Source organism: Carya illinoinensis, chromosome 5, assembly GCF_018687715.1.
Source record: "Carya illinoinensis cultivar Pawnee chromosome 5, C.illinoinensisPawnee_v1, whole genome shotgun sequence".
Taxonomy (NCBI): domain Eukaryota; kingdom Viridiplantae; phylum Streptophyta; class Magnoliopsida; order Fagales; family Juglandaceae; genus Carya; species Carya illinoinensis.
The window spans coordinates 35,198,046-35,270,134 of NC_056756.1; the positions used below are offsets into that span (position 1 = coordinate 35,198,046).

Sequence of the window (72,089 nt, forward strand, 5' to 3'; positions counted from 1 at the left end):
ACCTTCCCTCCTCTTGGTAAGGCTCTCTCTACGTGAGACACTCCCTACCTCTCTCATGCCTTTTAACATGTTACAAGTTCATAAGAGTTAGCTAACTAGCTCATGGGTTTGTTGTTATTCATACTTAGTACGTAAAAAGGTGATCACGTGTTTGTGGGTTATTGTAATTTTGTGAAGTTGAGGTGATTTTAGGGTTATGATGATTTAGACGTTATGAAAAATAGGTTATTACTATTTCAGGATTTAATGATGAAGTACTTTTTTAATTAGAAATTTATGTAAGTTACTTGTTTATTTTATAGTCAATCAGCTTCACTCCAGAAATATTGGATCAATTCCATGAGGTAAGTAGCATGATTATAACTTGCCACATATGTACCATAAAATACATTATATTTTATAAAATTATTATGTACGTATGTCCTAGTTTAGAAACATTTTTTTACATATCAAGTTTTGACATGATAGTGAGTTTCAATGTTATCTTAATGTGTTACATGCGTCATGATATGTTTTCATTTATGATTTGATAAGCTATGTCATTATGTGGTTTACATGCATCATGATAAGGCATGATAAGAAAGATTAAAGATAAGTTATGAAAGAAGTTTTAAGAATGGTCATAAGAGACGCATTGTACCAATGCAATTATGGGTAGATGTGCAACCCACAAACCTAAGTGTGTTCCAATACCATAATATGCTATAATATGTTAATCCATTTCCCTTGTGGCCACTAGTAGTGGAACCGATGCACAATCCTATGCATGGGGGTTAAGGTGTGCTAGCCATTAAAGAAAAGAGATACAAGTTTAATGTGTTACGCTTAATCCATGTTACATGTTTATGTTAGGGTAAGTATTAAGTATGCTAGTTTCTTAAGTAAACCAATACTCTTTGTACTGATGTTCATGGGTGTTTGGTGGCATGTGGTTGTGTGATTTCCAAAACCTAGAGGCGACTTGACCTAGGGTAGCTTCATGGTTGAGGGAAGTGGTGGCAACAATATTGCCGTGCTTGTTAGAGAGAAACTTGGAGCAACTGGAGCGGTGCCAGTCATGTATGTATCGATCTATTGTGCCTAAGTTTGTATCCATATGTTTGTGCATGCTGCTTCTAGAAACCCTAGGAAAAGAGGAGGAAGAAGCTAATGTTATATACAGGTTATAAGGTACTACGGCTGGGTTTAGGCTTAACTCATGGGCTCTGGCTCTTGAGTTGGGCCATGTTTTACTAGGTTTCTCCTTTGAGTCCTTTTTTTTGACTTTAACAAATAGTGGTAGAATTAGCAATTTCTTTGAGGGGCCGACTTTTTTATTGTGTGACACATTTATGTAAAGAGAGCAACTTGAGGCCGATCAAGTGTTTACCTTTAATTTATATCAACAAATCACAAGCTGCCACGTAGGAGATGCATCAAATTATAACATAGACTCGCACACATATTAATATTTTTTTACAACTCTGATCTTTCCCCCTCTTTCTGTTTGGATGTTAAGAAAATGTATTGTTGTTTGGATGGTGAGAAAATGTGAAATCTACAAAGGAGGAAACATATAACACTCTAAGACTCGTTGTCCTATAAATTGCCACAGTTCATATCCAATCTGACCAAACTTACCACTGTATTTGCCCATAAGCTTAACTATTCTAACTCCATTTTCCACACTTTCAACCTCCACATGTGCTGCATTAATGGCCATCTGAGGTTCGTCAATATCTCTTGTTTGGGATTACCGATATCTTCATCAGGGTTGGTTCGCCAATAATCTTAATTGGGCACATTTGGAGATGAGTTCGAATGTCTTGAAGAAAGATATTGAGACAAAGATGGGTTCGGCAAAGGGGAGAGGGGTTTTGGACAATGGGACGAAGGGATAAGAAGATTTCTTAAAGGAGAAGAAGATGCTGAGACGAAGGGCTTGGGGTAGAAGAGGAAAGAGAGAAGGAAGAAAGGAAAAGGGAGAGGGTAGAATGGATGTGCAACCATTGTACCTACCATAAGTCTACTACGTGATGAAATTTCACTACTGGGTGTAAAAGGAAAATGTACACCCAACCAGTTTTAAGATTTCCCAGTATGTAAAATAAATAAAAATTAAAAAAAAAATCTTAAAAATATTACTACATATAAAATAGGATCTCGATAATTTGTTTTGTACACATAGAAATAAGATTTTAAAAGTACAACTTGATATATGTTCAGATTTCTGACGATAATATTTGCTAAAATAATATTTATCCATTATTATTGGGTAATGAAATATTTATAATTTAATTTTTTCATAAAAACTATCAAGTGGTCTTTAGAAGGTCATGTTTTATTCTAATATGTAAGCTAGTTTATTAAGTTTTATATAAAATCTAGATATTTTGTGTCACATTAAACATATAATGTTATAATTGAGACTTTAAACATATTCTTTTTCTTGATTAATGAACTCTAGATTATAAAACATCTCAATTATTTTTTTTAAAGAGATTATCATGCACCCTTAAATGATTTTTCCTGTATTAATTTCAATTTGAACTCTATACATTTAAGATGCCTATTATTGTATAACAAAATACTTTGGAATCCATATTAATAAGTTTATTATTTGTTTGATTAATTTTAATTTAATTTTAGTGAGACCCAATTCTTAAAAATGGATATTCTATAGAAATGATACAAAATTTAGATCCTATAAGAAAAAACTTGGAGAAAAAACTTGAATAAAATCTTAGAATCTTGAGATTATTTTAAATTTCCCATAACTTTTGGGGGACCCCCCTCAAGCTAAAAGTGGCTCCGCTACTGTTAACAAATGGTTAGTCTATTAGATGGGTCCAACTTTATTCTTGGGCATGCCTATAATTTCATGGCTAACTCACGTCTGATCTTACATTCACCAAACTCATCCAATAATACTTTTTGGACTTTTAAATATATTCTTGAGCCTAATACCAATAATATAGACCTCATGATCTATAAATATTAAATGGTTTTAACTCAATAACCCAGCCCAATAAAAATTTCATCGTAACAAATTTTGGGATAGTAGCCTATTACAAATTACCCAATAAATCTCAATTGGGAGTCTATAAATATTGACCCATTAATACCATCCAAAATCATCCACTAAATCTTAACAGGCCTTAAATTAAAAATTTGGGCATATAGGCCTAACTAAAATTCCTAGCTAGTTAGAATAAATAATAGTTTATAGGATTATTTAAGTAGGCCCATTAAACATAATTTCAACCCTATAAATATGTCCTTATTCAGTCTCTAATAACATTGGATGAGGTTGTTACAATCTCCTCTCCTCATAAAAAAAATTCTGTCCACGAAATTTGCTAGTACCTCATCAAACAGAGCCTATGTGATGCTGATCCATCACATCTTTCCGTGTCTTTATTTTAAATCCGAGATCAATTAGTTGAACCTAATATTCCTAGACTCTAGCCCTCTGATATTTGTTCTTAAACCTTGCTATTCTCCTAATCATTTATGCGTACATATCCGCGTACTCGGTGTCAACCATCATACACTTAGAGATTCAATTCAAGCTTAAAAATGTAAGCCTCAACAATGGGATCCATTAAAAGCCCAATAATAACTAAGACTTTCCGCATAAACTAATGTCCACAAATAAATAGCGCCGTCGACATAGAATACTTCAAAGTTGGAGGTCCTTCGTCTTACCTTCACAATGCTTCCAACTTAGTCCCATATCTACATCACCAGTACTAATCCCTCAATGTTACTTGTCTATATATACCTCATGTCACTATATATATTACTATATTTTACCTCAGGGTCCCTATGAATATCTCTTTCTTAAAATCCTTAAAATTGAAATATTATAACAATATATTATTGTTGGATCTATGTGTTCTACGTTACTATATATATATATATATATCCATTATGTTATATTCAAGCCAACTTTGTTTGCATCCTGGGGAGCCATTAAATAATTATTTTCTTCTTCTTTGTTATTACAAAAGAATGGCATATAAATTTATGAGTCTTTCTAAGCCACACATGGGATTCCCTGCAGATAAGTATTTTTTTAATATTTTTAAATATTTTTAAAAATTAAAAAAATCACAATATTATTAAAAAATACTATCTTAATTACTAAGTTAAAAAATAAAAATAAAATAAACATAAAAAATAAAAAATAAAAAATCTTTTTTGCTATTGATAAAGAGTGGGCAAAGCTCGTTCTGCCATGATAAAGAGTGGGCAGAGCTCCAGCCTGGCTCTCACTCCACTTTCCGGTAACATCAACTGATGGGAGGAGGTATAGTTGCAAACTGCCCAAACAGACTACCTCTACGTGAGGGTCAACAGGTGGAACTAGCTCTGGGCTAGCCCAACCTTCCCCACGAAGGAGAGCAGGTTCAACCCCAAGATTGCCTGAACATTACCATGTCCCATCACAACGAAGGGTTGATTACCTCCCCCGAGGGGCCTAAAGGGAAAGGTGTGGTTTGAGGTGCCCCTCTTCCTTTCTTAGTGGAGTGAGGGATAGTCCCAAAACTACCTGACACAACGTCAGAAAGGTTGTTTCCTCTTGTGAGTAACATCTCAAAGCTTCACACATCAGCCAAATAGTCTAGGTTTGCAAATTTTAGTGATTATTTACACAAACCAATTTGACTTTTGCAAGACGACGAATGACTCCTCTCGCTAAGCACGAGGGTCAACGAGGCGTGTCATGTGATCTCTGCAAAAGTATTTGGGTGAGTTCAGGCTCACACTCCGCTTGACCCTTTTTGTGAAGTGCAAGGATCAATAAGGTGCGCCTAGTCCGACATACCGCACGACCTCCACTAGAAGTTATGAACGAAATCGACAACACACACTGCACCACACCCACAGAGGAATGTGAGCAAGCGCAGCTTAAGCTTTTAAAGGGTTTCAGGCCAAACATGGCTAAGCAAGTGAAGCGACCATTACACTCAGTACCACCCATGGGAGCACAAACACCACAAGCTCGGCCTAAACACTTGGCCACCACATGGGTAAGCAGCAGAGGCAATCATGCTCGACGGGGTACCTCCCAACATTTGGAGAATGCTCTCACAACTCAACGAGTGGTTAATAAGCTCAAAAATAAGTAAATTAGAAGGACTGCAAAACGTTGAGGGCATAAACAAGCTCTGTGTGGTGCACCACGATACCATTTGCAGAAAGAGCTAGGGTTAGTGATGTGGCCAAAGGACCACCCCTTGAGGGCAAGGGCATAGTTATTCTCAATTTCGTGCCTGACGTAGAGAAGCCTGAGTGACTTCTCCTCAGTGATGACTCCCATTCGAGATAGGGATGTGCTCGAAAGTTTGACTCAGCTCATCCCACCAGTTGGGTCAAATTTCATGAGAGAACAGGAACTGTGAGATGGGTATAGGGATAGGAAAACCCATTAAATGTGGCCGCTACACAACATGACACGCACCACCCCTATAGCACTTCCCTAGATGATGAAGGACCCCACATGTCCAGTAAGCAACCCTAGAGACCCCCAGATATCCCATACGGAAAGGATGCGAGTAAGTCAATGATAACCGGCAGTTTAAGGCCAATGAAGGGAGGCATTTTCTCCTCCAAGAAAGCTCTTACTACCTCCTCTGCATAACACAACACTGATCTTTGACAAAGTGTTCACTCAGAGAAGTCAAGTGGAGAAAGCAAAACTTTAGTCAATGAGGGAACGGCTCAAGCAAAGGGGAGGGCACGATGGACCCAAACAACGGGGACCACCTCATATAGGTTACCCAGGGAGGTAGAACTAAATCATGGGAAAAAGAAGAGTGAATGTCAAGGGAAGGATGAGAGGTAGAAAAAGGATGAGAGTGGAATGAGAAAATGGATTCGTGGTAGATGACATTCCTAGAAATAAAGACAAAATAAGTCTCTATATCATAGAGTTTGTATCCTTTGACATTTGCAAGATATCATATGAAAACATAAGATCTGGCCTGAGGTTCAAATTTGGTTCTATGATGCTTGGTAGTGCTAGTATAAGCTAGGCAGCCAAAGACACGAAGGTGGGATGATGCATTATCAAGCTCAGATGACTCAACTGAGCCACCTGATTGCGTCCCGAGCACAGAACCCAATGACATGCCAGCAGTTGATTCACAAAGTGCAAACCCGGATGGTATATTTCTAATTTTCTGAGGTGTTGTTTTACATAGTATGTTAGTGGTAGCTTAATTTGATTGTTACATGATCTATATGATGCTAACATGTCAATTGAAAACATTAGTACCACCAAGCCAGAAGCGTGGCCGAGCAGCAAAAAGCACAGAGTTTGAGAAGTTACGAAAGCATGGAAAGATACCTTTGAGAATTAAGGATGGTGAGACTGCACCTTGTTGTGAAAATGCTACAATTTTTACTACAAGGGTTACATGGTTGGTTAAGCACCATATGGACTTGAGTCATGCTAGCTGGCATGCCGTTCCAGCTAATGAGAAGGAAGAATTGGTAACACGCGTTCAGGTTAACTTGATTTGGAATTTCATACATTTTCAAATAGAGTAGTTGAAATCCCAAGGTTGGAAATATTCAACTCGTAGCATTCTCTATAACAAATTAATATGTTTGATGTTTGTCCCTAGGCTGACTTTATCCTCGATTGGACCAAGAAGAATCACCGTGATACGGTTATGAAGACACTTCGGAAGCGGTTTAATCATATTCGGTATGATTTACATAAAACCTACAAAAAATACGAGAGTAATGAACAAGCACTCGCGAATGTGCCACCGTTGGTGACACCAACCACCTGGGTGAAGTTATGCGCTCGATATGCAAGCGAGGAGTATAAGGTAAGTTGGAAGTCACAAAAATATTGAATTACCGTTGCTTTTATCAGAATATTTTTGCAACACTGTTTGATATTTGTTAAGCTTGACATGTGTGATTGCTTTCATGTATATAATGTCTCGTGTGAGTGCAGCGAATGTCTGAACGAAATAAAGGTAATAGAGATAAGCAAGTAAACAATCACACGGCTGGACGAAGGTCATTTGTACGCCTAATGGAGATGAGGGTAAGTCAATTAAGCTCGACATGCAAGATGCACATCAATGAGAACTTAGTGTGATATAGTTTAAGTGTCTAATGAATTTAATTTGCTTGTATTGGCAGTCTGGGAATGAGGAGAATTTGGTAGATTTTTTTAAAGAAGTGAGGTGGTCAAAGAAAAAGAACAAATTTGTGACTCCCATTGCTGAAGAGAAATATGTGAGTGTTAAAGTGCTAGCTAAATTAATATGGGTTTAATTGTGCAAATTATTATATGGTGTTGTCTAACTACAACCAACTTACTAACATTTGTGATTTTCCAATGGTTAATAGCTGGAGATGGCTGCAAAGATGTCAGAGCTGGAGCCGGAGAAGAGGACTAATGAGGCTGCAGCAACAATCTTTAAGGAAGTTTTGGGCCAAAGATCAGGGTATGTAAGGGGGCTTAGCGAGATGGTTATTCCGGAGTCATCTAGAGAAGCAGCTGATGCCCAAATAGCGGAATTAACTGAACGTGCAGAAAGGTTTGAGAAAGCTGCTTCAGATTACGAGCGAATAGATTATAAGAGCCAGCTTGATGACTTACGAGCGAATGTCATGATGCTAATGGAGAGACAAGTTGAATACGACAAGTTCATGGAGAGATATGAGTCAGAGCGGCAGACGCAGGGAGAGTCTCATAGAGAGACTCAGGGACCTGCATAGTTAATATTTGGCCATGAACCATTTTTTGTGAATTTTGATTAGGAGATGAAGGTGAAAGTAATATACTTTTCACAAAATGCCTCCTACTTGGTTAATATTTTGTTTAGGGTCTAATGGTGTGGGGTAGGTAGTGTAAGGTTAGGTTTTGTGGATATTTTGTAGCTTATGCCATTTTACATTTCTGTTGCCACCAACTGCTCACATGGAAGTTATTGGTCATTGGATGTCAGGTCAAGCTACTACAACAAGGTAAGTAATGTCCTACACCCATAGGCTTTTTTATGTATACATTTGAATTCTTAACGATTAGCATTGCATACTTATTTGCATGTTATGATTGAATTCGATTGAATAGTTTAAGAAAGAAAATCATCCCTCTTTGGTGCTACTGCAGTTTTGATTTCTCCTAAACCATCTGGAAACCTATGAAGTATATATGAGGCCTATTTCGTATCTCTTCCTTTTTTTGTATCACTTAGTATCTTTCTGTTTAGATTTCCTTGTTAAGAGCTTAAAAATTCTGTCGATTAGTATTATAGACTGACTATTTGGTTTTATCAATGAAGCGTCGGATGATGGTTTCCAGGAAAATGACGAGAAAGAAAATTCAGATGAAGAGGATCGACAACACCACAGCACGGCAAGTGACTTTCTCTGAGAGGAGGAAGTGCATATTTAAAAAGGCTCTGGAGCTCTCAACTCTCTGCGAGGCTGAAATAGCGCTCATTGTCATAAGGGCTACCGGAAAGCTCTTTGATTATGGCAGCCCAAGGTTTCTCTCCCTCTCTCACTCCTCTTTACTTATAGAGGAACATATATCCTATTTATTAAAGCGTGCTAGTACGTAGTTGACTATGATTTATGAAGATTGACTTGTTCGTGCATTCACTAATTGGTTGAAAGAGAGCTAGATGCTTAATTGGCCAAGATTTATTTTTCTCTATTTTGTTGGTAAAGTTTCTAGAACTGATGGATGCTGTAGGTGAGAAGTGATTGCTTTGCATACAGAGTTTCTGGTGATAAAGAATGGTGTCTCCCTACATAGGATTAGATATAGTTTTATTTATATGTGTGGGTGTTAGTTCTGAACAACAACAAGCTAACCACTGCAATTTGAATGAGTATTTAAGAATTAATTTCCGGCTAATATTAGAATATAGCTGATTAATAACCAGTTTGTTTCCAAATTTTTCCCTCCTTCTGAATCGGTTCAAACCCAAGCTGTTTTCGAGCTAAACTTTTCCATTTTAGTCATGCGATAATTAAATAATTTATGTTCATTTTCAGATTAGAAATCAGATAAATTATTCCCTTTTAGTCTTCATTGTATATATGGTTTAATTCAAGTGAAAACTTGAATAGGTTGTCTTTCGATTATAATTAATGTTGATATTAAATGTGGAAAAATGGAGATGTTTTCGTGACTATGGTGTTTGCCAAATATGTGTAATTTCTTAATATCAATGACATTACTTGTCGAAATAAAAAGATCAAAACTCCTAGTGTTATATGGAGAATTTCCTGGCACTAGAGAAATTTGTTGCTACATTGTTAAAAAAAAAAACTCTCCTGATAAATTGAGAACCCCACCCACCTAACCCAACCCAACCCAACCCTTCAAAAGAAAAATGAAGAGTTCTCGAAGCCCTCTTATACTGACCAGTGTTCAAACATGGCCGTTGACCAACAAATATATCAAACTTAGGAGTGTAGTCTTCTGCTCGCTTTTCTTTGCTTTTAATCATTCTCTTGTCCGAGTCAGAAGCATCAAATAGTTGCAACATATAAAACATAACTGATGATTCAACTTAGACCAAGTTAAAGCATTTTTTTAGAAGGGATTGTTCAATGTCCACTTGATGCAAAAGGAGACAAGCCAAACTTGCACTAGCAACCACCAATCAGTAAAGAACACATGAAGCATCCAACCTTTTAAATCCCATGTTATCTCAGGGATGCTATGAGCTGAATAATGGTTCTTGATCCGAAGATCCAATTAAATAACTCAGTATGACTATCTATCTGATTTGGAACTGAACGTTTTTGAGACCCATGATTATCTTGTGATACATATGTGATGATTGAAATCAATTAGGTAGCAGAATATACTGCATTCTATGTTACATTCCTTTTTATAAAAACTATGCATGGGGAAATTTATTGCTACATTGTTAAAAAATCTGATTAGAAAATTCTTCACATAGTTGGTATAGAAAACATGTACGAGAAAAATAACAACATTGTTGAATACTTTGATTTATTGCATTTTGCATTCTATCTGGTTGTGCATGCTAGCTAGCTTGTGTTTGATGACATCTCTAAAAGCTCATGACCTATTTTTTGTTCTTGTTTCTCACAGGATTGAACCAAGATATCAAGAAATAGAGCAAAAACATTTCATAAGCTGTCAAAGATTGATGGAACAGCTAGCTAAACCCATATAGAAAAACCTTCACTTGTAAATTTTTGTTACATTGTGATATGTTGGATGGTTTTATGTAAAACTTAATACAATGGCAGTGCAGTGGTTAAGCTTTAAATATGTACTTTGAGATTATATGAATGATGTTTCAAGCAAAAATGAATTTCTCTATATATAGTATTTTTTAACTTATTAACTTGCTTTGTTTATTAACAAACAAATATTCAGGGAAAAACAACATACGAATGTACAAATTAAATCGGGACTGCTTCCAAACATTTCCGGCGACAATATTTCGCCGGAATAAATGAAACAACAGCAAAACTTGACTATTTCCGGCTTAAAAATTAGTCGCAAATAAATTTTTCCGGCGATAAAAATATAGCCGAAAATAAAAGTGGCCAACATAACCAAGCGGCAACTATTTGCGGCTATAAAATGTAGCTGCAAATACCTATTTCCGGCTAAAAATATATAGCCAGAAACTAGTTTGGCGACTAAAAAACTAGCCAATATGTATTTGCGGCTTAAAAAATTTAGACGCTAATAAATATTTTCGGCTCAAAAATATAGCCGGAAATTATTTTTGGCTATTTTTGATGGATTTTGGCAAAAGTTATTGCGACAACATTTTATTTATTTGCGGCTATTATTATTGTCCGAAATAAGTTATATTTCCGGCTATTATAAAAGTAGCCGGAAAATGTTTTACTTGGCTCTGTAATAGCGGCTATCCGGTGGCGACTAGAAATAGCGGGTAATAACTAATATCGGCGAAACCTTATGTTTTTTCCGGCTACTGGACCCGCCGGAAATGGAGCAATTTCTTGTAGTGGGTGGTGAGGAAAAGAGTATTTCATAGGGAGTTTTATTAGAAAGGAAGGGTGTGGGCATTCTATTGATGAGGTAGGCTGAATGGTGTGTTGTCACAGACAACCAAAAATAAAACCTATACTCCTAAGAAAATAGATGTAGTAGCGCGAGTAAGGATCATTTCCACGGAGAGTGTCTAGCTTAGTTTTATGCTACATGAACAAGGATGGGGGGGGGGGGGGGTTTGAGTTTAACGAGAACAATTTCAAGAAGAACAACTAAGGAACGATTCAAATTAAATTATCAAAATTAATCAAAAGAACAAACCTTGGTTTAAGTCAACATCCACCATCGGAATTTTAAACTAATCATTGATGCAAGTATATATTGATTCGTACTTTGAATATTTACCGTTGGAATTATTTTCCTATCTCTCCTTAGTCCCAATTAATTAGAAAACAAGTGATCTAATTAAACTTAACTACTAAACAACCAAAGACAAGCGCTAAAGGTTTAATCTAGTACCAACCTTAAGAATTAGAGAGATCGATAAAACTAAACAACACAAGCACAAGCGGTTGCATTTAATTTCATCAAGCATTTTCTTCCTAAGATCTAATAATTTCTGACGTCGCAAATCATTAAATCTTAGTTGCTTCACAAATTAGAGAGATCAAACAATTACAGATTTGTTATCTAACCTAGCAGTAGATTGCAACGAATAATAAACTAGTAGGCCTCCTAGTAATTAAATGAGATAATCATGAAAATAGGCATAGAAGAACACCCGATACTCAAAGCATAAATTGAACACTAAAAACAAATTAGATTTCATAGTTTTATTGATTTCGAGACTTCCATTTCCTTCGACCAATTATGAAAATTTAGCCACACAAGGCCATGAAGAAAACTCAAAGGAAAAGTTGGAGAAGAGGGGAGGGAGAGGCATCTGGATATCTCCTCATTTTTCCCCCTCTTAACCCATTCAAATCAATTTCTTAAAAGCCTACCCAATCTCCTAAAAATACTTTCAATATTATCCTCAAATAACAATATCCAAATCTAACTAATTAATGGAAAATATTGAAAATAAAATAGAGTCCTAATATAATTAGGAAAGCATGGTTTCTAGCTGGAATTTTCATGAACCAGATCTCAAAACTTTCACAGATAAATCACGTATTTGAATTGCATGGTACGGAACGTTCTAGAACGTCAATAGTGCAAGTGTGTCAACTTCAAGCCCGATTTAGACCTTGATACAATGAGTATCTCTCAAAACTCAAAACATGAAAGTTGTAGAAATTTTTCTTGGAGTTCTATATCATTTTGAATTATCTCAATTGGAGCTCGGATGATAGAGTTATGTCCAGATAACAAAGAGATGCTAAAACTGTCCAGAATCGCCCAATTAGCTTCATTTTGGATTTAACGACTCCATTGGCATCCTAAATCAAAATATAAGAATAATAAATACATTTAGGAACCAAATAAGTATAAAAAAATTAGACATTAAGGGAGAAAAATATGACATTTTGCATTCTCAACACTGTAGTTAAAATGGCATCCCCCAAAAAAGAGGTAGGCAATGCAGCTTGAAAAAGAAGGGCTTGGGCAATAATCAAAAGGTATTGGTGTTTCCTTTCAACAACACCATTTTTTTAAGGGGTATACACACATAATTTTTGGTGAATGATGCCATGGTTTTTATAAAAATCAACCATGTTGAATTCAAGGCCATTATCAATTCTGATCTTTGTAACTTTGTTATTGAATTGAGTGTTTATGAGTTGAAAAAAACACTGCGAGAAAGGTCTTGTATTTGATTTTAGTTTCATTAAAAAAATGCAAGTGGCTCTTGAACAATCATCCACAATAGTTAAGAAGTAATGAAAGCCTTGAATTGATGCTTGAGAATATGGGCCCCATATGTCACAGTGTATTAAATCAAAAGGAAGTAAACTGGTGGTTACACTTGAAGGAAAGAAACGATGTTTTTGTTTGGCCAAATGACAAACTTTACAATGAGATTGATCTTTGCACTTTACATTAGGAGAATGAATTAAATTCATTCTTTGTGAAGATAGGTATCATAATCTAAAGTGCTAGAGATCAAAGTCTTCCTGCACAATTGCTTGGTTGGCTCGAGTTTTATTGGAGAGAGTTGAGGATGTAGTGGTGTAGCTGTCATGAGAGGAAGGTAGAAGGTAGCAGAGGCTCGCATGAACCTTAGCAAGTCCAATCATCATCCATAAAGAGAGGACCTGAATGAAGCACACAATTTTTTGAGAAAAACAGACACATATCTGGTCTTTGAGTGAGCTTACTAACAGAGATGAGATTGAAGGTGAATGAGGGCACACATAGGACATCAGTGAGCTATAAGGAGTTTGACAATTTGACAGTACCTATGTGTGTGACTTGAGCTTTTATACCATTTGGGAGTTGCACAAAGGTTTGTATGCAAGAAGATGACTTGTCAAGGAAAGAGGTGGAGCACACCAAGTGATCAGTGGCTCCTGTGTCCATGATCAGAGTGCTTAGGATGAGAGGGTGATTGTGTTTGTGAGGGTGCAAAATGTTGAATTGAGAAGGATTAGTGAGAGTGGAGAGACAGTGATGATTACCTGCTAGGTTTGAGGAAGGAGTGATTGAGGGATCTGGTTCTGAAGTTGATGGCTTGATAAAGGCTGGAGTAGGCAATATAGGCTTGTTCTGTCCCAAGTTTAGTTGAGGATATTGAGCATTGAAAGGGTCCATAAGATGTTGTGCTTGTGCCTGAGAGAGGTTCAACTGAGAAATACTTGGAGTGGGTGCTTCATAAGGTGAACTAGTAGTCTGAGCTTGATTTACAGAATAAGGTGCAGCAGAGGTTCCTTTGGTTTTGGTAAACTTGAAGTTTGGTGGGAATCCCACCAATCTATAGCATTTATCTTTCATGTGCCCAACCTTGCCACAGCGATGACAACCAATTCTAACTTATCCTTTTTCTTTGGAAATTCTGGTAGGCAAGTAAGGCAGAGGGTTCTGGGGTAGGCAAGGCTGTGTTTCTTGCTTGCCTTTGCCTTTCCTCTTGCAAAATCAATAAAAAAAGTCTTATCTAATGAAGGCAAAGGACTTAGGAGAATGATTTGTCCCCTTACAACATCATAGCTGTCATTCAAACCCATTAGAAACTTAAACACATAGTCTCCTTGTTGGACTTCACCAACATTTTTCAAAGCATCACAAGTACATTTAGCGCAAGAACAGCTTGGATGAGGCCAATAGTTATGTAGTTCTTCCCAAATGGAACTAAGATGTGTGAAATAATTACTTACAAAGAGGTGTCCTTGCACAATGCCACTGAGCTTGTGTTAAAGGTGATAGATTCGAGCTTCATCAGGTTGTGCAAAATGTTACTTGAGCTTGTCCCAAATCTGTTCAGCTGAAGTCATGAAAAACACATTATATGCAATGCCTTTGGAGATAGAATTCAGAATCCATGCAATGAGGATGTTATTGCATCTTAGCCATGAAATGTAGGAAGGATCTGATAGGTTAGGGTGGTGTTTGAGCCATCCAAGAAACTTGACTTGGTCTTGAAGAAGATGGAAAGTAAAAAGGATCTGCTCCATGAGATGTAGTTTGAACAAGTTAATAGGGGTGATATAATGATAGTATTAACATTGTCACTATGGTGTAAGAAAAATGGGCTATTTGGATCCTCAATGAGGAAGAAGGAGAAGAGGAAGAGGAGGATATCATGACTTTTAAAGTGAATTTGTTTGTGAATCTAAGGAACCATAGCAGGAGAAATATCCTGCTCTAATACCATGTTAAAAATAGAATAGAAACTCGAAATAAAGAGATGGTGAGCACTGAAGTTCCTTTCTCAATGATATGTTTTAATGATACAAAAACAGTAGATATATATACATTACAAAAGCTAGAAAGAAAGAGTCCTAAAATTAACTCTTGATCTTCTGTTTGTTTACAAGTAATCAACTATAATAGTATGGACAGCAGCAGAGGTAATGCTTTTACATCGAGCTTCCTGGTATCTGCATTCTGTTGTAGCCATGTAATTCATAATTCAGACTTGCTTTTCTATGCCAATGCCTTTTTACTTTCATGCTGCCTTTTCAATTCACGTGTGCTGCAGTATGCTTTTCATCCACTTTTTCTAATGCATGTATTTCTTGTGTGCTGCAGTATGGTTGCTCAGTTACTTTGTATTCCTTTTGTTTATGATCCTTTCCATCACACCTCATTTCGTGAGAAACCGTAGGGTGGAGGGTGGAGGCTTGGGTGGCGTTTTCTGTGGAGTTGGGTGGCTGAGGATGCTTGCGAAATTGCCGTACATTTTTTCTGTGCATGGGGAAAGGACCTTGCTTTCTTTTTTGTTGTTAAAATAAAGGTGTGTTTACATGATTGTGGAGTGGAGTAACAGCGTGAGGTGGAGTCCTTGGTTGGTGACTTGTCGTGGGAAAGGGAGGTGGTTGTCTAGATGCACTTTTATTAGTGATCAATTGACGTTGTCATACGGGACAGTGGTAGTGGGGCAACAAGCTTCGTGGAGGCTACGACTGAGGTTCACGGTTTGCTAATGGGCTGGCCAGGTGGTGCTTGGTGGTTCTTGGCACAGGGTGGCAGCGTTGTGCGGAAGTGTTGGCAGTGGGGCTATCTCACAGTGGGTCATCTCAATGCATCTGGTGGCTGGCAGTGGCCACTGCACAGTACGACAAGAAGAGAGAGAACGTCGTTCAGCACTGATCTGGTGATGAGGTTCGTCCTACACAATCACCGCATCAAAACAACCACACAGAAATCGTAGTAAGGAGAGGGAGAGAGAGTGGGTCTGTTAAAAGAAAGTTGGAGGTGAGAAAAACCGAAGATGCCTGGGGTAGTGGGATCATGGAAGAGAAAAAATGCGGAAAAAAATAATGGGTGGAAGAAACCATCAAGAAGGTAAAGGAAACTTACTAACAAAACGGTGCCATTTCTTCTCAAGGTGTCGTGGGCCTAATCTGAGCTTGGGCTCTGGGCCTGGGTATTACAGAATTTATGAGTGAGAGATCAGCTATTTGAGTTTAGCTATTTCTTGGTTTATTTTCCTGTTTAAGTTTAGCCTCTTATGTACGATTGTTTTTCAATTGACTAAAAGTTGCGTAATGGAAGTCTACGTGGTTGTCTAGTCCTAGATAGATAATAGATTTTCTGTATCGCATCAAGATCATTCATGACTTTGTTGGAAACTGAGGTATATATATCTAAATAACATAATTCTTTGTTGGAAAACATATACTAATGACTTTGTTTAGAGTGAAAATATTAGGATCACAAGATTGTGTCAATAAATCATAAAAAGACACCACTAAGGGTGAAGGCAGCCCCGTTTGGTTGCCAAACCCTTCTCAACTCATTTCATCTCATCATTACATATTTTTCAAATCTCTATATACTTTTTTAAATTTTTATATGAAACATAATAAAAAATTTAACTTTTTCAAATCTCACACTCATAATATTTAAAACTAATATTCTAACAATATTTTATTCAACTCAACTCGATTCAACTTAACCCAATATTTAAATGCTATTTGGGTTAATCCCAAATAATTTGGCATATTCTATACCCTAAACACAAATCCAAATATACTCACTTTGGTTATAAACTGACTTATATGACCACATTTAGCCATCAATTATGACCGCTCTTAGCCATCAATTATGACTTAAGTTATACATAAACCGTCTTTATACTACTATATATATGGGTATCATTCACTTGTATAAGTTAAATGTTTTTTCATTATTGAATAACAATTCTTTCTATTGTAATATCATTTCTCTTTTAGTTTCATAATACATTATCAGCACGAGGCTCTGTTGATTCTGAAGTTAGTGATCTTCTACTTCAAGTAAGTTTTTCAACATATTATTTGCAGTCCCCAAGGTGAGTATCAAATATTATATTCCTTATTATTACTTGATAAAAATCTACGTTTGTTCTTATAATTTGCATCTCAGTTATATCTATGATAAATTAATATTTCCATAATTTATTTTTCAGTTATATCTGTGAGGAATATTATCTATGGTGAATTAAAATTTCTATAATTTACATTTCAGTTATATCTGTGGTCAATTTTTATTCATATAGTTTATATACAAGTTCTATTTATTTTTTATACTTGTTATGAATTATTGATGATAAGATTCATCTTGAAACATAAATGGAGCATTCTTGAAGGTTTGCTATAAACCATAATTTTATTGAGTATCTTATAATAAAAGATATATTAATACTGTGAGATAGTTTAAATGAGTGATATGTATACCAAAAGATCGGGATCCTCTCAAAAGCTCGTTATGATTAATGAACCTAAAAAAATCACTAAAAAATATCTGTTTAAAATGAATGCCTCGAATGTGCTCCTGAAGTATTAATATTGAGTGCAAAAGTTCACAAGATATTCTAAACTTATATCTTGTCTTCTAGTGGCTAAGCAAAATAATGAGTTTTTGTTAAGAAATTATCAGCCACATTCTACTAGTTCCACATTATTCCCTGAAGTGAATGGTATTGGATTTATATATTTCCCAAAGTGAATGGTGCATTTTTTTCAAAGAAACCAAGAGCTTGGACATGGTAATTAATATCTTTATAGTACTTCTATGATTTAGGGCCAGAAACTCGTTTTGGAAAAACTACCAGCTTTCTCTTTGAAATGATATTATACAATAATTGAATCAAATATTATGATGCATAAAAAATGATATGATTCAAAATATTTGTATGTTTTTCATGATTAACTTGATCATCTGAAATTAATTACGATAAGTCGAATAATTTTTATATGGATGTCTATAAAAAAAATAGAAGATTCTTTTACTATAAAGTCTTCCCACCATAAGCGGAAAGAAAAATTTGGTTGAAGCAAATAAAATGAAATAATTCGACATTATCTTGATTATCATAAAAATGAATTAGAAGTTCAGATGATAATTAATTTATGGATGCAATAAGATAAAAATGTCTCATATTCTAGCTGCTAAAATCCCAGCGATGATTGAAGTCCTTGTAAGATAATTAAGAAATTTAGTAGTCTAATGAACATAAGACATGTCTAAAATCGTGAGAGATCTATTGATACAAAAGATAAAACTTTCCGAAAGAGAAAAGTACAAAGAAAAGAAATTGGTACTCCTGAAGAGGTCATACCTACAAAATAAGCAATAAGATTCATCCAAACTTTCTATACAAAATTCTCTCATAATAAAAACTCCTGAATAGTATAATCCTTCTGAAGAGTATCTCCTGAAAAATAATCCTCTTGAAGAGGAAACTACTGAAAAGTACCTCCTGAAAAGGATTTTCATGAAATGTCTTTCCTTGAAGAGGGACAGGTACCTGAAAATAACGAAATCTCGATACATTTCATAAGTATTGGAGAAATTCTGAATAGAAATAAAACCATTGTCGACAACATATTTTTATATAAGATGACACTCGACATTACCAGAAGTAATGAAAAAAGTGAGCCTAGAACCGTCGAAGAATACCGACGTAAAAATATTGGCCAAAATAAAAAAAATAATTCCTGCAGAATTGATATCACTAGTAAAATATGATACATATGAACTTGTAGTCTAAATACCTAAGAGGTGATGCTTGTTGAATATCAGTGGGTATTTGTATAAAGAAAATAAAAATGTGATATATAAATCACGAGTTGGTTTCTCGCAGAAATAATATTGATATGCCTTTGAAGTGGATGAAATTATATTGAGATTTTTATTACCTTGATAGTTACTAGGGGTGAAAACCGACCCCTTCGGCGCGGTTTTTGGGCAGAACCGCCGCCGACCGATGAGAGGGAAAACGGTGGACGGACCGACCGTAACCGGTCGACGGGGAGGAGAACAACCGGCCGTATCGACTACGGCGGTTCTCTGGCGGTTTACGGTTGGTTCTCGGTTTCCCTCCCGCGGCGTCGTTCGTCTGAGAGAGTAGAGAGAGAGAGAGCTGCAGAGGAGAGAGAGAGGGTTATAAACGCAGAAACGGAAAGGAGAAAGGAAGAAGACGATGGGACCGATGGGTTATATCTAAACGGCGCCGTTTGGTTTAATACCAGACGGCGCCGTTCTAATTTTTTTTACTCACCTTATAAACAAAACGACGCCGTTTGGTTTAATAACAAACGGCGTCGTTTAATCTGTGTTTAAAACACAGACCTAAAAGTAAAACGACGCCGTTCCACTTAAACTTAAGTGGAACGGCGTCGTTTTATATTGATAAAATTAAAAAAAAAAAGAGGAATATTACATCGGCCGGTTCAGCGGTTTGAGCCGGCCTCAAACTGCGACCGAACCGACGATAGGCGGTTTTGCTAAAACGCTGCCGACCGCCGACCGGTTCCTTGACAAGAGACAAGAAATGTAGCATCATAACCCTGCAGCGCCTGACAGCTCCAAAAGAGCTGTAAAATCCTATGGTGCTTGTATGGTCTAAAAAAGTGGCTACTATTTTTGTTGAATATGGAGGTTGGCGGCTTAACTTTGATGACTTCTTTACTAACTATGTTATTCACAAGAACTCCAGAAGAGCACAACTCCAGAAGAATAATGAATTTAATGTTAAAATGATCTTGAATCAATATGGAAAATTTGTTTACCAAAACATTACCAACTGCATCATTTAAGGAGTTGATACACAATATTGAGATGCATCAACGCAAAAACCTTTTACTATAAAGTCTTGAAACACTTTTATATAGATAAAACTTATCCCCTGAATATTCCAAAGGTTGTTCAATCAATTGATATGTAGAAAAATCCATTTCATCCTTGTGAAGACGATGAAGAAATTCTTAGTCCTGAAGTACCTTATCTCAGTGCAATTAGATCCCTGATGTATCTTGCAAATTGCACTCGGTCTGATATTGCATTCCAGTTAATTTAATTGCAAAATATAATCCCGCACCAAGTCGAAGACATTGGAATGGTATTAAATATATCATTCGTTATCTCCGAAGTACGATTGATATGTGATTATTTTATCAACATAGATTAAGTCTACAATTAGTTATATATGCAAATGCAGATTATTTTTCATATCCATACAAAGGTAGATCTCAAACTGGATATGTATTTACTTATGAAAATTCTGTTATATCATGGAGATCTGTCAAGCAAACACTATCTGCCACTTCTTCAAATCACTCAAAGATCATTGCAATTCATGAGGAGAAATATGAAATTAATGTCAAACAGATACGGTCAAGTGATAATCTGGTAGATTTATTCATTAAAACATTATCAACTGCGATATTTAAAAGGATTATGCAGAACATTGGAATGCAGAGAGTTGAACACTTATTATCATGCATTTTTCAGGAGAAGTAAATGTCTTGAAGACTTTTGTTAATTGTATTCTTTTTCATTCGTTAAGATTTTATCCTACTGGGTTTTCCTTTGTAAGGTTTTAATGAGGCAATCTTAAAGTACTTTGCGATACACATGAATGTTGTACTCTTTTTCCTTCGCCATTGATTTTTTCTTACTGGATTTTTCCTTGACAAGATTTTAACGAGACATATTTTTTATGTATGGTCATCCAAAGAGAGAGTGTTATAAACCAAATTGTATAATCATATTTAATTATCAATTATGATCATTCTTAGACATCAATTATAATCGTCCTTAATCGTCAGTTATGACTTAAATTATATATAAACTGTCTTTATATTCTTATATATATATATATATCAATATTATTCACTTATATTAATTTAATATTTTTTTATTATTAAATAACAACTCTTTTTATTATAATATTATTTTTATTTTAGTTTGATAACAACTTTCAATTAATTAGTAGTATTAACTGTAAGAGGATTTGGTGAATTCTCTAGGGAGATCCTTGGCGTCTAAAGTCATTAAAGCTCAAACCGATTTGATGGAGCGCCTGTGACTTTTCGCCATCTCGGCCTCTATTATTCCATTTGCAACAGGTTGAGTGTTACCATATATTCCTACATCACATCATGATGGGAAAGCCATGCAAGTTGGAGCGGTAAATTTAACGTCTAATACTCAAAATATTCGAATGTGGAAAAATGTAGTCAACAAAGTTACGCGCCCGCAGAATGGACCAGAGTAGGTGGAGTACTGACGAAATCATGTGGACCGAGGTTGGCTGTAGTGGCAGAATTACCACGCACGTTGACGGTTCCTAGCTGCTAAATTGTTTTCATAATTCTATATAGATATATATATACACACACGAAATTGTCTCCCAAAAAATTTATAGTTCTCATTTACTCTTTAAAATTTTTTAAAATTTTCACATACACATAAATATCTTTACAATTTTTTCCTTATAGTCTTGAAATTTTATACAAATTTTATATTTTATCTATTTTTTATGATATAGTGCCCCCAAAATTAAATTAAAGTTATGTTTATGAAAAATAATAAGCTTATTAATTTATATTCCAAAGACTTTTATTATACAATATTATGCTTCTTGTTAATATGGAACCGAAGAGAAATAAATTCAAAAGTTAATTAAATTTGATAATTCATTGAAAAAATAATTGAGAAACTTTTATCTCTTAGATTTTATCGAGCAAGAAAATATTTATTTAAGATCTTAATTATAGTATTATATGCTTAATGTGACACTAAATTAATATCTAGATTTTATATTAAACTTGATAAACTAGCTTCCATCCTAAAATGAAAGATATGATTTTAAAAAATCACTTGATAGTTTTTATTAAAAATACAAAAATTTAAATATTTCATTGCAAAAGTAATAATGAATGAATACATATCTATCAAATATTATCATCAGAAATTTAAAATAGATGTCAAGTTGTATTCTTTGAAATTTATCTTTACATGTATATAACAAATTATTGAAATATGACTTTTAATATATAGTTACGTTGTTATATATTTTGTTGAAATTAAGGTTAAGATTTGTACTTTTTTTATTTTGCATATACGTGTCATAAGTTAGAAAAATTGACCACCTTTAGAAAAATTTCTGGTACCAATTGTGTCATTAAATAAATCTCATAAATTATTTGTCTTTGCCATTACCATTGTGTACTATAAGTTGTCTTTATAAATATGTTGTCGTACTCGATCGTGATCACGTGCAGAAGAAATGTGACTGTGGAAGTACGAATTAGTCAATGTAGTAGAGGTATATGCATATATATATATATATATGTATAATGTGAATGGCATTGCGATTCATGGAGACATCTATTTAGAATAGTTGAATTTTCTCAGCGGCCCGCCTACATTGAAAATGTCTGGAAGAATATTCAGAAGACAAAAATATAATAACAAAACTATTTATTTGTAATTAATTATTTTTGATAAAAATTATTATTTTTTATTAAATGAGTCTATCTTCATACGTTATATATAGTCATTTTCGTTATATATAAATAAATGTCATAAATGCTAGTTTTTTTTTTTTTTTTAAAGTGAATAAAAACAAAATTTTCTTGAAGAGACTGAGAATGGAGGATTGTATGCTTACCTGCCTAATAAAAAAAAGAAATTGGATTAACAAACTTTTTGGAACCAGTTGGTACGAGAATTCGTGTCATGAATAATATTGCACGTGGTTCTTAAAATGTCTAGGACTAGTACGAGTTTCCCAGACAGACATGTTCATTATTCAAACTTGATCACGATCTACGAGCATTTTCAATGGACGATGTAAAATGTAGTTATTTGTAAAATATAAAGAAATTTGTTTAAAAATGAGCTACAATGGATGTTGTATTTTATCTTCATTTTTCATTTTCATGTTACAGTAATCTCTCTACATTTAGAGGATATTGTTCACATAAGTAAAATATTTTTAATTCATTTCTTTCTCTTGTGAATGCTTTTTTAATTCATTTAGCCCTGGTTGTTTATTTGCTGCAAGCTTTTCCTTTGTGTTGCCGTTGCGCCTACAAAGCAAAGTTCAGTACTGATCTTTGTTAATGGTCTTCGATTAGGGCTACTTCAATTCAGATGAAAAACTCTCACTTTGCAGATTCTATTTGGTGTTCTTTCTTGACCAGAAGCCTTGAAACATTGAGAAAAGTTTAGGATGTGGGGTCTCAGGATTTCATGGAAATAAATTAAAAAAAAAAAAAAGAAAAAAAAAAGTCTTAGTTGTTCTTTTTCGGTGTCAAATATGTGTAATTTAGTTTTCTCTCTCTCTCTCTCTCTCTCTCTCTCTCTCTCTCTCTCTCTCTCTCTTTTTTCCCTTGGTTATGTGATTATAATAAATTGCTATATATTTGCTTTGCTAGTCTTACTTAGGCTTTATTCAATGAGAAATGATATTTACATTCGTGATTATGCAAGCGACGTGCAGTCGCTTTGAAAAAAATAAATTAAAATGGGATCCACATGAAAAAAACTAATTTTTTAATCGTGGACCCCACTCTTTTTCAAAGAGATTGCACGGCATTTACAATTCCACGACTGTATATAACATTGCTCTTGTTCAATTACTTGGGTGGAGAAAAAAAAAAGACAAGTCATGTTCTTTTTACTAAAACTATTTTCAGAGTTCATTACTATTGATGCCTTTTAGTTTGATATCACGTTTCTGGTGTTGAAGATATTGAAGATGTAGAGATATTGTAAATATTAAAAGATATGACAACATTCTAAAGATATTCAAGGCACCAACTTGACTTTTAAGTCCATGATATTTAAGTTTATGGACAGTATGCAGCTGAGCACATGCATGGCTCCTGAATTTCCACGAGTTAATTAGCCGCCTTAAGAGCACCAGGAAATTGTCGACTAAACCCAGCCCATTTTTCCCTATAAAAGCCGAAGAGCATTAGTGTCCTGGACACAGAGTCTTTCATTCCTACTACAAACCGCTTCTACTTGCTCGTACTAGAGTACTGATAACTCCTTATATATAATTGAAAGGAAAAATGTCTTCTTCTCTGTCTGGTAAGTTAAGTATTGAAACAGAGGCCAAGTCATCTGCTCCTGCTTTATACGAGGCTCTCGCGAAACGATTGTACGAGGCACCAAAACTTTGCCCTACCTATATACAGAAAGTTGATTTAGTAGAAGGTAACTGGGAAGAGGTGGGTGCTGTCATGAACTGGCATCTTTTATACGGTAAGGGCACCAAAGTTTGTTGTTGTCATGTTGATCACAAGTACTATTATAGACGAACTCTTTCACATGTCACATGATGTTATGCTTATAAATTGGTCCTGTTAATGTATGTAACAAGTTTGATACCAAATACCCTTTGATTTTCTCGATCTCTTTGGTCATTTTCTATTTCTTTCTTATTTTTAAAAATTTTAATTTACAATGATATATTATATTGTCTTTTTAAAAATTGTTGGGAATAATTTGGACATTCGCAAGGGAAAATGGAATATATTGCTTTTTTTTTTTTTTTTTGCTCTGGAAATTGATAGTTTAGGCGGCAATTGCTAATGTTATGGAATGATAATTGCTTGCATGGTTTAATATTTATATATTTAATATTCAATTTTCTTCTTTTTTGGGTCTGGCTGTGTAGAGGGGAAAACTGTAATTTCCAAGGAGATATATGAGAAGATAGATGACGAAAAACTATCGGTCACTTTCAAGGTGATAGGAGGATTACTCGCAGAGGCATACAAAAGTTTCAAATTCGTTTTTCAGGCCATTCCAAAGAGAGAGGGATGCTTGGGCCGTTGGATTGTTGAATATGAGAAACTTAACGCGGAGATCCCAGATCCAAAACAAATGCTTCAGTTTTCAGCTGGTCTTACCAAAGAGATAGATGATAATCTTATCATGATCAAGAGCAATTAAGGAGTAGCTATGAACAAAAGCATCGCATATTATAGCATATTCTATATAAATACGTACCTTTATTTTCTGAAAAAGAAAGTATGTAAAAAGGTACCCTTTCCTGCATAATGAATTGTTGGGGTTTTTTGTTTGAGCAGGTATCTCGTGTCTTTCATGGTGGATCGATCCATTATATGTACTCGTATGGTTTCTGAGGCCATCTCTCTCAATTTATGCTTATAATAAGCCTGCAAACGAAACTTCCTTATGCTTCCGATCATTTTGTTGATTAAATAATTGCTTCCGCTTTATTATATCGTAAGTACTAGCTTATATTCTGTACTGTACGTGTGATGATTTTTTCTGAAAATACTGGGTGCAGGAGCTCGATCTGTTCGAAATATCCTTCAAATTCTTCTAGTTCATATATATATATATATATATATATACACACTAGTAGTTTAGTAGTTGGGCATCGTCCAAGGGATGTTCGTCCAACCTATAGAAATATTATTTTTAAAAATTAATATTGTTCTTATTAAAGAAAAAATTTTGATTAATAATGTAATGTTTTTAGAAAACAAAATAATATATATATATATATATATATAATTTCTACCATCAAATAGTAAGATAGACTTAAATTAGTTTCAAAATATTTAGAATTAAAATCTTATTACTTATTATTGCATATGCTCCTGGGTACGGCTGAAAACAACAAATACGTGAAACAAAAATAAAATAAGATAAAAAAATAATGAACCTTGAACTAAAACTGTGCAACATAGAAGACAAATCATTAACAGCAAAGCAACATGCAGAGAACGTTTTCTTACTTTAATAAAGTGATTATTTTTAAAAAGTGATATAATTTTTATAAAGAAATAAAATAGTAAAGTTTTTATAAGATATTATTATTTGATTTTAATGTTTCATAATGAATTTAAATTGATAAATAAATAATATTTTATTAGAATAATTGTATTCATAAATATAGTTGATAAATAGATTAAATTTAATTATTTTACATTTCTCTTTGTTTATATAAGAAATGAATAGAAATTTTAAATCACATATATAAATTTATTTATAAATTATAATTTATATAAAATATCATATATATATATAATAGAATATAGAATATATATAATTTATATAGATATATACAATAGAATATATATATATATCTAATATACCTCATCAATAAATGATAATCAATGCATGGATTCCAGGATCGATGTATGCTGCATGAACTTTGATAACTATGAATTTATTCATAAGTGATTGGGGAGAGAGAGAGAGGGGTGGGTCTGTAATTACCAAAATCAACCAGGAAAGCAATTAACTTTATTATGATTCATGCAACTAACGGAGCTAATTTTAACGATAAAACAACAAAAACCATTAAACCAATAAAATTTCGTTAGATAGCCACTTGTTATATATAAAGATATAGAGCTACTAAAATTTTTTAGAAAAGATATTAAAAAGTTATATATTTACCGTTGAAACAAATGTTCTGGACCCAAGAAAATGAGGTGTGATTGTAGGACTAGCTACAGTACCATTCTAACAATGCGTCGTAGAAAATCTAGCCAAAACTGATAGTGAGGCACTACAACTGAATTGGAATTTGTGACAGGCAAAACCGTCACTGAAAATGATAAAACTTTCACTAAAACTATTTTGTGATGGTTTGAAACCCGTCAAGTATAAGGCATCACAAAAATTAATTTGTAACGGTTTATTGTTCAACCGTCACGAAAAAAATTGCATAGTTCAGTTATGGCGAGACGTATATTAGAAGTCGGTTTCCCATGAATTCCTACCCGTAACAATTTCTACAAAAGTACACAACAATCTGGTAACTTCACATCTTGCAACTATTTGCAAAAGGCTACCTCATTCCTTGTTATCATAAAACAAGCATGCGGCATAACCATCCTATTGCCGTCCACCCGCAAATGAAGATTATGTTTAATTTTCATTTTATCAAGATCTTTCCTCTTCTTAATCGCATCTTTCGTCTTGTTAATACTAATCAATTTACCCAATATATTATCACAAATATTTTTTTTTTTTATGCTTTACATCCAAAGTACGTCACAACATGCATGACGACCAATATGACAAGTCAAAAAAATACTCTGCTTCGTCCAATTTAATTTCCACTACAATGGATTAGGTATTTTGGAGTGAAAATTTTTGTTCCAAAATATAGGGTTTTCATCCCAAAATGTATTTCGAAAAAAAAAAAAAATATGAGCGTCTCAAGGTCGTCCAAATATCAGTGTCCCAAAAGGTATTTTGGAAAGAAAATATTAATTACGTCCCAAAAAATATCTTTTTGAATGAAATTTTGTTGGACCATTTGATCACGTTCGAATAGCAATTTTATTCTGGGTCAATTGAATTTTGTCCCAAAAAGCCGTTCGAACTCCCAAAAAAACTGCTCAGATGGTATGTAGGTTCAAACACATACTAGTTCATTCAACCAAATAGACATGAGCAAACGTTCGAACAAAGAAATTGATAATCGAACGTGTAATGAACGGAATGAGTGAGTTGCCAGTTCGGATGTGTTCATCTACGAATTCAAATGGGCAAATAGTCAAACGGGACGATACATTGTTCGAATGGTACTGCACTTGAGAGCACCCAACACCGCGAATGACACATTTCTACTCAAAACCAAAAAACATTCAAATGTTAGCCATATTGCCGCCGTATCACCACTGTATCACCCTTGCCGCCGTATCACCTCTACTCAAGAGCTACCTTTTTTATTTCGTATTTTTGTGCTTTTCTTGTTATTTTTCATTATTGTTTATAATTTATATTAAACTTATTTTAAGTTTAGATTTAGTACTCTATGGTTGCAAAACACAAGGCCGAAATGCTTCTATAGACATTTCGGGTAAAAGCGTATGTATTATTTTGTTGAAGAAAAGAAAGGAATTAGTGGATTCCTTTCTTTTTGATGGCCATTAAGTTGTTTTAGCCATTGCTGAGCTCAATCCAGTTAGCATTCGAACATGTTTATATCGTTTGAATGATTAGAACCCAAAGGTCAGTCTTGAGAACGGTATCATTACCATTCAAATGCCTATATCCAAAACCGTTCGAAAGTGTTTATATTGTTCAAACGATTATCACCCAAAGGTCATTCTTGAGAATGGTGTCATTACCGTTTGAATGCCTATATACAAAACTGTTCGAAGGTGTTTATTACGTTCGAACAATTATCACCCAAAGGTCATTCTTGATAATGGGGTCATTACCGTTCGAATGCCTTCATCATCCAAAACCGTTCAACCGTGTTTATATCATTTGAACACCTTGATAGGTCGTTCGAACAATGAAACACAGAAAATAGATTTAAATTGTTTCATTAATTATATAATTTTATGATTGTTTTGTATATTATATTTTGTAATTAATCCTTTTAATTTTATTATTTAAATGTTAGGTTGAAAGGTCTGTTAGGAGAAGGTCAAAGCGTGCTAGACTAGGGGAAGGAGGTTCTTCTAGTAGTATGGTTTATACATTCTTAGGCCATAAAAGTTTTATTAGAGCGTTAGGTGAAAATCGACGATTTTCAGGATCTTCTCTTCGAGAGCCGCTCCTTGACATCGGTGTTCCTGGAGCGCGATTGGTCACCAATTTTGGACCACAGGGACAAGGCGTTCCCATTCTTGGCATATATTGATCTTGCCACTGACTTTTATAAAGGGCTCGTGCCATCGGCGAGGATATTGATGGTAGATATATTATCAGCATACGAGGTATTTCATTCCGACACCGACCAACAAGGGAAAAAAAGGTGGAGCAACTAACCGTAACCGGTCGATGGGGAGGAGAAAAACTAATTGTATTGACTCTGGCAGTTCTTTGACAGTTTACGATCGGTTCTTGGTTCTCCCTAGCGGTGATGGTTGTCTAAGAGAGTAGAGAGAGAGTTGCAGAGGAGAGAGAGACAGAGAAGATGAGTAACAGAAAACAAATCGAGGAAGAAGAAAGGTTGAAGAAGACTATATAAATGGAAAACGACGCCGTTTGGTTTTAAATCCAACGACGTCGTTCCACTTATTTTTTGTTTCATACGTAATGGATAAAATGATGCCATTTGGTATTAAACTAAACGACATCATTTTCGTTATATTTAAAACACAACTAATGGCATAAAACGGCACCGTTCCACTTAAACTTAAGTGGAATGACATCGTTTCATAAACATATAATTTTAAAAAAATAATATTATAAGGCATTGGCGGATTTAGTAGTTTGAACTGGCTTCAAAACACGACCGAATTGACGCCAATCTGTTTTGTTAAAATGCTACTGGCCTCCAACCGGTTCCCTACCAGTTTCAACCGGTTAGAACCTCTGGTGACCGGTTTGTGTCGGTCACGTCTAGTGTGGCTATTTTTTGTACACCCCTATCGTTCGTTACGATGATAGATATTTTGCCATTCGACCTCCTGATCACACGATTCCTATTATCGATCGGAGTCTTACCTGATGTTGCTAAGTATATTCGAGAGCCAATTGGACCGATCAACTCCTCCACCGTGTCACGGAGTATTGGGCATTCATGACTTCATCATCATGCTTCTACTATAGAGTCTGTTGATACTTAGATCAGAGATGCACACCTGACTTATCATGGAGTATCAGCCAGTGAGACATCCATGCAGTCTGAGGCATTAGCACCGTGTCTTGGACTCAGGAAATGATATCTACTCAATTGACACAGACAGAGGCAAAAATAGATGCAATCGAGGATGTCCTCAAAGAGTTGGGGACATAGTATTTTATATCCTTTACTTGTATTTTGTTTTATTTTTAGTATGGACAATATTTGACGTCTTGTAAGTTTAATTAATTATGCATTATATCTTTTTTTCTATAAAATAATTATTGATTACTATTATTATTTCTTTAATTGATTAAATTAGTGTCACCATTCAAACACAATATAACCATTCAAACGTTACCATTCAAACCCTATACATCGTTCTAAATTGGTGAACTACATGTTCGAATGATGTAAAGTGCTTTTCGAACAATAAATTAGTTTCCCGCTCTTAACCCACTAATTTCTCCCCATCCTCGAGCAATTATTTTTATTAGAGATGAAATTTATCATCCCTAAGTATATTGTTCGAACACTTTCGAATGGTCTACATGTTTTTGTATTTTTTTGGATTGAAATCAAGATTTCATCCCTAGATCTTATTTTTTGGGCGATTTTCATTTCGTTACTAAGAAAAATTGTTCTAATAGCTCAAAATTGTTGTGGTGTCCGCTGCCCCTCATTTTCCCTTCTTCTTTCCCTGACCTTCACCAAAAATGTTCATGCCAAGTTCCATCAATTGTTCCACTATATCATCCCTAGAAAAATCCTTTAGTGCAATTTTGTCCTCCACTCTCTCACTAAAATTTAGTGCCTTCCCTTTGCCATTCATGATTTGTTGACAAATACCATTGATGGCCCATTAAATACATCTGTTGTGAATATTTTAGCCACTCACTTGCAATCTTTGTATTACACATGGGACACGCCAATTTCCTTTTAGTACTTCAGAAAGATTACCATATGCTGGAAAGTCATTTATCGTCCATGGTACTATAGCATGCATCTAAAAAGATGTTGATGTGTATGCAACAAATGTTTAGACACCATTTTCCCATAGAATATCTATCAACTCTTCAATTAATGGCTACATGAATACGTCAATATCATCCCCAAGTAATCTTGCGCTATGGATATGCAAAGTTAACAAAAAGTTCGGTACCTTCATGCACTTCCATGGTAGAAGATTATATAGAATCAACACTACAGGCCACGTCCCAGCTCCAATGTCACCCAATATCTCCTCCATCTCATCCCACTCACTAGTGTCATCCCGCTCATTATCCTCATCCATGTGCCTTATTTCAACACCAGAGTCAAAGCTATTGAAAGCAGATTGTTCATAAGGCTCACCATCCAATACCCATTGCATATATCTAAAATCCATACAATTCACAAATATATGACTTTCTACTTTATCCAAACCTATAGCATACAGACTTTTGTACCCTCAACATTAACATCTGCCAACTGAGGTGGAGTATATACCCTTCCATGGTCCACGAGTTTTATATGGAGAAGTCGTCTATGCCTCAGGATGCATCATCTCACACCGTAACTGTATGCAGAGTTCAGTTTGAGATTTCAGTCAATGTCATTGCCCAGCTACTCGGGCATCGTCACGTATCTGAGGCATTAAGTAAAGTGGATGCTCAGGCTGAGGGCACAGCAAATGTAGGCACATTTGCTCAGGATAAGGGCGTTGCAGATGTGGGCCCATTTGCTTAAGATGAGGGCGCAGTAGATGTAGGTCTATCTGCATCATCTATAGGCCCTGTCGATTTTATGGCTAGAGATTTTGACCAGTCAGAGGGAGAGGATACTGATGACTCTCAGGATGTCGATCGCGATGAGGATTTCTTAATCCTCACTAGGAGATACCGCACACAATTTGAGAAGAAGAACACATTCTCCCAGATGTTGCTGCTCCCATTTTCTCGTATGTTGCATCTCATAGTTGCAACAAACGTGGATCCTGTGGCACATAAGGCCACATTCAGTTAGACACACACACAGTTCCTTATTAGTTTGGCACGTGGAGAGCCCACTGACATGCCGTTGCGGATATTTGATAGGATTCGCAACGAGGCGAGTATCATCTCCACTGACAGCTTACCATATGGGGTCATTATCACTAAGCTACTGCTAGACCAAAGAGTGCCACCCAAGGCGGAGGAGTGGTTGACTGAGTAGATGAGCCCCCTAGAGAAATAATAAATTTATTAATTTGTATCCCAAAGGTTTTTGTTATACAATATTATGCTTCTTAATATAGAATCTGAAGTGAAATAAATTCAAGAAGTTATTGAAATTTGATGATCTATAGACAAAATAATTTGAGAAGTTTTTATCCCCTAGACTTTATCGAGCAAGAAAATATTTATTTAATATCTTAATTATAGTCTTAGATGCTTGCTATAACATCAAATTAATATTTAGATTTTATATAAAACTTAATAAACTAGCTTACATACTAGAATGAAAGATATGATTTGTTTTTATTAAGAAAATAAATTCTAAATATTTCATTGCAAAAAAAATAATAGATGAATATATATCTATGAAACATTGTCCTTAGAAATCTGAAATAGATGTCAAGGTTTATTTATTGAATTTTATCTTTGCATGTATATAGCAAATTATTGAAATATGACTTTTAATGAATAGTTACGCTTTTATATGTTTTGTTGAAATTAAGATTAAGATTTGTCAATTTGTTTTAACATAAATGTGTCATAAATTAGAAAAACTGATCCCTTAAGAAAATTTTCTGATTCCCACTGTGTCATTACATAAATGTCTCATAAATTACTTGTCTTTTTTTTTTTTTTTTTTTGAGATGAAATATCATACTTTCATATAAATCAAGGGAAAGGTGGAACAGGATTACAAAGTGGTCGATAGACCAGTTCAATCGAATTCTCAGCTAGTTCTAATGATTCCTTAGCTAGTTCGTGAGCAACCTGATTACCACTTCTCCTAACAAAAACTACCTTCCATTGATTCAAGCTAGAGAGTAACACCTTATTGTCTAACAAAATCATACCCACTCTATCCCATCTTTTAGCTTGGAGGTTGATTCCATTCACAATCTGGAGTGCATCACCTTCTAAGATAATAGAGTTCAAACCTAGTTCCTTTGCCAAGGTAGCTGCATGAAAGGCTCCTAATGCTTCAACCAAGATAGGTTCAGTAATGGTGGAGATAGAAAGCTTTTTAGTGACCAACACAGTGCCCTCATGGTCTCGGGCCACCAGACCAATGCCAATTCTGTTTTGGGGCATATCCACAACAGCATCCTAATTGATTTTGATACAATCTGTTGGAGGAGGAATCCACATAGAGGGATGAATAGAAGCTACCTGAGTTGTAACCACTTTTCTAACTTGAGCTACCTTGAAATCTTCTAGGGACTGAGATGCCTGTTTCAAAACCTGGTTTGGGTGCAAGAAGGACCCCTCAAAGAGTAGCTTGTTTCTTCTTAACCATATGCTCCTAGCAACGACTGAGAACAGGTCGAATAATTTCTGATCACATTGTAAAAAAAGATGCACATATATATATAGCTCTTTGAAATTGACTTCCCTCAAAGAGCTTTTTTGAAAAAATATATGGCCTTGACTCCAAACATCCATAGCAGAATTGCAACTCCATAGAGCATGAGTGGTAGATTCCTCTTCCCTGCAGCAGATAGGACCGATAGGAGAATCCACTATCTTTCTCTTGAACAAATTGAGTATGGTGGGAAGTGATTCAAGACATGCTCACCAGAGGAAAGTCTTAGTGGCATTAGGAACCTACAACTTCCAACATTCAGTCCAATTTCTCTAGTTTTGTATCCCTCTGGATGATTGTCCTCTAAACATTTCAATAGACTCTTTCTGCATATGATAGGCACTTTTGACAGTGAATGAACCATCTTTAGTGCCCAACCATATTAGTTTATCTTTAGCACCCGAAGAGCTGATGGCAATTTTTAGAATCATTGCAGCTGTATCAAAACCAAGAGCATCTGTAATCAGGCCCTTATCCCATTGCTTGGTCTCATTGTTTATCAGTCTTTCCACTTTATCATCTTCCTATAGAATGTGTACTGGAGATTGAACCATGTAACTAGTAGGTTGAGGCAACCACCTGTCCTTCCATATTCTGGTTTTCTGACTATTTCCAATACGCCATAATGAGTCTTTTACAAGTAGTCCTTTTGCAGCACAAAAGGTCCTCCAGATGAAAGATGGTCTATTTCCTATCTTGGCTTGGAAGAAATCATGTTCTGGCTAATATTTCATTTTAAGGACTTGGGCAGCTAGAGAGTTAGGGTATTGAACAAGTCTCCACCCTTGCTTTGCCAATAATGCCAAGTTAAAACTCTCAAAGTCTCTAAAGCCAAACCCTCCTGCAGCTTTCAATCTTCCCATCTGTCTCTAAGACACCCAATGCACCTTTTTTCATTTTGAAGCTGGCCCCACCAAAAATGATGCATGACTCTATTAATCTCACTCAATAAGGACTTAGGTAATTTAAAGACCCCCATGCAATAAGTAGGAAGGGCCTATATCACAACCTTTAGAAGTATTTCCTTACCTGCATGAGAAAGGAACTTATTCTTCCAGTTTCCTACTTTTGCTCTGATTCTGTCAATGATACCCTTGAAAGCAGCATTTTTGGATCTACCTACGAGTGCTGGTAATCCAAGGTACTTTTCATAGCAAGAAGATGATCTAGTACCTGCAAGACTCAAAATGTAATCTTTAGTTGCTGATCTTGTGTTTGGATTGAAGAAAATAGATGTTTTTGTCTTGTTAAGTTTCTGGCCAGAGGCTTCTTCATAGAGTTTTAACAGAATATGGATAGAGGACCACTCCCTTGCATTTGGTCGACAGAAACGCAAGCTATCGTCTGCAAAAAATAAATGGTTGATGCTAAGCTTCCCCCTGCAAATTGGAAACCCATGAATCATTTTGGAAACTTCAGCATGGTTAAGTAAACTGCTTAACACCTTAGCAATCAATATGAATAAGTAGGGAGAGAGGGGATCTCCCTGTCTAATTCCTCTTGATGGACTAAAGCTGCCTTGAGTGTTTCCATTAACAAGAATAGAGTAAGATACAGTAGAGACACATTACATAACTAGATTTATCCATCTGTTGTTGAATCCCATTTTTGCCATGACCTTCCTAAAAAACTCTCATTCCACCCTATCATAGGCCTTGCTCATGTCCAGCTTGATAGCCATGTAGCCTTGCTGCCCTTTGCCTTTAGTAGACATAGAGTGAAGTATTTCAAAAGCTACAATGATATTATCAAGGATCATCCTCCCGGGAATAAAAGCACTTTGTGTAGGGGCAATGATGAGAGGAAGTATTTCCTTCAGTCTATTGGAGAGGACTTTTGAAACCACTTTGTAAATGACATTGCAGAGGGAAATAGGCCTAAATTCCAGAACTGTTTGAGGATTTTTGACTTTTGGTATTAGGACAATGAATGTATTATTAATAGGAGAAATCTCACCACCTCCATTTAAGACTTCCAACATTGCTTTAGTGACATCCTCTCCTACAACTTCCCAATGAGATTGGTAAAACAAAGCAGTGAAATCATCTGGGCCAGGAGCACCCATAGGATTCATTTGAAACAGTGCAGCCTTTACCTCTTCTGCTGTAAATTGTTTAAAGAGATTGGAGTTCATCTCTCTATCCACTCTATGATGGACATGACCCAAGCAAACATCCATACCACTTGGATTTGAGGAGGTAAATAGCTCTTGGAAATATTGAGAGAATAGGGCAGAAATTTCTCCCAAATCAGTAGTTTCATTGCCATCAGCCTTTACAATCTTTTGAATTCCATTATTTTTCCTCCTCTGATTAGCACACCTGTGAAAATACTTAGAGTTTCTGTCACCATCTTTAAGCCATGCCTATTTTTCCCTCTGCTGCCATTTCAAATTCTCTTCCTCAAGAGCTTTGTCAATAACCTTCTTTAGGGCCTTGATAGCTACTGAATTTGAACCAGTGTTTGAGTCTGGCATCTTGGAAAGTTGGTTCATATTAGTTTGAATGTCCCTCCATTTTTTCCAAAGAGTTGAGCTCAACTGTTTTAAAGAATCCTTGCATCTGTTAAGCTTCCTCATGATTGAATTAATCTTAAAACCCTGTTGAGTGTCCTGGCAAGACCAACTAGAATTAATGATGCTGTTGCAGGCTTCAAGAAGGTTCCAGCTTGCCTCAAATATGAAGATCTTCTCTCTTTTAGTCTCTATGAATGGTCCCCACCTTCTTATTCTTCTTGCATTGATCAATAAGGGGCAGTGGTCAGAAGTTTGAGCAACTAGAGCACTGATATTGCATTCACAAAACAGACTAGACCATAGCAAGTTTCCAAGGCCTCGATCCAATCTTTCTTTGGTGAAATGGATTCCCTCTCTATTATTGTACTAGGTGTATTTTGAGCCTTCATAACCTAGGTCACTCAGGCCACACCAGTCCACAACACTTCTGAAGGCTTCCATTTGAAGATATGGTCTGCTGGTTGCTCCTACTTTTTCATGGTGATGTAAGATTTCATTGAAGTCTCCAAAGCATAGCCACGGTTTGTTCTCCTTAGGGCTGATCATTTTCATCAGATTCTAATTGTCCCCTCTTTTTGCTGTTTCAGGAAATCTATAAAAGCCAGTGAGCAATATTTGCTGCATACCCTCCTGTTGAGTTAAGATCATCGAAATATGGTTTTGAGAATAATTCTCTAAACTGAAGTCCATATTGCCTTTCCATATAAAAACTAAACCTCCACTAAGACCTTTGCTATCCACCACAAAATTGCAATCAAAACCCATATTGTTCCTCACCTCCTCCACCCTTTTCCTTCCACACTTTGTTTTCATTAAGAATATGAATTCGGGCCACTTTGTTCTCACTAAGAGGTTTAATTCTCGAGCTGTACGAGGGTTCCCAAGCCCCCTACAGTTCCAACTAAGGCCTATCATTGTTGTTGGTAGGACTGCGTAGCAACCTCTACCAATTCAGTTTTATGACTGTTTACACCTAGGATTTGGTTACCTTTTGATTTCTTCCTTTCTAATGGCAAATCCCGCTGATTCTTCAAACCTCTTTTATTAAACCCCCTGCTTTTTGAGACCGTGTCCATAGGGATAGAGTGGAATACCTCCCTAGCCTTCCTATTCAAGGTGGCCCCTTTCTGCCTGGTCACAACACCAGTACTTATAGGCGCAGCCATATCTGTATTAGACCTATCTTGTTGCAGCTCGCTTTCCATAAATGGTGGTGGTTCAACATCAACAGTAGGCAATATTTCATTTACAGAATATTCTTTACTATCAGTGGACTTTAATAGATTAGAGGGTTGATAGTTGGCAATAATTACCTCCACCATAGGTGCAATCGGGGACTCTGACTTTAAGGAGTTTCCAAAATTAGAATGATCAAACCCCTCCTTAGTTTGGTTCCCCATTTTAGTGCTATTTTCCTTATCAAGACTGTTTGAGTTAGGCAGGTCCTCATAAATGGCCATGACTTCTTCCTCACTTGCATTCTTGCCAGAACTGGTTTCCTTATCCTTATTCCTAGAAGTTTCAGATTGTTGTCTCTGCTTTTGGTTCAGACCACCAGAAGTACCACCGTATTGTCTAGCATCAAAAATCTTAGAGTTCGTTGGTTGCACCCGAAGCCAAGGACCAAATTGCAAAGGCTTGGTATCAAGGCCTTGTGTAGGACCCCGCTGTTGGATGCAGTTTTTACATTTAAGGGCAATAATACCACACTGAAAGCAGAACTCCTAAAGTCTTTCATACTTATGGAGATCTAGTGTTTACAGTTATTCAGTTCCACCCATTTTCCACATAAAAGTGGTTTATGTAAGTCCACTACAACTCTTATTCGCATACATTTCCCCCATGCAACTCCATCAGAGTCAGCATCCACTCTAATGACATGGCCAACCGAGGAACCCAAGTGCATACCCACTTCGTCTGTCATTGCCCCCCATGGCAATCCGTGTAGTTGGGCCCAAAATGGTTCAAATTGAAAACTTATGGAATTTAAAGAATCATCTTCATTTATTTCAAGAAAGGACACCAGATTCCTGTCGAAGAACCATGGACACCCCCTAGCACTTTTTCTTTATCACCCAGAAGCTAAAATTCGATTAGGAATTTATGTTCTCCTAGTTCTTTGAACTTTACCCATCCCTCCAATCTCCATACTTGCGACATTGTTGTTCTGAATGCTTCGCTATTTATCCCTTTCCCAGTTGAGACTCCCCGAACAATGCAATATGTTTTACGTAAGAGATCCTTAGTAGACCTAGCAGAAGGGACTTTTAGAACTTCACTTTCTATAGTAGACAGGTTCAATCTTTCCCATCTCTTCGCAAGGTCTTCTTCCTCCATCATGCATTGGAAACAGTAAGCGTCAGAAAAAAGGACAACCAGGCTCTCGGAAAAGAGATAAACCACCCTGCACCGGCAAGGGGACTAAAACCTTACTCTATCTTATACTCTAATGAGAGAGAGAGAGAGAGAGAGAGAGAGAGAAGGACCCAGTCAATTATTTTCCATAAATTACTTGTCTTATCATTACTACTGTTTATAAGTTTTCTTTATAAATATGTAATCGTACTTAATGGTGATCACGCGCGTGCGGAAGAAATGTGAATGTGGAAGTACGAATTAGTTTAGTAGTGGTATATATATAATTAGCGACTAATGTTAGTAGAGATCGAAGTGGGACTTCTCTAAATACAAGGGTTTTTCCATAAGTTTCTTGGGTGCGTAGATTAATTTACTACCTATATCAAACATTCACAACGTCTATCCCCTCATTAACGTTATTAAATCTTAATTATATGGTTTTGCTGAAAATTCAGCTTCTGATCTCTAAAGTTTGACAAAGGATTTGTTTTTTAAAGAGTTAGGGCCACATGTCCAAGAGTGACCTCTCCCAAATTTTATTAATAGACCCTCACTTATGGCAGGGGAATACCATGGTTACATTTGAAGCATCTGGGAGTTTGCATAAAAAACCAAAACCAAGAATGCAAAAGAAAAGGACCAACCTAACCGAAAAAACAAAAACTGGAAATAAAAGCAGACCTCTAAACATGTCGGACAAAGACCAACTCTAAACAACTCTCAAGTTAGGCAAACCACACCGATCCATATGCAAAATTCCTTTAAGCATATGAGGAGTATTTCCTTGTGTAAACTCTTCAGAACTTCCACTGCTACCTAGTCTCGCAAGCCAATCTTCCATAGAATTTCCTTCTCTAAAAACACGTTGATACCGCACATTCATCCCACTAAGAAGACATTTGATTTCTTCCCAAAATTCCTCCAAATACCAAACATTACATCGACCTTCTTTTGGCTAGTTAACAATCAAGAGCGAATCCAACTCAAGGACAATATTATTAATACCATATAACTTACAATGTCTCAAACCAAGAAGAAGTGCCATCAATTTAGCATGATTATTAGAACCAATACCAGTATATGCAGCAAACACAAACTGAGTAATGTCCTCATGATTACGTAACACGCCTTCTGCACCAGATTCACTTGGATTATTAAGACTGTTACCATCCACATTTAATTTAAACCATCTCCAATTTGGCTTATGCCAAGAAATTGCATGCACCTATTTTGGACGAGCTTGAGTAATCGGCAACCGCAACTCTTGTAAAATAGAAATATCTCGTTTATTCCATCGTTCAGAAACTCTTAATCTACTACCAACCCAACCAATCCAGTATTTAACTGACCTCCATAAAGCATCAAAATGCTCCCGACGACCTTCCATTCGAGCAGAGCACCATGACCACAAACTCCAAGTTAAAATCATCGGAAGCAAACCGACCAGATTACCGACCTATGAGGATATTTTTGTTCTTCTAAACCATGCTTCCACTGTCTGAAACCAAGATCGATTAGACACATATGGTATACCCAGAAAATTAGAGCAAGTCTTCCATAGTTTCGAAGCAATTCTACCCCCATATAAAACATGATTTAAGTCTTCAAAAGCACCTTCTTCGCAACACTCACGTTTGGAAACCATCGGAATATCAAGGTGCCTTATATGGTCATCTACGCTCAAACTATGTGAAAAAGATTTCCACATTGCAATAGAGAATTTCTTTGGCAAAGCCGAATGCCATATCCATTCCAACCATTGTTGTTTTGGAGCAACTACACTAACTAAATACCAAGCATTAGAGGAAGTAAATCTGCCATCCAAGTTTCCAACCAAATTAAAATATCATAACCATTTTTAGTTCTCCCTGTCTTAATTCAATTAATTAATAGAGACAAAGGATTAATTAAATTAATCCTCCAACAATGGCATAGAGATTCATAGAGACATCTCTTTAGAATATTTGAAAATGTCTGGAAGAATATTTAGAAGAAAAATTTAAAAAAAATAAAAACTTTTCTTTAAGAGACTCAGAATGGAGGATTGTATGCTTGCCTACCTCAAAGAAAAAGAAATTGTCAAAGGGATTAACAAGCTTTTTCAAACCAGCTAGCCGATACAAGAATTCATGTCATGAATACACATGGTTCTTTAAATGTCTAGGACTAGTATGAGTTTCCTAGATAGACATTTTCATTATTTGAACTTGATCACGATGTAAGAGCATTTTCAATGGATGATGTAAAATATAGTTATATGTAAAATATGAAGAAATTTGTTTAAAAATGAGCTGCAATGGATGTTGTATTGATAATAATAAATTTGCAGAAAAACTCTATCATTCTATATGCAGTCAACAGCCAAAAGAGGACTACTATATACAAGTTTACAAGAGTAAATCAAAGTCCCGAATTGCAGGAAGATAAAAAATATCTCAACTAATTCCCATAATTGAAGGGATTACAAATCACCTAAATATATACAGGAAAGAATATCTCTAAATTTCTAAAATTAAGCTAATATAATCTTAACACTCCCTCTCAAGTTGGAGCACGTATATCTAGCATGTTCAACTTGATTCTTAATTCCTTAAACACATTTCCTCCAAGAGCCTTTGTAAAAATATTTGCTAGCTGCAAATGAGATGGAACAAATTCAGGGATAATCTGGCCATCTTGTATATTTTCTCTTATAACATGACAATCAAGTTCTATATGTTTGGTGCACTCATGATATACTGGGTTTGTTGCTATATAGAGGGTAGCTTGATTATCACATAACAACCTTTCTGGTCCTGTAGAAACTTGTATATCATTGAGCAAAAATCTGAGCTAAGTTAGCTCACAAGTTGCCGCTACCATGGGCCTGTATTAAGCTTTTGAGGATGATCTTGAAGCTATTTTCTGCTTCTTTGCTTTCCATGAAATCAACGAATTCCCTAAGAATACACAATAACCTGTAGTTGATCTTCTTGTCATAGGGCAGTTTGCCCAATTAGCATCACAATCGGCCTTTAAGGCGAAGGAATTGCATGAGGAGAACAACAAGCCTAGACCAGGACTACCTTTCAAATATTTGATAATGCAAAGAGTAGCATCCCAGTGAGGCTTTCTCGAAGCATACATAAATTGACTTAAAATATTAACCAAGTACATAAAGTCTAGTTTTGTAATTGTAAGGTAGATTAGTTGTCCAACTAACCTCTTGTAGCAAGCTGGATCATGCAGCATATCACCTTGATAATCTGTGAACTTCAAATTCATTTCCATGGGAGAATTTGATGGTTGAGCACACAAGTATCCAACATTAGCTATGATCTCTAAAGTATATTTTCGTTGAGAGATAACAATACCTACTTTGGACCTTGCAACTTCCAACCCAAGGAAATACTTAAAGAGACCAAGATCTTTAATATGAAATTGTACATTCATGAAGAAAGTGTTCTAGACTTTGTATAGCAGTTGCATCATTTCTAGTTATCACTATGTCATCTACATAGATAAGCACCATAGTTGTAGATGAGCATTTAGTCTTCACAAATAAATAATAATTTGCATGTGATTTAACAAAGCCAGCCCTTTTGATAGCATGAGAGAATTTTGGAAACCAATTTCGAGGAGCTTGTTTAAGCCCATAAAGGGACTTATGCAATCAACATACAAGTTTCTCCCCCTCTCGACAAAGACCAGGTGGTGGAGTCATGTACACCTCTTCCTCTAAATCACCATGAAGGAAGGCATTGGTCATATCCATTTGATATAATGGCCAATGTCTTGCAGCAACAACAACAAGAACACATTGAACAGTAGTTAATTTGGCAATAGGAGAAAAGTTTTTAGTGTAATCCAAGCCTTCTTGTTGAGAAAATCTTTTAGCAACTAATCGAGCTTTGTAGCATTCAATTGTGCCATTGAAATTATATTTGATACGATAGACCCATTTGCTACCAATGGGTTGATGACCAGCAGGCAAGGAAACCAAAGACCAGGTCTTTTGGGTAGTGAGAGCATCAAGTTCTCATTGCATTGCTTCTTGCCATTTGGGATCTAAGGTAGCTTGAGTATAGGAGGTGGGTTCTAGGACACTTGAAATGGTATGAACAAAATTTTTATGAGCAAAAGACAAAGTATCATAGGAAATATATGTACTTAAACAATACTCAGTACCTGACTTAATCAAAGATGCTTGTTTTGAAGCTGTAGTTGATGGCATTGTGCTAACTTGTTCACAATGAAAATCTTGAAGGAGAATGGAGGGTTGTCTGACACATTCACTTCTACGAAGAGGAGGTGCAGTAAGGAATATAGAGGAAGAAGGAGTATAGCTGGATGATGTAGGAGTGGTCTCGGATGATGAAGAAATAGTAGGAGGGGCAAGTGGAGGTGAATCAGTGATAGATTTAGAGATCTCATGTTGGGAAACAATGTTTTCTAGTGGTTTTTCTGGAGCAAGAAAAGGAAAAATGAATTCATGAAAAATGGCATCACGTCTTGAAAAAATAAAACACCACGAGGTATTGTAAATATTAAAAAAATATGAGAACATTGTAAATTAGTTAGAGAGAATATTTAAAATAAAAAAATAATATTTAAATAATATAAATAATAAATTAATTAATTAATGTATGATATATTATAAAAATTAATATATAAAATAGAAAAAATAAATTTTAACGATTTATTTTAAAAAATAAAATAGAGAATCGAGTGCTCAATTATGACTTTGAATGGTAAAAAGGGAATTGGATTGCCTCAGAGGCCGGCCTACATTAAAAATGTCTGGAAGACTAATCAGAAGAAAAAAAAAATTAAAAAAAAAAAATTCTTGAAGATCAGACTCAGATTGAAGGATTGCATGCCTGCCTAGAGCATCCTCAGCAGATTATTTAAATATAAAAATAAAGTCTCATTTAATTATTAGAGTTGAAAAACTACTTGCAATGAATTATACAAACTCAAATTAATTGGTTTTGAGTTTCAGTATATGCAAAAGTAAAATCAAATTTATTTGTTATTGTTTAAGGAGTAAATATTTATTTTATTACTTCATATTACTCATAAATATTAATTTAATTAGAATATGGTTATTAATAAAGAAAATAATAAAATTTGATGAAATAAAATAAATTAATAATTAAAAAATTAAATATTTTTTAATTATTAATTACTTAATATTATATAATAAATAAATAGATAATTTAATATTAACGATTTGATGTAAATAGTCAAAATTTAAATTTATTTTATATTATTTTATTATTATATAATAAAAAATAATTATTTTAATGTAAAAATTTATGTAAATGAAATAGTCAAAAATTAAATTTATTTTATATTAATAAAAAATGCCTTTTAATTTTGTATATTTCATTAAAAATGATCTCAGACAAAAAGAAATTGTAAATGGTTAACAAATTTTTTCAAGCCAGCTGGTACCGAATTCATGTCATGTCAGTATTCAAATAAATGTCTACGATTAGTATGAGTTTCCGATAAGACATGTTAATTATTCAAACTTAATTACTTTGTCGCTCTCCGAGGTAGCAGCTGACTAGCTGGCTGTTTCAAAGGCACGTTCTTGACTTTTAAGGCCAGTTTATTAACAGTATGCAGCAGAGCACGTGCCTGGCTAATTTCCGCGAGTTAGCATTAAGAATACGGGAAACTTGTGGATTAAAATACGTAAAAAATAATAAAAAAACTTAGTAAAAAAATATAAAAAAATTATAAATAGTAATAAAAAATAAAATAATAATAATATTGAAAAAAAATTGTAAATAATAATAAAAAGTACGTGATTAATCACTATAAGAAAAATGACTATTTGCGGCTATTTTTAGTTCCGGCGATAGAATTATGGTCGCAAAAAGTCCATTTTTAAACTTTGGTAAAATTTTAGTGTCAATAATAAAAGTAGCCGCAAAAAACACTTATTTCCGGCTATTTTTGTTCGCCGGAAATAATATTGCCGGAAAAAACCCATTCCTGTAAAGCAATATTGTCATAACAAGTGTCCGCCGTTATTATCAATTTGTTAAGGCGATTTTTTGTATTATTAAGGCGACTTAAATAGAGTTTCTACACTTTACCCCTCGCGCCCATAATTTTCTCACGATTCAGACATTTTCCCTCTCTTTCTCTCTCTCTCTCTCTGTCTGTCTGTCTACACGGGGGTTTTGGTTCTCGGTAGCGGCGCAGTCTTCTCGCCGTTGTCTCGCCACCGTCATCGCGCCGTCGTCTCGTCGCCGTCTTCTCGCCGGTGAGTTTCTTTTATGCTCCATCACTCTCTCTCGCTCTCTATCTCTCTGTGTCTCTCTCTGTAACTGATTCGTTTCTGAACGAAAACAATCGGTCGTATCGCTTGTAATTTTGGGGTTGATAGATGTATCTAGTTTAGTTGTTTTACATTGTGGTCTTTGATTTTAAAATGTACCTCTCGTGATTTACACTTATGGATTGTATAGTTTGCTTATAAAAGGGGAAAAAATGGAAAAAGATGAAATTTTTGGCTACTGGTTCTGCTTAAGCACGATTTTCCTGCAACTATGGTGCTTCATTCCTACAAATACACATGTAAATGCATATACAAAAACTCTGTAATTGTTGCTGCCATTTCGGGGAGGTAAAAGTTTGAAAAAAAAAATACTTGCGGTTTATAATGAAAAGAAGGAGTGGTAAATGGGATCCACATTGTTGCTGAGTGATAAGTTTTGTAGTTTATAATCATTTTAAGGGACTCCAATGCTCACATTGATTAGTTCTTTTGAATTATAAATTCATATGTGACTTGAGCTTTCCTTGGATAGTTACAGGACAAAACTTAATTTTCTCTCTTGTGAAGTGATGGAAAGCTAGACACAGAAAATTGGAACTAGAAACTTGATTTATTTTTGCTAGGTGATAGTTGATTACCATGGGGCAATAATTGCAACTACCATGTATCATGCCTTATATCCATCAAAATAGATACCATAAAGACTGCATGTGTAAGTTTTGCAATCCAATTTTAAAAGAAGATGGGGCTTCAAAAGCTAAAAAAAATGAACTTCTCCATGGTGTATAAATCATGAATTGGAGAGCTAAGTGGAACTTCCCAGAAGCCTATCCAAAACAAAACAAAAAATGATGGCTTATCTAATAAATAATAAATATATTACTGATTTTTACTTATAAAATAAATAAATAAATTACTCCACCAGACCTCCATAGTTGAGACAAACTTAAAGTCAATACTAAAACTAGAAAAAGGAACTGGAAGTGAAGATATTCAAACAGAGTCTACCAACATTTTATAATAATCATGTCAAGTAAGGTAGGATTTTACACTTCCATTCTGATAGGATTGAATCTTGTTAAATGTGTTTAGAAAAAGAACTATTTGATCTTTGTGGAAGTCTGTAGAAGTTCAATAGCATTGTTTGAAACGATTGTAAACTATTAATGAGAGAGAGAGAGAGAGGGAGGGAGAGATAGAGTGTGCATCTAACGTGCATATACAAAAATATGTGTCATCAATTAATATAATTAATGATAATAAAAACTTAAATTCAAAGTAGCATGAATATAGTCCAGATTATTAGTTAATAATATAACTTGTAGAGTTCGGAAACTGGAGGCATGCTACTTCAAATATAGATATACAAACACGACGACTATATTCTATTATTTTCTATTGAGGTACAAAGGAAGATGTGAACAAAAAAAATAAAAACTTACAGGATAATCTCATCTAACGCTAGAATTTAAGCATTTAATACAGAAAATAAATTGGCCAGAACCAAACATCTTTATAGATTACAAATTGCCTCCTCATAAAGAAATACCAACAAACCAAATTTATAGCTATAAAGGAAAAATATATTAATTAGACATTAATAGTTGACATTAGAAACTATGATTTTATATATATATTGAAGTAAATACAGCCTAGCTATCTATTAATATCCCATAGCTAGAAATCTGCTTTTGACTTATAAAACCCTAAAGTTATAGGCAAGGGTACTCTAATCTCAATCCTATCTTGTCCCACATGATCTTTGTTTCTTTTACTGAAATGAGGAGTCACTAACTTCCAAGAGGATCAAAGTTCGATCGGATCATCATGTCTATGGCCTTATAATTAATTCTGGAGCCTTTCTACCACATATATGTTCTGTTTTCAGATTTGAATGTATTCGGTGAGTCAGTAATGCAGCCTATGATTTTATTGAAGTAATAAATTAATTAGACATTAATAATAGTTGACATTAGAGACTATGATTTGAATTGAAGTACATAAGCCTAGCTAATATCCCCTAGAAATCTGCTTTTGACTGATAAAACCCTAAAGTTGTAGGCAAGAGTACACTAATCTCAATCCTATCTTGTCCCACATGATCTTTGTTTCTTTTTCTGAAATTACAAGTCACTAACTTCCAATAGAATAAAAATTTGAAAGGATCATCATGTCTACGTTCTTATAATTAATTCTGGAACCTTTCTACCACATATATGTTCTGTTTTTAGATTTTTATGTATTTATGGACAGAAAAATATATGGTCATGAGATACCCAAATTTATATATGCCATTGTTGGATCGTCATATATTGTATCATACGATTAAGCTACACATGCATTTGTCACGCCCATCGATCTACCCGCGTATATGCATGTCATCATGTGGGTGCTTGTCCTATTGTTTACCACACTACCCAAGTTTCTCACCACTTTGAGATTGATTTGATCAGTTGAATTATCCAATATTGTATATGAAAAAGAGAAGTGGTGGACTGAGCCGGAGGTCTTTTTATTTCTTTTATCAAGAAAAGTATGGTAAACTAGATATTGGAATAATTCCATGGGGACACTAGCCAGGCAAATTCACCTAATTCTACTGAATTTGTTCTATGTGCAGTCAGGAATAATATGGACTAATAATAATAATAATATTTTGAATGGGTATCAGCTTATACTTATTCAACTACTAAATAAAAATGAGTTTAGCTTTTAAGCCTTTTATCTAGATATTATTTTTGCCATGAAGTTCAGATCCTTTTGTTCTTTTCTGCTTGTGGAAGTCTTTAGTCTCTTCAATCATCTTCCATTTCTTATATCCTTGATTATACAGTTGATTTTGTTCTCCTTTAATACACACTTTTGGTCACAAAAAGTGTAATTTCTGGTGTGAATATGGTTTTATTATTATCAATTAAACATAATTTTCTGCTTTGAATTTATATAATCTTCTTCTAAATTGGACTTTGTAAATCATTTGGGCATCCTTTCTGAAAATCATATGCTGTTTAATTTAGTCTTCTCAAAATCATCTTGTAAAAAGTGACTGCTGGCACTAGATAAAGTAATTGAATCTTGACTATATATTCATGCATGGAAAACCCATTTATCTAATATTTTATGTATGCACATGGACCAACTTACTATATATTCAGATTAATATTTTATTTCCCTTTCTCAGTAATATGTTTCAACAATACTACTTGCCATGTTGGATTTTTTTGAAATGAAGTTTACTCTGATCAGAATCCAACAGTCACAAAAAATCGTGCTGCATTTATTCCTTATTAAACAACTCTTGCACCTCTACTTATTTCTAGATGGACAAGAGTTGGATGCAAATCACTGATAGATTTGGATCTAGGGAATATGCTAAAGGAGTGAAGGAGTTCCTTACCTTGGCCCAAACTTATGCTACAAGTGAGGAAATTCGTTGCCCATGTGTCAGATGTTCAAATAATTACTTCCTAACAATAACCCAGGTAGAGAGACACTTGTTTATTAAAGGTATTGACAAGAATTACACGACGTGGATTTTTCATGGTGAAGAAGAAGATTTAATCATAAGTGATGATGATAATGTGCATGATCCTGATGAAGAGGATGAATTCATTGATGATGTTGATGTTATGTTACGAGATATTCGGGCTGCCGGATTTCCTGATGTTCCCATAAGCGATTCATTCCATGCTGCGGGTTCCACATCGGTCGATACCTTTTCATCTCGGACTTTTGACCAGCTGTTGGCTGATTCCCGGCGTCCTCTTTATGAAGGTTGTACAAAGTATTCTAAACTATCATTCACTGTCAAGTTGCTGCACATTAAAACACTTGGTGGTTGGAGTGTAAAGTCTTTCGACATGCTTTTACACTTGTTGAAGTCGGGTTTTCCCAATGCCCTTTTGCCAAACTCATATCAAGAATCACGTAACTTGGAAAAAGGGCTGGGCTTTACTTACACCAAGATACATGTTTGTCCGAATGACTGCATTCTTTATTGGAGGGAAAATGTGGATAAAGATGAATGCTCGAAATGTAAACTTTCAAGGTGGAAATTCAGCAACACTAAGAAGAGGCGAATTCCTCAAAAGGTTTTAAGACATTTTCCGTTGAAGCCAAGATTGCAGAGATTTTTTATGTCACAAAAAACATCAGTTGATATGAGGTGGCACAAGGATCAGCGTGTCATGCAGCAGATATTCTAAGTCATCCTACTGACTCTGAGGTGTGGACGACATTTGATCAAAAGCATGCTTGGTTCGCAGAAGATCCAAGAAATGTCAGGCTTGGTTTAGCTAGCGATGGTTTCAACCCATTTAATAATTTGGCTAAGCCTTATAGCGTATGGCCAGTGATTCTTGTCCCTTACAACTTACCTCCGTGGTTGTGCATGAAGGATCCATTTTTTATCACTTCACTCTTGATTCCTGGACCAAGATCACCAGGAAATGAAATCGATGTTTATCTTCAACCTTTGATAGATGAATTGATTGATCTATGGGATAATGGTGTTGATACATATGATGCAAAGGCCAAAGAGACTTTCAGATTGCATGCAGCATTGCTATGGACAATCAAAGACTTTCCTGCTTATGGAAACCTCTCCGGGTGGAGTACTAAGGGGAAGATGGCATGTCCATCGTGCAAGGAAGAAACAGATTCGATGTGGTTGACATATAGCCGAAAGCATTGTTACATGGGTCATCGCCGATTCTTGCCACCGGGCCACATCTGGAGAAAGAAAAAGACTATTTTTAATGGCAGTGCAGAGCATCGTGACCCACCTACAATTTATTCAGGAGAAGATGTACTCATTCAACTCCAAAATATTCCTGATGCAAATTTTGGCAAATCCATAAAGAAAAGAAAGCGTACCACAGAGGAGTTCAATTGGACCAAGAAAAGTATCTTCTTTCAATTGCCATATTGGTCAACTATAAAGATTAGACATAATCTAGATGTAATGCACATTGAGAAGAACATATGTGACAACATCTTAGGAACTTTGATGAATATCTCTGGCAAAACTAAAGATCATCCTAATGCACGTCGTGACCTTTCCACTCTCAATATAAGAGAGGAGTTACACCTTATTCAGGATGGACAACGCATTAGTATGCCACAAGCATGTTATACGTTGTATGGAGCTGAGCGGACTGGTTTTTGTAATTGGTTGCATGGTGTGAAATTCCCGGATGGCTTCGCTTCAAACATTGCCAGATGTGTTAGTGTAAGTGACTGCAAAATCTCGGGGATGAAAAGTCATGATTGCCATATTTTCATGCAAAGATTACTTCCTGTTGCAATTTCTGGATACTTACGCCAAGATGTACGGTTGGCACTAACTGAGCTAAGCACTTTCTTCAAAGAATTGTGTGCTAGAACATGTAAGAAGGAAGTCTTAGAGCGGCTTCAGACTGATATCGTCGTTATTCTTTGCAAGCTTGAGATGATTTTTCCGCCTACCTTTTTCGACATAATGGTGCACTTAGCCTATCACTTGCCACGTGAGGCTCTGCTTGCAGGGCCAGTTCAATATAGGTGGATGTATCCTTTCGAGAGATATCTCGGAAAATTCAAGAGATATGTTAAGAATAAGGCCTACCCAGAAGGTTCAATAGCTGAGGCCTATATCCATGTTGAATGCTTGAATTTTTGTTCCATGTACCTCCATGATGTTGAAACTAGATTCAATCCTCCTGAACGTAACGTCGACGAAGGAGAAGAGGGTGTACGAGAGGGACTATCTGTTTTTTCCGCAAAGGTGCGACCCATGGGTTTTGCATCACGTCACCAATTAGACGATGATGCTTTTATAAAAGCCAGATGGTATGTTCTTAATAACTGCACAGAGATTGGAGAATACCTAAAGTAAGTAACCAAACTAGTTACCAACTTAGACTCTTTCCATTCTCAATATACTAATTTATGTTGCATACCCTACATATACTTATTAACCGTTGGATGGGCTTTTGTCTAGTGAGCACTAAATGCAAGTGAGTGAAGAGTATCCCAATAATGCCGATAGTATGCATGCTGCAAAATTTCCAGACTGGTTCAAGTCACAAGTATGCAAACTCGTTTGGAAGTTCAGCCTTATTTGCTTTGGCCACATATGTTTGTTTAATGCGAAAACATGTATTGTTTATACTTTATTTAATTCCTTATTTGAACTTGTGATAGATTCAAGCTAGGCGTGCTGATAATCCCGAAGAAGTTTCGGATGATCTATATGCCTTAGCATGTGGTCCTGACCCTTGGGGTGCGTCCTATTCTGGTTGCATAACCAACGGTATAAGATTTCACACAAAAAAACGGGAAGAACATCGTCGCACCCAAAACTCCGGTGTCATGGTCATTAGTGAACAACCAGGATCTGAAAAACTTGAGTTCTTTGGTAGACTAATAGACATATTGGAATTCCGTTACATGGGTTGGCGTCGTGTTTACTTATTCAAATGTGAATGGTTTGACATCTCTGATTCCAAACGAGGGATACGTATGGAACCACATCTTACTAGTGTGAATATGTCGCGGACAGCTTATAAGGATGATCCATTTGTTTTGGCGTCCCAAGCATCACAGGTATTTTACCTAAAAAATCGCAGCATCCGTGGGGAATGGTATGTAGTCCAAAAGGTCATACACAGAAATGTCTATGACCTTCCACGATCATCCCTTATTGAAGATGACGAATCTGATTCTAGTGATGTTGATGCATACCAAGAGGATAATTCTGGTGATGCTTACGTGAGTGTCCATGCTGATGACATCCCACTGCAAATAGACATGCACAGGCCGAATGTTGAATCGGAGCAGGTTGATGTTGACACATTGGTAATGCAAAGGTCTAATTGGGACCACTTTGAGCAAGGTTTTATCAATGACGAAACTAGCGAAGACAATTCAGATCACAGCGCCGAACTAGAGGGTAGCATAGAAGAAGATAGTATCTCAACGGAGGATGAGATGAACTAGCGAATTGTGTGCTGGTAATAACCTCGTGATTCCACATAACCCATTGTGTTTACTTCAATCTGATATCATTTCGCCACTAATAATGCTCTTGTCTTTTCCATCGTTTCTTATCTAATGCAGGAGTTATTACCAGGTTGATTGCAGCGTGGCAATATCTTATTGTATTGATGTTTGAATGCCCTTGATTCTTCAAGTGATACTTCAAGAATAGCAGTTATTCCATTGAATGGATGTGTTGCACCCTTTATGTATTTCTATTGAATAGAAGACTTTTATGCCTTTAGTATCAATTTTGTGTGTTGTGCTTGACAATATATTAGTTTGTTATTTTTCAAAGAATTTGACAAAGTTTATTCGTATATTAAGTTCAAATAACAACTGAAGAATCCCCACCCCCCTTTATGCCCATAATTTGACACTTGTTTATTGGTATGGTTGTATATACTTAGTGTGATTGCAGGGATACTCTATTGGTTGCCTTCGCCTTGGATATGCCGGTCACTGGAAGAGGTAGAGGTCGATCACGTGGAGTGAGGGGTGGTCGAGGGCGAGGTAGATCTCAAAGAAGAGAAGAAGTTCAGGATACAGTACCCATTCCTGCCCTTACTGCCCAAGATGATGCATTCTCAAGCTCAGATGACTCAACTGAGCCACCTGAGAATTAAGGATGGTGAGACTGCACCTTGTTGTGAAAATGCTACTCATTTTACTACAAGGGTTACATGGTTGGTCAAGCACCATATGGACTTGAGTCATGCTAGCTGGCATGCCGTTCCAGCTAATGAGAAGGAAGAATTGGTAACACGCGTTCAGGTTAGCTTGATTTGAAATTTCATACATTTTCAAATAGAGTATGAGGAAATCCCAACGTAATTAATATTAAGTTCAAGCACTAATTATAATTAATATGTTTGGTGTTTGTCCCTAGGCTGACTTCATCCTCGATTGGACCAAGAAGAATCACCGTGATACGGTTACGAAGACACTTCGGAAGCGGTTTAATCATATTCGTTATGATTTACATAGAACCTACAAGAAATATGAGAGTAATGAACAAGCACTTACGAATGTGCCACCGTTGGTGACACCAACCATCTGGGTGAAGTTATGCGCTCGATATGCAAGCGAGGAGTATAAGGTAAGTTGGAAGTCAAACATTGAATTAACGTTGCTTTGTGAAGAATATTTTTTACGCACTGTTTGATACATGTTAAGCTTGACACGTGTGATTGCTTTCATGTATATCATAATTCGTGTGAGTGCAGCGAATGTCTGAACGGAATAAAGGTAATAGAGAGAAGCAAGAAAACAATCACACGGCTGGACGAAGGTCCTTTGTACGCCTAATGGAGATGAGGGTAAGTCAATTAAGCTCGATATGCAAGATGCACATCAATGAGACCTTTTTGGAATATAGTTTAAGTGTAAGTTGAATTTAATTTGCTTGTATTGGCAGTCTGGGAATGAGGAGAATTTGGTCGATTTTTTTAAAGAAGTGAGGTGGTCAAAGAAAAAGAACAAATTTGTGACTCCCATTGCTGAAGAGAAATATGTGAGTGTTAAAGTAAAAGCCTAAATTAATATGGGTTCAATTGCCAAATTATTATATGGTGTTGTCTAAGTACATATTCCTTACTAACATATGTGATTTTTTCAATGGTTAATAGTTGGAGATGGCTGCAAAGATGTCAGAGCTGGAGCCGGAGAAGAGGACTAATGAGGCTGCAGCAACAATCTTTAAGGAAGTTTTGGGCCAAAGGTCAGGGTATGTAAGGGGGCTTAGCGAGATGGTTATTCCAGAGTCATCTAGAGAAGCAGCTGATGCCCAAATAGCAGAATTAACTGAACGTGCAGAAAGGTTTGAGAAAGCTGCTTCAGATTATAAGGGCCAGCTTGATGACTTACGAGCGAATGTCATGATGCTAATGGAGAGACAAGTTGAATACGACAAGTTCATGGAGAGATATGAGTCAGAGCGGCAGACGCAGGGAGAGTCTCATAGAGAGACTCAGGGACCTGCATAGTTAATATTTGGCCATGATCCATTTTTTGTGAATTTTGATAAGGAGATGAAGGTGAAAGTAATATACTTTTCACAAAATGCCTCCTACTTAGTTAATATTTTGTTTAGGATCTACTGGTGTGGGGTAGGTAGTGTAAGGTTAGGTTTTGTGGATATTTTGAAGCTTATGCCATTGTACGTTTCTCTAGCCACCAACTACTCACATAGAAGTTATTGGTCATTGGATGTCAACCTGCTACAACAAGGTAATGTCCTACACCCATAGGCTTTTTTATTATCTAATTGGAATTCTTAACGATTAGCATTGCATTTTATTTGCATGTTATGATTGAAATCGATTGAATAGTTTAAGAAAGAAAATCATCCCTCTTTGGGGCTACTGCAGTTTTGATTTCTCCTAAACCATCTGGAAACCTTTGAAGTATATATGAGGCCTATTTCGTATCTCATGCTTTTTTTGTATCACTTTGTATCTTTCTGTTAAAATTTCCTTGTTAAGAGCTTAAAATTTCTGTCGAATACTATTATAGACTGACTATTTGGTTTTATCAATGAAGCGTCAAACGATGGTTTATAGATTCGATGACGAGAAAGAAAATTCAGATGAAGAGGATCGACAACACCACAGCACGGCAGGTGACTTTCTCTAAGAGGAGGAAGTGCATATTAAAAAGGCTCTGGAGCTCTCAACTCTCTGCGAGGCTGAAATAGCGCTTATACATCTTGAGGGCTACTGGCAAGCTCTTTGATTATGCCAGCCCAAGGTTTCTCTCCCTCTTTCACTCCTCTTTACTTATAGAGGAACAAAGTACGTAGCTTATTAGAGTAAAGTAAGTACGTGGCTGCTGTCTACTTGCTTATGAAGATTGACTTGTTCGTGCATTCACTAATTGGTTGAAAGAGAGATAGATGCTTAATTGAAAAGATTTTATTTTTCTCTTGTTTTGTTGGTAAAGTTTCTTGAACTGATGGATGCTGTAGGTGAGTCCAGATTGCTTTGCATACAGACTTTCTGGTGATAAAGAAAGATGTAAAGCTGGATTGGATTAGATATAGTTTTATTTATATGTGTGGGTGTTAGTTTTGAACAAATTATAATTAATTGTCTTCATTGTATATATGGGTTAATTCAAGTGAAAACTTGAACAGATTGTCTTTGGATTATAATTAATGTTGATATTAAATGTGGAAAAATGATACTTGTAATCTTGAGTAGCACAATTAGGTGTTTAAGTTTTTCTTTAATGAATTAGGGAAATTGAGGTATTGGTATTGTTGGAAATGACCATCTCATAAATCATAAAACAATTTCTATAAGACTCAGATGTTTTCGTGACTATGGTGTTTGTCATTGATATTAATCATTTCTTAATATCAATGACATTACTTGTAGAAATAGAAAGATCAAAAGTCCTAGTGTTATATGGAGAATTTCCTGCATTATAGAAATTTGTTGCTACATTGTTAAAAAAAAACTCCCATGATAAAGGCATGCATGAATGCAATTGTTATTGTTTTGGGATGATAGGTATAGGTGGATGCGCACTGTTTCATGCTTGGGATATTTAGTGAAAGCCTCAAACTGTTCTACTGAGTTAGTTTTAGACACTTGTTGTGATTTTTTGTTTTTTTGCAAGGTCATCTATCGATTATTGCTTTGGGTTTTTATTCCTGTGTCCTAGAAATACATTATACTGCTATCTTTTTGGGTTCCATATGTTAAATGTTTAGAGGGTGAGAGAAAATGGGCTCATTAGTGGGATTACAACCAAAAACAATTATACCATATGCAGAACAAGTGAAACAAATATATACTTAGATGTGCTGCCATCCCTGCCAATTTACTTCTTTATTATCTTGACATGGAGTTCTATACCAACTATGCATGGGGAAATTTATTGCTACATCGTTAAAAAATCTAATTAAAAAATCTGCATGCATAGTTGGTATAGAAAACATTTACGAGAAAAATAAAAACATTGTTGAATACTTTGATTTATTGCATTTTGCATTCTATCTGGTTGTGCATGCTAGCTAGCTTGTGTTTGATGACATCTCTAAAAGCTCATGACCTATTTTTTGTTCTTGTTTCTCACAGGATTGAACCAAGATATCAAGAAATAGAGCAAAAACATTTCATAAGCTGTCAAGGATTGATGGAAAAGCTAGCTAAACCGATATAGAAAAACTTTCACTTGTAAATTTTTGTTACATTGTGATATGTTGGATGGTTTTATGTAAAACTTAAAACAGTGGCAGTGCAGTGTTTAAGTTTCAAATATGTACTTTGAGGTTATATGAATGATGTGTGCTGGCAAAAATTGAATTTCTCTATATATTGGATTTTTTTGGTTTATTAACTTGCTTTGTTTATTAACAAGCAAGAATTCAGGGAAAAACAACGTATGAATGTACAAAACAGGGATTGCTTCCAAACATTTCCGGCGACAATATTCAGCCGGAATTAATTTGGCAACAGCAAAGCTTCAATATTTCCGGCTACAAAATTAGCTGCAAATACTTATTTCCGGCGAAAAATATATAGCCGGAAAAATGTCCAGCCAAGAAGCCAACACTATTTCCGGCTAAAAAAGTAGCTGCAAATAATAATTTCCGTCTACAAAAATATAGCCGGGAAAAAAATTGGCGACTAAAATTTAGCCAATATATATTTGCAGCTTAAAAAAATGTAGCCGCTAATAGATATTTCCGTCTAAAAATATAGCCGGAAAATATTTTTGGCTATGGATAATGGATATTGGCAAAACTTATTGCGACAAAATTATATTGATTTTGCGGCTATTATTATTGTCAGAAATAATATCTTTTTCTGGCAATTATCAAAGTAGCCGGAAATTGTTTTACTTGGCTCTTTAATAGCGTCTACTCGGTGGCGACTAGAAATAGCGGCTAATAATTAATAGCGGCTAAAGCATGTGTTTTTTCCGGCTATTGGACCCGCCGGAAATGGGGCAATTTCCTGTAGTGAATTGAGAAGGTGACCCAGCCCATTTTTTCATATAAAAGCGGAAGAGCACTAGTGGCCTGTACAGAGTCTTTAATTCCTACTGCTTACTGTTTCAACTTGCTCGTATTAGAATACTGAAAACTCCTTATAATTGAAAGGAAAACTGTCTTCTTCTGTCTGGTAAGTTAAGTATTGAAGTAGAGGCCAACTCATCTGCTCCTGCTTTACACGAGGCTAATTAACTCAAAACGATTGTACGAGATACCAAAACTTTGCCCTACCTATATAATAAGTTTTATTAATTTAAATATTAAGTATTTAAGTATTATTAAATCTTAACTATTTGTATGTTAATCGAAAGATTTAGTATTAAGTATTTGTATTTTTATTTAGTTTAAGTATTTTTAAACTATTTTTAAATAATCATTATGGATAACTATCCTTATATATTCCAATTGTAAAGAAATTGATGTATACGTTTCCATTCAAACGGAGTTAAACTTTGTTCGAACATAAAACACCCGTTCGAACGGTAATCATGAACCATTCGAACGAGTTCATTCTAGATTCCAATCGTCTTCAACAACTAAAAACCTCATTAATCACGAACTTACAGCAACACAAACAAACAATATCAAGAACAAACAAATTTCTAACATTGCAAAATATCATATTCAATCCAAAATGAGAATATAAAAAGCATAACTGGTTTTGGGAGATGAAAATGCGAGGAGATTTGTACTCGCACTACAACAGATTGAGCTTTTCGTGGCGACGTAAAATCATCGGAAAAACCATATAAATCCCCGCTATATACCTATACCAGCGATTATCTAATCGCCGCAGCTTCGCCGGTACTATTCTTCCACTTTATATATACCACGGCAAAACAAAGACATTGTTGTGAAAAAGTCAATATTTCGCAGCGATTTTTGTATCGCTGCCATATCCTTTCAAAACCGTAAAGTTCTATTCCAGTGATTAAAAAATCGCTGGCAAATGATATGGCAGCAGTTTTCTAATCGCTGGAATATCAAGGCCTGGTGTTAAAATCATATGGCAGCGATACTAAACTCGCTGCCATATGATTTGCCAGCGGTTTTTTAGTCGCTGCCATATAGTTTTTATTTTACAAAAAGATATGGCAGCGAGTTTGGTATCGCTGCCATATAATATGGCAGCGATTTTTGTATCGTTGCCATATCTTTTTGTGAAATAAAAACTATATGACAGCGATACAAAAGTCGCTGCCATATGATATGGCAGCGGTTTCTTAATCGCTGCCATATAGTTTTTATTTTACAAAAAGATATGGCAGCGAGTTTGGTATCGCTGCCATATGATATGGCAACGGTTTCTTAATCGCTGCCATATAGTTTTTATTTTACAAAATTATATGGTAGCGATTTTAGTCGCCGCCATATGATATAGTATTTCAAAAGTATATGGCAGTGATACAAAAGTCGCTGCCATAGGATTTGACGGCGACTCGATAATCACCGAGATATCATTTTCTTATCAAAATGATATGGCCTGCATATAAAACTCGCTGCTATATGATTTGGCAGTGACTAAAAATCGCTGCCAAAGAATTTACTGTTAAAAAATGATATGGCAGCGAGTAACTAATCGCTGCAATAGGATTTTCTTGTATTACGGCTATCCCATTAAATGGTTTTTTAAAATTATTAACGGCGATTAAAAAATCGCTGGAGAAACCTGAAAATCAAATTTTTTATAACCTAGTAACCCAATATTCTTAATGGGTTACTAGGTCTCATTTATACTTTCTCCATTCATCCCAATGCGCCTGATAGACATGATCATTTAATTTTCCATAGTTCAACAAAAATATTGCTAACTATTTCTATTCAATTCAAAATTTTCTTAGCATGCATCAAATGAATTGACCAACAATCATATAATATCTTTTTACATTGGGTGGTGCATTATACGAATCATTTTCCATTACAAACTGAGCTACTAATTCACTTAAAAGATAAATATCACTAGTATAAGTTATTTCTAGATGACTCTACTCTCACTAAAACCAACAACTACCAGTAAAACATCTCATATTAGTTCAGGACTTTTCACCAACAGTCCCATCCAATAGTTCTACATATGACTTTTACAAAGAAAGGTGGTGAACACAAAGATAACGCCGCTCCCACAACTGTCAGCCCAATCGGTGGTTGGCCATATCACCTAAAAATAACATGAGATATCCACAAGGGTTCAGAAATTGAGTCCACAATTGTTTTTTTTTTTTCAAAACTTCACCCCATTTAGTTTAAGAAAATATAAATGCAGTGGATTTGTAATGAGCAGTGTGAACCGTATTAATCATAGAGGCACGAGGTAAATATTCTCAATTATATTATGCTGTTGAAAGTGTATTAAGTCTTGCATAGATGAGATTTATTTGTTGTTAATGGTGAGATTAATAACTTACTAACATTTGTACATATAAATGATACTTTGGGCGATTCAAGACTTGGACAGAAAGTGGTTAAAAAGTCAGAAGCCAGTGAGTGCCCTTCATCTCATCCTATAATAAGCGGTTTGAGGAAGAATCTCGGCCAAAAAAGTAAATGATCCTAGCATTTGGATGACCAAAAAAAACCCTATTTTCATGTTGTTCTTTCTGATAGCTAGCTGCAGCATGCAATTACTAATTGATATGGGGGTTTCTATTGTATGCTAATATATATATTTACTCGGCTGTATTGGTCGTAATTCTGCATGTACCCCTACAAGTTTCTCCAGTTTTTGTTTTGGATCACATTAACAGAAAGCAAAAAATTAAAATCAGTTATTTACCTTAGCCAACTATTTTTTAAGTTCATGCCATGATAATTTCTAGTAGGATCGATGCGATTCAGGACATGATGTTTTTCGGGCTCAAAGGCTGACATGAGTAGCATGCATGCTTGGTATATTGCTACCCAAGGGGCATGCCCTTATGGCTCTGATCTGCATATATCATGCCATATTAGAGGTGAGAAATGTTGATCTCGAACATATCAAACTAATGATCAGTTGATATCCAAAGATGGGACAAACAAATAAAAACTCATTTCAAATATACCTCAAACCAGTACAAATTTAATAGTTAAAGAATTGACAAACCTCTAATATTGACCTTTTCTAATTTCTTTTAAACCTTTTATTCCCATCAATTCACCATTTTGCATGCGCCAGGTACAAAATGGGCGCAGTAGTTAAGAAGTTGCTTAATATTCAAGCAGCCATGGATGGATGGATCTATGGTGCATGTGCAATATGCTCGAAGAAGCATGAGAATTTTAGACTAGTCGAACATGGGGACTCAATTTAAACAATCTCGGACAAAAAATGATGAAACAATACTCAATTTAAATAAGAAAAATGTTGATTCAATTTGTTAACTCACTCAAGGGCAGAATCGTTGAAGAAAGGCATGAGCATGGAGATAGCAATGGTTGTCAAAATAACCCTGATTGTGTCCTGCTTAGGCAAACCATACCCCTAAATTCTTCCATACATGATGAATTAATTGAACTTTGTCCAATGACCAATCAGTTGTCGACTTCACGATATATTTAATCTAAACTGTGGGCAAAGTTCAGGTCTTATATCTAACCTAGAGTAGTGGTCAAACTTGATGGGTCGATTCCCAACATCCCATGACAATCTGGAAAATCACAATCCAGCTATTTGAGATTGGTTCTTAGAATAAATTAACCATTTTATGGAGGAGTCTCATATTGTTAATTAAGTAAAGCTTCAATATGCATGTAGCAGTTATACTAACTTTGTTGGGGGGGAAAAACATTTCCTTTGAGACTCACAGAGCACCAGATAAGTCGGCAGCAAAATCAGCAAGCAGCAATTAAAAATAGATATTACCATTTCAAGGTTTTTGTCCCCTTCCATTATGACAGGTGCACCACACCCAAAACTTAAGTTATAATACTGCAGTGCGGGTACTGTAACAGAACTTATTCACTGATGAATGCAATCAAGGTTGAAGCTTACCATCATTATTTGGGTCATGTCGAAGAGCTTCATCATTTTGTACCTTGCCCAGACTTCCCTGCTGTAAAACACCAATAAAGGAATTATTTTCTACCTAAATAGAGCAAACATGAGACTCATCATTTGATCATTATCTATGGAGCTAAACACTTGGCACGATACAACCTACAGCACACGCTTGACAGCTAAGGAAAAGTGTATAACGAGCACATATTATAATTACTACTTCCACGGGGCTTCCTTAAAATACTCTGCCATATCAAACATATTCTAGGAAAGCATTAACTGTACTTAAATATAAACACAAGTTTTTTGCAGCCACATAAGTAAAACACCATTTCAAAAGCAACCTCTTGCCCCTATTTTGAATGAAGCCATTCAGATCCATAAACATGTTTTAGTAGTAAAATTCCCAATGATAAATAACAATAAAAGCGACATTAGAACAAGTTATAATGATTACCTGTACTCTATTCCCCATGTGTTTAATTTTGGTAATTCAAACCAAATAAACAAGTTAGTCTAGTATCTAAAAGTAGGGCGTTCATATAATTTTTCAGGTCTGGTTTATGTTAATATGTTAATATGTCCGAAGGAGATGGGATTAAGTTGACAAGTGACTTTAATGAGTACTATCTTAGCGATGGTGTTAGTAAATCTCTAACACCGTGGGTGACGCCTAATTTACTTTAAATTAACCTACAGCACTTGTTGAGTTTCTTCAGTCCTAAGATGGAGAAAGAAGCAAGATCTTTCTTGCCTAATAGAGGGGAAAAAACCTAAAACCTCTCTAATGCACAAATTGTTGATCTCTGTTGAATATCATTAACAGAGAGTGCTAGGAAAACCAGTGGCAACCTCGAGACATATAAATGAATACTTCCCTTCTTGTACATAATTTTGGTAATTCAATGCTCTTTGATCTTGCAATGCCTTGTTGTTGCAAATGAAACATCCTCCTTTTGACCAAAACCCTATGGAAGCTACTAGTTCTGTTATTTAAGATAATATGTAATATAACTTACATTTATAAATAACTGTATGATATACTTGAAGACAATAAATGAGATCTAGAAACATAATAGTATCAGCTCGGAGCTAAAAAGATAAATACAGAAATACCATTCCAGCTTATCTAATTCATTTGCAACTCTCTCCTCCAAAGAAGATTCAGTTTTGATTAAGTCTGAAATGGAAGATTGTACACGTCCTCCTTGCTTCTCATCTCAACCTCTAAGTGAATAGAACTGGGTCTCATTACAAAACAGGTAGAGATGGATGAACAGCCATAAATACTAATATACTTTATGGTAACAAGCCCAACCCTTTAAGAAAAAGTAATTTTTCTTTTTCCCCCATTTACATGAAGAAACATACAACCAATCCCACTTACCATGCACTTTTTCCAACTGCTTCCCTCACACTTTCAAGCTTTTACAAAAGTGTTACTCCCTTTTTTTCATCATTATGTTGGAACCATATGATGCAAGGTGTCAGCCTCGTAAACGATAAAGAGATTTGTTCCAATTTCTCCTGCCAAATGTAGCAATAAAACACCACCACTTCAAACCTCAAAAGTTGAAACCCACAAACTGTACTAAGCAAAAATTAATAGTTAAAAATTCATAGGACAGAAATCATACCTCCATAACTCAAACTGGCAATTCCTTTCACTTTATATTTATATAGATATAGTAATATCTATATATATTGAGATGGAAATATTTATATAGATATAGTAATATCTATATATATATATATATATATTGCCTAGTTGTGATATTGTCTAACAAAAAACCACCCAATCCAGTACAAAAAACCATTCGTGCATTTCACCCCCCTTATGGGTCGGAGGAATCGTTACACTGAGTCTGTCGATAAGACTCAGTGAATGAAGGATGATCCCTAAAGAAAGACTGAAGCAATCTATCAGTCTGCATCTGATGCTCCCTAAGAGCCCGCATCTCTGATCTCATTTCATCTAGTTGACTCTTATACGCTTCAGCATCTTTCTTATGTTGTTCAGAGTCTTTCTTGTGTCTTTCAATCTCAGACAGGTAGCATTGCATCTTAAGTTGGTCACGTTGTCTACTTGACTCGGGAATGACCATCTCCCCGAGTCCGCGCGCATATCCAGGTCGATGGCCAAGGACCTCCCTGAAGATAGTCGCTGCTGCCTCATCATTACGTTGCTCTGGTTCTAGGCCATCCAACCTACCTGTCATCTCCTTCTGCAAATGTACAAAACAACGATTATTAACATAAGTTATGTCACCATATTATGCATTTATTATTATCAGAAATAAACATTGTAGGGAGATGGACTGTATGGAATCTACTCACGTATGTATCTTCTGTAGCATCTGTCACAAACTTGTTCTTCTTCTTCGACCAGCGCGTCTTTTTATAGAAGTCAACCAAATTTCCATTCTCAGCGCGCTACATATATGAGCAACACGTATAAGAAGTTTTTTGAGGTAGAAACATAAGTTCATTGTGGTTGACATGTGCATGGAATTACAAAGCACATCGTGTTAATCAACCACTACCCAACTTTCTGGTAATAATATCACAAAAATGCAAAGGAAAATTGATTCACATGTAGAGGAACATTTTTTTAGTTTGCATATGGGTTTGGAATGCGATCAAGTCTATTAGAATGAACACGGTCAGTTGGGAGGCATTCTCATACCTTTTGCTCAAGGATTCGGACGAATGATTTACGTCCTGATGTGTGATTAATTGCCTGCTTCTTCCTGTTCTCTCAGTTTTGAGATGAAATTTTCTGCAATGCACACATTTTTTGGTTAGCTATGTTGAACAACCACTATATTTGCCTCTTTAGACATATTAATGGAAAGATTTATTACAGAAATTTGAGGCGTTTAATATATACCTTAAATGCATCACTGCCCCACTTGCCACACAACTTGACCCATACAAGAGGGTCCCCCAAGCTTGTCCCACTAGCTAACGCCTCTTCATGGCTTTCAAAGGATTGGTAAATCTTGTGCAAATCATGATGGAAGGAGTTGAAGCGCTTACGAAGTGCCTTTGTCACCGTCAATCGGTGGTTTTCCCGTTCCCAGTCGAACACGAAGTCAGACTACAATTCAGAGCAAACTAGTATTAATGTTACGATTATGAGACATATAAACCACTTCAAACTCATCAATCGACTTGAATTGATATAACTTACCCGAACACGATCAATGAGCTCCTCTTTCATGGCTTCTGGGACATTGGTCCAACGCGCATAACTCATGTCACAATATTGTTTAACAATCCATGATACTCGTGTCGTGAACATAGAAGCATGCTCACAACACGGGGCAGTCTCACCATCATGTATCTTTAAAAGCACTTTCCCGTGCTTTCTCACCTTATCAAACTCGATGCATCTAGCGGGCCCACGAGTTCGTTTTCTTTGTTGCTGCATTACTTCAGGTTCTGTGGGGGCGTCCACAACTGTATTTAAAAACTCACTAGATTAGTATATGTAATTATAAGAAACATAATTATAACAAACACATATTTTGTCAATGCATTCAGTATATATCAAAAAAGTCAATATACCATTTTGTGGTATACTGGCGTCCTCCAATCTCGCGTCTTCTCTAGGAGGTTATTGTTCGCGCACCGGTGAGGCTTCCTGAATAGGCGCTGGTGTGGGAATTGGGTTGGTAGATGGTGGGGGACTTGGGGGCTGTGTGGAGTCATCCGACGAGGATTGATTACACTCCTCAGGGCTGTGATATGAGGCAATTTTCGCTCCCCTTGGTCGGTTGTGGTGAGCCGAGTACGGTACATGGCGCCTAGCACGAATACCTCGCAGCCTCCCTTCGCCTCTAGAACTGGGTCCCGCTCAGTCACCTGCGTGTGTATTATTACAAAATAATTTTAACAAACGTTAGGTCCATTCCGTGAAAAAATCTGAAAGTAATACGAGAGTGGTTCGAAATAAGATCAATTATCTACCAATTTCAACATTATCTTAGTAGACTAACCCTTGCGTTATGATACACATATAATTAGAAAGGCCATGAAGAGATTAGCTATGTTATATAACTTGATAATTAATAGCGCTCCTCATGCCGCCAGCTTGAAGATGGGATTGCCTGATAAATTGGTCTCGTAGCAGAAAGCAATTCCGACCAAAACTTGTCTGTGCAGTGGTTTTCCCTTAATGCGACGTGGTATTGTTTTCCCCTCACCTAATCAAGCATAATTATAGAAATACACATCATAAGTCAAACAAATTTAGAGCAAATAAGAATATAAAAAAATCAAAGTGATACTCTACATATTAGTTCAGTCATAGAAATCAAAAAGTATACTTAATGTAGATAAAAAAAAATTAATCAAAAAAGGTATTTCATACTTAATGGGTTTAATCTGTTGTACCAACCTTAATGCAAAGAAGTTCCTGGCATATTTTATAAATCTGACCCAACATCATCGTCTGTTGATAGGTCCTCCTCATCTGAATATTTCCCCTTACTACACGCATCTTTGGAGCCAGAATTCATCATGTCATCATTAATAAAGTCGGATGAATCTATGCATTGACCATCCACATGCATGACTTCCCGTGCATCAATATGGCTAGGTGGTATATCAAGGCGATCCAGTGGAGTTGACACTGGATCAGGGTTATCACACTGCACTGGTTCATAATAATATGATGACTCATTTTTTTGATTGGCCTCATGGGTACTTGATTCGCCATCATTAATATCTGCATTACTCCTCGACATGGACAGAATGTTGTATACATTCCTATTTGTATAGTTCTACACAACACCCCAATTCCCTTTCACCCTTAAATCTGTTATGTAGAAACATTGATCAGCCTGACTTGCCAACACGAACAGTTCATCCTTATACCAAGTCCTGCTCATGTTGACACTAATCATATGGTCATCCACCCGTAGCCCTCATTTTCGATCACCAACGTCAAACCAATCACATTCAAATAGGTACACCCGACGCCACTCCATGTAGCGTAACTCTATGATATTTTTAAGACAACCGTAAAAGTCTGCGTTATTTGTAGCCTCGTCCCCAGTTACCAAAACCCCAGAATTTTGTGTGCGCCGGTGAAGTTCATGATCCTTCGTATGAAACCGCTTTCCATTTATTATGCAGGCATCATATGATGCAACCCAATGGTCAGGCCTGCAAGCCAAGGCATACAGATCAGCAGACACTTCAAGTGGGTTATTGGTACGATATTCCTGGATCTATACCAATATTGTTGAAGATTTACAAGTTTTTATTATTTTCATAATTCCAAAACATGTCAAATAAATTTATAATGTCAACATAGATAAGTATGGAGGAGAACTTACACAGTGCTTGAACCAAGTTGCAAACTCGGTTTGATGCGTGCTCACGATGCTGTTTGGGTGTTGCACCCTACATTTCTCGTAGTGTTCCCTACATTTGGAGCACATAATCGCAACGCATGTCATTTGTCGTTATGGGCATGCATATATAAAAACTTGTTAAGTTTGAATGGAAGTAGATTTTGCAGTAAAGAGATTGATGCTTACTGTATATAGGGTCCAATCTCTGGACAATTGTTGAGCACATACCAGATGGCTGCCTTAAAGAGTTTATCTTCTAATTGCACATTGGAAGCTATACCCAAAGGATGAACTTTCTGGTTAAAAATTTGGAATCCATCTATAATTTCCTCTTCATCAGCATCAATGTTGCAGTCCGCTCGATTGAACTTCGTCTCAACATCTTGGAGGTATATGGAGCAAAATGTCAGGCATTCAGTGTGAATGTAGGCCTCGGCTACTGAACCTTCTGGTCGGGCCTTATTCTTAACATACTGCTTGAATTTGCCTAGATATCTCTCAAATGGGTACTAGACCCCCAAGTATAGCCTCACGGGGCAAATGGACAGCTAGATGGACCATGACATCGAAAAAGGAGGGAGGGAATATCATCTCCAGTTTGCATAGAATGGTGACTATATCAGTTTGGAGCTGGGATAGGCGATTCACATCCAATGTGCGAGCGCACAACTCTTTGAAGAAAGTGCTAAGTTTAGTCAAAGCCAAGGCAATGTCACTTCTTAAAAACCCCCCTATAGAAATTGGGAGTAGTCTTTGAAGGAAAACATGACAGTTGTGGCTTTTCAACCCAGTGATTTTGCAATCACGTGTAGAAACACAGTTCGAGATATTTGAAGAGAACCCGTATGGAAATTTGATATCGCGTAGCCACTCACATAACTTCTTCCTTTCATCTCCATGTAATGTGTACAGTGCATGCGGCATTGTTACATGATCACCTTCACGCCTCAAATGTAATTCTTTTCTATAGCCCAATAACTCCAGGTCACGCCTTGAATTGATATTATCCTTAGTTTTTCCTGAACTGTTCATTAAAGTGAATAAGACGTTCTCGGCAATATTCTTCTCAATATGCATAACATCTAAATTATGCCGAAGTTGAAGTGTTGACCAGTAAGGTAACGTGAAGAATATGCTGCACTTTGTCCAATTCAGCTCTTCGGCAGTACGTTTTCTCTTCCTAAGAGATTTGCTAAACGTCACATCCCCAATCATCTGTAATTGAGTTAGAATATCGTATCCTCCCATATCCCTTGGTGGTATGCGATAATCTTCTTTACCGTTGAACAACCCTTTCCCCCTTCTCCACATGTGATCTGGCTGTAAGAAACGTCGGTGTCCCATATAACAATGTTTTCGGCCATATTTCAACCAATTGGAGTCCGTGTCAGCATTACAAGACGAACAAGCTAATTTTCCCTTTGTTGACCAGCCAGAGAGATTCCTGTAGGCAGGAAAGTCATTGATTGTCCACAACAATGCAGCATGCAGCGTAAACGTCTCCTTACTTGAGGCATCATATGTAGGTACCCCATATTCCCAGAGTTCAAGCAACTCATCCAGCAATGGTTGCAAGTAAACATCGATCTCATTCCCTGGTGACCTTGGCCCTGGAATAATCAGAGATGTTATAAAGAATTGGTCTTTCATGCATGACCATGGCGGCAAGTTATACGGGACAAGGATCACAGGCCAAATGCTATGAGGTTTAGCCAAGTTGTTGAAAGGAGTGAAGCCGTCACTTGCTAGTCCGAGCCTAACATTACGAGGATCCGCAGCGAACCAACTATGATGTTCATCAAATTTCTTCCAAGACTCAGAGTTAGCCGGATGTCTCATACTACAATCTTCTATTGCCCGATGCTCTTTATGCCATCTCATATCACCTGCTATCTTCGCAGACATAAAAAGACGCTGCAATCTCGGTTTCAACGGAAAATGACGCAACACTTTTTGAGGTATGACGCGTGATCCATGTGTATTTGGCATCCACCTCGAAGCCTTACATACAAGGCATTCATTAAGGGGCATATTCCTTCCAGAATAAGATGCAGTCGTTAGGGCACGCATGGATTTTATGGTAATTGAAACCCAACCCGCGCTCCAAAGACTTTGACTCCTCATATGATTGTGGTAAGAGTGCATCAGGAAAGGAAGACCGCAACAGATCAAGGAGCATGTCAAATGATCTAATTGACCATCCACCGATAGATTTGATGTGTAATAACTTCACAATGAACGACAACTTTGTAAATGTTGTACACCCGTCGAAAAGAGGACGTCGGACATCCTCCAGTAGCTTATCAAAAGACGTTGCTAGTGAATCTTCAGGAATTGGTGGCCTATTTGAGGATCCAGTGTTCCCTTGTGGCACATCAACAAAGGTGCCTGCACGCATGTCATCCAACATCTGCTGCATGTCATCGATGTAATCATCTTCGGGTATAACCTCATTCGAGATATCGTCGTCACTGACGTATTGTGTTGTATTCTCCTCCCCATGAAATATCCATTGTGTGTAATTTGGATTGATCCCTTTCATGAACAAATGGGTTTCCACGTCAAATATAGGCAGCCACAGATTGTTAAGGCATGTACGGCATGGACACCGAATGCGATTCCTTCCACTTGCATGAATTTGTGCTTGTGTCAGGAAATTTTTAACGCCTTCGGCGTATGCAGGTGATAATAGTCTATCGGGCTCATTCATCCAACTTTTGTCCATCTAAAAAAAGTGGATGAGGAATAGAGTTAGACAAACAGAGACCATGATATTCAGGTAGTTGATGAAGTACCGTTTGACAAACATGGAAAAATGAAGGCAAAATATATGACCTTTGGGCACATCACGCAATTGCATGACGGGTATAGTACATGAAGAAATGTAGAATTCATCCTCATATGTCTAGCAAGTGTATCTGCTGAAAGCTTTGCTCATACGAGAAAGGTGTGTATGTTACAAGTATCTATGAGTCCACAGTTGAGTTAGTGGAATGAGTGAGGTTATGCGCAGTTGTACAAAGCTTCATCAAGTATAAGAGAAGCCTCACACCCGATGGTATCACAATCTTGATTGAGTGATTAAATTTAGTTAGCAATTTGATCCCTAAACGAACATAGCATGGACCTCATGAATGGGGAATAAATGTTTAACTTGAAGTCTAAGCATTTTCGGGGGATAACTGGTATATCAAAGGGGGTTTCTAGTATTCTTTGGTTCATTGTTGTAATTGGATGTGTAAACATAGATGTACCTGAAGAAGATCTTTCAGGCACACTCACATCTTTCATGGCTTACCCCAAACTAAATGTTTATGTTTCTACTTCTGGGCCACTTCAAGCAATAATGTCCAAGAAGTTGTACAAATTCAAGCATGGACTTTCCCAACAAAAAGTAAAGGAGCAAGGCATTTAATCGTACTTTTTTCCACCCTAACTAAGAGCAATGCATTAAATATAAGCAAAGCTGTAACGTATTTAATAAACTTGAGTACAGTACAAACATGGCATGCACTGTACAACAATATTACAGCGAATTAAAAAATAGCTTTGTTCTGATCAAAAGGAAAAGGAGTATAAATTTGTTTTATGGGATTCAGCTGGTAAATGATAATGGGTGTTGGACTGTTGGGGTTTTTGGGGACAAACAGGAGGCTACACACGTTTGTTGTGTCAATAATTTAGAGCTTTATGATGGTACGGCCTGCATTTATTATATATACAAAAAAATCTCAAAGAAAAAGATAAAGAAGTTTCTAAGGTCTTTAAATGCTAGAGAGCTAGCCAAGGAGGAGACGAGGAGAAGGAGGAGAAGGTAGCTTGCAGCCGTGCATGACTCATGAGAATCAATTATCTTCCAGCTTCCTAGAGAACATCACCCACAAACACAATAGCTTTCAGCTATAAAAGATGGATGTAGCTGCCTAGCTGCTGCTCTTAGCTTGCATAGACATAGACAAAAAGCATAAGCTTTAAGTACTTAGGGAGGCCGGCCTATATATCTAGACCAAAACACAATTACTTTATAAAAGGGGACCTCTCCTCCTCTTCTCCTACTCTAAATGCAATTACTTGTTGATTTTTACTTCTGCATTATTTTTAATGCTTTGTTTTTCGACTTTGGACTCTGATCACATCAAAGAAAGCAAGCAAGCAAAGCAAAGGGGCAGTCTCTGTCTGTGTTGACACGATTTTTATATTTTATCAATCTGTAAATTTCAGTTGAGGTTAAAAAAAATCAAAAAAACCCTAATCTGGTCAACCCTTTAATCTCTTCTTGAGTTAGCTGGTCAATAACTCAACCACAAGCACAAATGTCAAACTGCTCATGTGGCCCTTGGCCTGCCTCTCTTATCAGCACTAATGTCAAAAGAAGGTTAAACGACATTAACCTCAGGAATATAACCAACTTCTAATCAAGTACACCAATCTAGCAACTGAATAGGAGTTTTCACAAGATGGCTTGTCCCTAGCATTGGTCTTTATTATCATCGCCCAGTTCAACAAAACCAACAAGCAGAATGTTAATCATACTTCCATAAACAATTGAAAATAACCATTTCAAGGTATGTCCCAGGAAGCTTTGCCTACTTTTTAACTTTGGATTTAGGCACTACCAAAATAGGAGAATGTGCATAACAGAACATATCAGTCCCCTTCCATTGGGAAATTACATCTGATAGTTCAGATTTTACCTTTAGCAATTAGCTGAAAGGGCAAGAGAATTTCACAATTGGTTGTGAAATAAGCACTTTGTCACCTATTTTAGGTCCAACAAGGCAAAAATGCAAAACACTTTGTCCCATTACCGGCCCATAAAGGAAACATCAAGGGAAAAAAAAAAGGCTGGAAGATTTCAAATAAATGGGTAGTGACCGTAATGTCCAAGTAGCTTAAATCTGCACATGCTAAAATTTTAAACACAAAAGAAAGGGCAGTCACAATCGTCATAAGTGAGATGAATAATGTTATCTTAATATATAATGCTGGGGCATGCAATACAAAGATATTATGAGTTTAAACAAAACACCACTCAACTTACATATAGTGTTGGGACGGTTGCAATAACAAGGCTAGTAAATGCCACAGAAGTCTGCACATGTTAAAATTAACTTACGATCACAAATAATAACAAAATCAACATAACTCATGGACAATTGCAATCAAACTTCAGCTTCTAGGGCATGTCAGGAAAATAGATTCTTAAAGCATGAAAAAGTGAATTGACCAACTTTCTTTTGGTTAGAATCGCTGCATTTATTCCACACTGTTTATTCCATATATATGTCATACGAGAATTAATTAAAGGGTAGTCAATCAATATCCCACATTGTACAAAGAATTCATAGGAGAAAAACAAGCTAAGAAGACAGGCCATATATATAAGTGTAAACATTGTATTGGTCATTAATGTTTTAGAAGTATATGTAAGAGTCAAAATACTGCTTTAAACATGGAAGACAAACAATACAAAAACATTTTGAATGAAGTGGATGTTTCGCTTTATACATGGTAGTCTTTAAACCCAAAAAGTCCATACAAAGTCCACTGGTTTAGAGCCTAGGATTTTGGCAGAAAAGTTCTTGTACTTTTCTGCCACTCACAGCAAATCAAGACAGAAAGTAAAACAAAAATACAAAATCATAGTTACCTATTTAGCAACGACAGTCGCGGCAAGATGTGCGTGATGTTAGATAGGCTATTGCTGCACAATGGTAATCTGCTGCAAATTCAAACCTACAGCAAATCGAAACACACAATTATTTCCAAGAAAGAGACAGGGCCTACGCAACCAATTATTAAAACAATCTTAGTGCACATATTATACTGCAGGTGTTTCTCGGTTGTTAAAAGTTAAGAAGTGTTTCACAGGTGATCCCTAATCTCAGATTATACTGCTATCGAAGTTTTGAATTAAGTTCATTGCCTGCTTAATATTCTCAAAGAATTAAAAACAGATGATTATATAAGTACAAAAAAAATCAGCACAGAATTATATGGCCAGAATTTTTTATAATAGCATAGACAACAATATCTTTTATATGGTCACCACACCCGCCCCCCCAGAAAAAAAAAAAAAAGAAACCATAAAAATAACATGCTTGTACTCACTGTTTGTATATTAGCAATCTTTTTGACAAATCTTTTTTTTTTTTTAATTTTAATAGGAGGAAACATATTATTGATCTGAAAGAATCTTTTTGTGATCTTCAATCAATATCATCCTTCCTAATGCAACAGAACTAGTTCCCTTGACTTTGCAGGCAATGGTTGCTCGTGGAGACCTATCTTAGCGGAACTGCCGATCGAGGAAGTTCCTTTATTAGGGCCAAATCATTAATAACGATACATTTTTTTGGTGGTGCTCCTTACTTTCTCGTACTTTCTTTTTTCATGACTTTAATTATTATATGCTACTTTCAAGGATAATTAGCATGAATATTGCATTAAAAAGAAAAAGTAAAAGTAATATATATATATAGTAGTTAATAAATGTATATTGTCACATTTGAACCTACTAATTAATATATTGGGAGGTTGATTGTTATTCATGGATGCTGTAAGCAAATTTATAGGGGACTAACTGCTCCATTTCTGGCACTTGGAAGC

At 35.9% G+C, this 72,089-nt stretch overlaps 5 protein-coding genes across 5 annotated transcripts; 4 read left to right on the top strand and 1 right to left on the bottom strand.

The window, feature by feature from the left end:
• Window positions 1-8,318: 8,318 nt before the first annotated feature.
• On the top strand, window positions 8,319-17,030 carry LOC122310293 (MADS-box transcription factor 25-like). The gene is made up of 4 exons (XM_043124174.1): window positions 8,319-8,500; window positions 15,497-15,722; window positions 16,804-16,866; window positions 17,019-17,030. The coding sequence occupies exons 1-4, from the start codon at window positions 8,319-8,321 to the stop codon at window positions 17,028-17,030; spliced, it is 483 nt and encodes a 160-aa protein (XP_042980108.1).
• Window positions 17,031-23,818: 6,788 nt separating this feature from the next.
• On the top strand, window positions 23,819-25,058 carry LOC122311128 (MLP-like protein 43). Its single transcript, XM_043125539.1, has 2 exons — window positions 23,819-24,112; window positions 24,528-25,058. The coding sequence occupies exons 1-2, from the start codon at window positions 23,920-23,922 to the stop codon at window positions 24,803-24,805; spliced, it is 471 nt and encodes a 156-aa protein (XP_042981473.1). The 5' UTR covers window positions 23,819-23,919; the 3' UTR covers window positions 24,806-25,058.
• Window positions 25,059-32,284: 7,226 nt separating this feature from the next.
• On the bottom strand, window positions 32,285-34,380 carry LOC122310294. The gene is made up of 5 exons (XM_043124175.1): window positions 34,005-34,380; window positions 33,813-33,907; window positions 33,319-33,499; window positions 32,816-32,925; window positions 32,285-32,719 (listed from the first exon to the last, which is right to left on the bottom strand). The coding sequence occupies exons 1-5, from the start codon at window positions 34,378-34,380 to the stop codon at window positions 32,285-32,287; spliced, it is 1,197 nt and encodes a 398-aa protein (XP_042980109.1).
• Window positions 34,381-47,442: 13,062 nt separating this feature from the next.
• Window positions 47,443-48,327, top strand: LOC122310295. The gene has a single exon (XM_043124176.1). It carries the CDS (start codon window positions 47,443-47,445, stop codon window positions 48,325-48,327), a length of 885 nt encoding a protein of 294 aa, XP_042980110.1.
• A 185-nt stretch (window positions 48,328-48,512) lies between these two features.
• LOC122310296 lies at window positions 48,513-49,997 on the top strand. Its single transcript, XM_043124177.1, has one exon. It carries the CDS (start codon window positions 48,513-48,515, stop codon window positions 49,995-49,997), a length of 1,485 nt encoding a protein of 494 aa, XP_042980111.1.
• Window positions 49,998-72,089: the final 22,092 nt, after the last annotated feature.

Bases quoted from the DNA above. Each gene is read 5' to 3' on its own strand.
- LOC122310293 (XM_043124174.1), top strand. From the start codon at position 8,319: ATGACGAGAAAGAAAATTCAGATGAAGAGGATCGACAACACCACAGCA. The intron at 8,501-15,496 runs GTTTCTCTCCCT...CATACGGGACAG, and splicing joins TTTGATTATGGCAGCCCAAG to TGGTAGTGGGGCAACAAGCT. The intron at 15,723-16,803 runs GTGATGAGGTTC...TTTCTCTTTTAG, and splicing joins CGTCGTTCAGCACTGATCTG to TTTCATAATACATTATCAGC.
- LOC122311128 (XM_043125539.1), top strand. From the start codon at position 23,920: ATGTCTTCTTCTCTGTCTGGTAAGTTAAGTATTGAAACAGAGGCCAAG. The intron at 24,113-24,527 runs GTAAGGGCACCA...CTGGCTGTGTAG, and splicing joins GAACTGGCATCTTTTATACG to AGGGGAAAACTGTAATTTCC.
- LOC122310294 (XM_043124175.1), bottom strand. From the start codon at position 34,380: ATGATTCATGGGTTTCCAATTTGCAGGGGGAAGCTTAGCATCAACCAT. The intron at 33,908-34,004 runs GTAAGGAAATAC...TGAGATTAATAG, and splicing joins TAAGTTCCTTTCTCATGCAG to AGTCATGCATCATTTTTGGT. The intron at 33,500-33,812 runs GTTTGGCTTTAG...CACATTCTATAG, and splicing joins AGATTGAAAGCTGCAGGAGG to GAAGATGATAAAGTGGAAAG.
- LOC122310295 (XM_043124176.1), top strand. From the start codon at position 47,443: ATGGACAAGAGTTGGATGCAAATCACTGATAGATTTGGATCTAGGGAA.
- LOC122310296 (XM_043124177.1), top strand. From the start codon at position 48,513: ATGAAGGATCCATTTTTTATCACTTCACTCTTGATTCCTGGACCAAGA.